The sequence below is a fragment of the Elephas maximus genome, chromosome 5 (assembly GCF_024166365.1).
Source record: "Elephas maximus indicus isolate mEleMax1 chromosome 5, mEleMax1 primary haplotype, whole genome shotgun sequence".
NCBI classification, from domain to species: domain Eukaryota; kingdom Metazoa; phylum Chordata; class Mammalia; order Proboscidea; family Elephantidae; genus Elephas; species Elephas maximus.
In genome coordinates this window covers 98140900-98212988 of record NC_064823.1, presented here as the reverse complement: position 1 = coordinate 98212988, position 72089 = coordinate 98140900, and the positions used below count along the sequence as shown (strand labels likewise).

The window sequence follows — 72089 nt, the reverse complement described above, 5'->3', positions numbered from 1 at the left end:
GTCTTGCTTGGAATGACTATTTTATCTGAGATTCCCGAGGGGCGTGTCGCCTACGTGTGCTGGCTATGTGGAGATTGCCCCTGGGGGTCTGGCCCGCTGAAGCCGTAGTCAGATCCTCCGCTGCGAATCCAAAGCCCAGCATCAAGGTTCCCCTGATGGGATGCTGCACTCCCGGCTCCAAAATCAGTCCCTGCGTCCCGGGGACTTCTCGTCCCACTAGCCGCATGGCCGCGCCGCCCCTGCGGACCTGCTAGGCCCCCTCCCAGGTTAGTTCCGAGGAGGAGGGCTGCACCCCATGCTTGTACCGTGACAGCGCCCAGTCAAATGCCCGGCGCCAAGGTTCCCCGGCTGGGACGCTACACTCCCAGCTCCAAAATCAGTCGCTGCCTCCTGGGGACTTCTCATCCCACCAGCCACTTCGCCGCGCCCCCCTCGCGGACTGGCTGGGCCCCCTCCTGGGGTTAGTTCAGGGAAGTAGGGCTGCGCCCCATACTTGCCCCTTGACAGAGCCCAGTCAAAAGCCCGGAGCCAAGATTCCCCGGCTGGGATGCTGCATTCCTGGCTCCAAAACCAGTCACTGCCTCCTGGGGACTTCTCCCACCAGCGCATCGCCATGCTGCCTGCGCGGACCGGTGGGGCCCCCTCCCGGGTTCAGTTCAGGGGGGTAGGGCTGCGCCCCTTGTTTGCGCCATCACAAGATTTTTGAGTTCAGCTCCCCTGGGCCCAGAAGCCCGGCGCCAAGGTTACCTGACTGGGACTCTGGCTCCAGGCTCCGAAAACAGTCGCTGCTTCCCCGTATTTGTTCGTTTTCCGTCTCTAAATCTGTGTTTGTTGTTCAGGGTTCGTAGATTGTTATGTATGTCATCGATTCACTTGTTTTTCCGAATCTTTGTTGGAAGAGGGATCCGAGGTAGTCTACCTAGTCCTCCATCTTGGCCCCACCTCTCAAGGATTTAATTTTACTTGGATCCACAATTAACAACCATGGAAGCAACAGTCAAGAAATCAAATGACACAGTGCATTGGCCAAATCTGCTGCAAAGAATTCTTTAAAGATTTGAAAAGTAAAGATGTCACCTTGAAGACTAAAGTGTGCCTGACCCAAGCCATTGTGTTTTCAACTGCCTCATATGCATGTGAAAGCTGCACGATTGATTCAGGTACAATTGTTTCGGGAAGACTACATCGTAGACGATGTTTTCTTCCATCACAAAACACGTAATGTCTATTTGTCTCTCTTTATGTGATATTAATAGCCATTGGTAATCACAGCAATATTTATGTCAATATATTTCCAGTTAGTTTCATTATCTGAAATTCTCAAGAAGGCCTCATGGGAACAGTATTTGCTGAGCTCTTAGATGCTCAAAATAGTTTAACTCTGACTTTTATACTTGAAAGACAGTTTAGCTGGAAAAATTCTTGAGTCGAATTTGCTTCTCTTGAGTATATAAAATATGTTACATATGTTGGTCCCCTATCTTTTGGCATAGTTTGTTGCTATTGAAAATCTGATTTCAATTGGATTTTTTTTTCCTCATAAGTGACTTGGTCTTTCTGCCTTCATGTCCAGATAATTTTTTTTTTCCTTTTTCTTCAAAACCCTGTAATGTTATTAAAATACATTGTCACTATTGGCAATTCTAGGTTAAGTTTACTAGTATGCGTGCCTTTTCAATATTTGTTTTATTTTAGGGTACTTTTATTGGATTTTAACTTTTAGCATTTGTTCTGTTTCTTTGCATTAGTCTTTCTGTTCAGGGACTCCCATTAAATGTATAAAAAACCCTTTGCTGTCAATTCAGACTCATAACAACTCTATAGGACTGGGTAGAACTGCCCCATAACGTTTCCAAGGCTATAATCTTTATGGAAGCAGACTGCCACTCATGCAAACTGCTGATCATTCAGTTAACAGTTGAGTGCGTAACCACTATGCCACCACGGCTCCTCATTATGTATTGCCCATATATATACATAAGTTTATTTTTCTTCTGCATTATTTTATTGGTTTTCTTCTTCAGGGCTTCCCTTTAAGGGTATATTAGAACTTATTTTCCCACGTCTTATACATGTCCTTTCCCTCAAAACTTTTTATAGCTTTCTTCATTTTTAAAATATTTCCTTTTTTTTTATTTCCCTTAAGCTCAGTAGCTTCGTAACTCAGTGTTTACAATTATTCTTCATTTCTGAAATTGTTTTTTCTTACCTCTTTATGAACTTTTAAATTTCTGATTTATATGTTCTTTTATAACTTCTATTATTTTATTAACTTGGTTCATTTTTAGATTTAAGGTTATAATTTTTATCTTTTTTGAGCATGTCTGGTCTGCTTTCATAACTGTTGGAAATTTTTTTACCTGTATTTTTTTTGTTACTTATAAAAACATTGTACAAATTTTTAACCAATCTTTTTCCTATTACTTGTGAAATTAGTTTTTATGAACTTCTAGAAAAGAGGGTTGGGTCAGGATATCTTTTCTAGATTCATAATTCTATGGCTCCTTCTTGTTTTTGTGAGATGTTAGAAAATATGGTTTTGTATTTGGTGAAATCTCCTGATCCAGCTCTCTCCTATTTTTATCTGAACCTTCTGTTTTCTTTGCCTGTATTGTCCCTGTCTTACTGAATTTGGATTCTTTTCAGAACAGTCTCTTCTCGTTGTGGGACATTGTCCTAGCTGGAAGTCTTGGCTGGTTAGTTTTGAGTTTTTACAGAAACAGAATACTCCATTCTGTCAGATGTTACTATGGTATCTTGCACTCACCCTGGAATTGAAATGTCCAAAAAAAAATAAATAAAACACTCCAAGTTTCATCTCCTGTCTGCAATTGACCTGCTGTGCTTCCTGTTAAGACTCTGACGGAGTTCTGGAGTTCTCATCCTTCTAGGTCTTTAAGATATCCCTTTACTTCCTTCCTTTCCCTCCTACAGACACTGATACAATGCAAATTTATAGTTATTTTGGCTGTTTGTCTCCATCTGCTTGTATTTTAGAGTTCATATAGACAATTTGTCATCTATTTTTTGTTCCAGTTCCTAGCTTTAGGGTTTTGGTTTTGCTATCTTAGTTTCCGTGCCCCTTTTATGATAGATTTGGGAAGATCCACAATTATTCCACCACCACCCTCTTCTCATAATTTTCTGTAAGAGTGAGTGCGTTGATTCTTAATTTTGACAGATACCAGGAAATTTCTCCCCGTAAAAGTTTCATTCATTTTTCTTTCCCACCTAACATTTATGACTGTTTGTTTCCCTGCATCATGGCTAACAATAGGACTATCATTTGTTTTCATCTTGATGATCTAACAAGTGAACAATTATATGTCTACTTTTTTAAGTTGTGTTTCATGAATGCAAATTAAGAAGAAAAGGTAATTTGACCTTTTTGACAAATATATTTGGTAATCATATATGTTTTCCCACCAATTAATGCTTTATATCCTTAAACTATTCTTCTATCAAGTTGGTGGTCTTATCTGATTGATTTATTATTTTAGCATATTAACAAATTGATTGGTTAAAAAAAAAAATAATGTAGGAAGTCCCTGGGTTACAAATGTGTGACTTACAGACAGCTTGTTTTAAGAATAGATTGCCATAAAACCTATTACATTAAAAATTTGAGATAAATACAATGGTTTTTAATAACGAACGCATGAACTACTTTGTGACACTGATGAAAACATTGCAGTTTGGAAGTGTTTTATAGACATAGAAAGATAAAATATATCCTATATACTAAGACAAACATTTGATGACTGATAAGAAATAAATAAGAACCATATGTACCTGTTCTAAGTTACCTACAAATTCAACTTCAAGACAGACTTAGAAACAGATCTTGTTTGTAACTGGGAACTGCCTGTATAAGAAATTCATAGATACCATAAATATTCCATGTCTTTTGTTTTTTCTAAACATCCTATTATCTAATCATTGTTACCAAATAATCTAAGATTTCCTCAATTATTTGGAATCCCACATTTGTCACTCTTAAGTTACCAGACTGTACTTAGATTGACTAATGGATTTTCTCTTCTGATTCATTGAACTGTCTGCTTATTCTTTTGCTATTAACATATGTTCAAATTTGCTATCATTTCAATATATTTTAATGTCTAAGAACTAGGCCCCTTTCACCATATTTATTCTTAATTTCTTTTTACCCTAATGGGTAAAATTTAGCTGTAATTTCATTTTCTAAGGAAACAGTAGTTTGCCTGAGGTCATGCAGCTAGTGATGTATAGAGTCGACATTTGAAATCAAATCTACCTAGCTCCAAAACTTGCCCTGTATTTACACAGTTCTTCCTTTAAAGAAAAAAAAAATCCATTTTTTTTGCATTCAGTAAGAAAACAACAAATCTGTGGTGCCTACTGTATGCCAGATTCTATACTTGCTTCTGAGGCTACAAAGACAAATTACTTTGATTCTGGACTTGAAACTTTATTGCTTAATATCCTATTTTTATCCTTTTTTATTACCAATATTCCTCCAGAAAATCATATACAAATCTTTGCAAAGCCTTTTAAACCCATAAAAGTAGTCATTCTTAATATCGTAAGTACCGGTTTTGCACAAAGACAGTTTCTAAAATAATTTTTGTTTGGATCCATTTTTACAGGAGAAGGATGCTTAAAAAGGAATAGAAGCAAAGCTTCTATTTACAATGGAGTAAATTCAATCTCTTTAACAAAATAGTTGTATTTGGAGTTTACACAGACAAATCTTAACTTATGTTCCCTAATTCCCTTTCAAAGATTATTAGTTTTAGTAGAAAACATGGCTCAGGTTTCAAGTTTTTGCTCTATGTATTAGTTATCTACTGCTGAATAATAAATTACTTCAAAACTTGGAGGCATAAAACAACATTTATTATCTCAGTTGCAGTAGGTCAGGAATGCAAGTGGGGCCTAACAGAGTGCATTGCTTCGGCCACAATCAAGGTGTCAGCTAGGAATGCTGCTATCCTACAGTTCAACTGGGTAAGGATTCACTTCCAAGCTCAGTCACATGGTTGTTTACTGAATTCAGCTGCTCTCAAGAGCTGTTGGTCTGGGATGTCAATTCTACTGAGGTCCTCAGTTATGTGCTGGCTTTTGTCTGGAGGCTGCTGTCAATTCCTTGCCATGTGGCCTCTCCACAGACCAACTCTCAACATGGCAGTTTGCTTCATTAGAGCAAGCACGTGAAAAGAAAAAATGGCAGTCTCATTGTAAATGAATCTTGGAAATACCATCTCATCACCTTTGCTAAATTTGGTTCATCAGAAGCAGATCACTAGGTTCAGACCACATGCAAAAGGAGGAGATTACACAGGTTTGTGAGTAACAGGAGGAAGGAATCACTGTAAAACACCTTAGAAGTTGGCCTACATCTTTTTAATGATTGTCTCTCTAATGATTCTCTCTCTAATGATTCTGCAACCCTGGCTTATCTGTAAAGTATCAGTTTGGAAAAGAAAAAAAAATTATAAATGATTATCAACAAATTTAAATCTAGTATGCATTGACTAAAATGTTACTAATTTTTTTATTACTGTTACTGATAATTGTTGTTGTTATTTGCCGTTGAGTTGATTCTGACTCATAAATAAAACCAAACCAAACCCGTTGCCATCGAGTCAATTCTGACTCATAGAGACCCTATAGGACGGAATAGAACTGCCCTATAGAGTTTCCAAGGAGCGCCTGGTGGATTCAAACTGCCGATCTTTTGACTAGCGGCTGTAGTTCTTAACCACTATGCCACCAGGGTTTCAGACTGATAAGTAGCTAATATTTATTGACGGCACTGGGTTTGGTTTTTTGGTTTTTTAATGTGTGCTCAATGCTGGGCTATGCTCTGTGAATTTTAACTAATTTAGTATTCATATAAGTTGCTAGCACAACCTTCAGAGTTAATATTATTTTCCCCATATTTGAGAAAGCTGGGGCACGGAGACTCTAAGTGACTTGTGCCAAGTTATACAACTAGTAAAAACCAGCCACCATATCTCCAGCTCTGTGATTGCAACCGCTTCATTATAAACAAAAAAATATTTAAAAAAAAAGTTCCTAAATTTTGGGACCTGTACACTCTCTAACTCATTGCTAGTAACAGATTTTGAGAAGAAAACTATCTTCTAGGTAGGCCTTTGGATGTCTGTTTGAAAAAAAAAAAAGAATGCCACCTGTGATTTAAAGTCCCCATAAAAATCATGCAGTTCGGCTTTGCTGCACAGAAATTTTATAAGCCTGCAGCAGTTATTACTCTGAACTGTGAAAAAGCCTGAACAGACACAAACCATTTGCAGATAATTGTGCTGACATCCCTACTTCATTACTTGTAATAGAATTGAATTTGTGGTGCTCATGCCAGGGTACAGGAGCACTACCTTCAGGAGGAAGACATGTCACATGTCCTTATTCTTAGTGGAATGGAATGCTTTTGGCAGGAGGTCACTTGGGCATGAAGAACACATATTCACTTAACTAAAGGACCTGCCTTAATTAAATAGATTCTAAAAATGGTTTCAGATGATCCTGTACCTCTAACAACAACAAAAAAAATCAGGTGCGGTCGAGTTGATTGTGACTCATGGGGACCCCATGTGTTTCAGAGTAGAAGTCTGCTGTATAGGGTCTTCAAAGCTGTTCCTTTTTGGAACTAGATTTCCAGTCCTTTCTTCCAAGGTGCTTCTAGGTGGGTTTGAACTGCCAATCTTTCAGATAGTAGTTGAGTGTTTAACCATTGCACCACCCAGGGACTCCTACATCTCATCTAGATATAGGTAAAACAGATTAGATGATAGAAAGTAGTCATAAATGGAGCTCTGTGTGCAAATTTGGTATTTATTCCAATATATTTTAAGCATCTACTAGATAATTTTAGGGGCTCTGGTGGTGGAGTGGTTAAGAGAGACAGCTGGTAACCAAAAGGTCAGCAGTTTAAATCTACCATTCACTCTTTGGAAACCCTATGGGACAGTTCTGCTCTGCTCTATAGTGTCGCTGAGTTGAAATCAACTCGATGACAAGGATACACAACAACAAAAACAACAGACAATTTATTCTATTAAGTTCTGAGAAGGAATAAAAGATGAGACACACATATAGATACGTTGTCAAGGATTACTCATGTGTTCAATGAGTAATGAGACTAAGAAAAATTTTAAAACATTTTATGGGAAACACATTTCATGGGAAACTTAACCAAACAGTTAAAAGCAACACTTAGATTCCTCCACCTGCCCTGCTGAGTCCCTCCATACCCCTGAAATCAGCCCATTTTCTTCATCCAGTCCATATTCTGTACTCTGATTCGCCAGTCCCTCAACCAAACTGCTTCTTTAGATGAATACCTAATGAGAATATGCTGTGTATTTTGTTTATACCTGTTATTTCCTCACTTATGCAACTAGTGATTGCACCTGCTCTCCCTTCTAAGTGAGTGTCTCTGATAATGGTTCCCTACTCATTATTGTTTATTTTTAGGCATTTTCCAGTTATAAAACACATCACACTTGCAGAAAGAATCTTTAAATTGAACAGTTTAAAGAATAACTATAAAGAAAGCACATTTGACCAACACACCCAGGTTAAGAATTAGAAAATTGCTAGTAACTCAGAAGCCTACTGTATGTCCCTTTTTTGTGTTTTTTTTTTTTTCAGCTTTAGAGGCAGCCCTAATTTTGACTCTAGCCTTTTTTTTTCTTTTTTAACAGCTTTATCACCTGTGCATGTATCCCTAAAGTGCACAATGTTGTTTTACTTATTTTAAATACTGTTAAATGGAATCATATTTATGCTTTTGTGACTTTTATTTTTTGCTGAATTCTGTTTGTGAAAGCCATTCTTATTTTATGTGAATATTTGTAGTTACTTTTTATTCTTACAGAGCATTCTGTTGTTGATTCCACTTCGGGGCTAGCTTCACAATACATTTCAGTATACGTCTTTTTATGTACATTTGCAAGAATCTCTAAGTTTTCTTAATTTTACTGGATAATGCTAAAATATTTTGAACTTTACTAGATGATGCTAAACTATTTTCAAAAGTGATTGTGAGAGTTTCTATTGCTCCACATTCTCACCAACATTGGTATTTTCATTATATTTAATTATTATGATTATACTTTATAACATTTTAATTATAATTTTGAGAATAATTTACTACTGTCACGAATTGTATGTTATTATTAAGTTAAATATTAATCGTTGCCTTGCTCAATTATTTGTAATCATTTCCAGTTTTTGGTTTTCTATGTAAATGATTGTATTTCCATTTTTATTCCCCCATCTTAACTGCACTTACTAATACAACTGATACAACAATACATAAAAGTAGGGGTAGTGTGCATACTTATCTTAGTCCTGATTATAAAGGCAACTCTTCTAATGTTTCCCTTTTAGGATGATATTTACTTATATACTATCTTAGGCTGGGTTTTGCAGAGAAGCAAAACCAGTAAAGTGTGTAAATATACATAGAGAGAGATTTATATCAAAGGAATGGCTCACATGGTTATAGAGCTAGAAAGTCTCAAGTCCATGGATTAGGATAGAGGCTTCTCCCGATTCATGTAGCCTCAGGGGCTAGCGAACCAAAGATCAGCAGTTTGGACAGCAAGGCTCTTGCTAACAGGGTCTGATTATCCACGAATCCCAAGATTGGCAGGCAAAGCCACAAGGCTTCACCTGATTCATGTAGCTGCAGGGGGTGGCAAATCCAAGATCAGCATGGGTGAGAGCAGGGCTTCATAGGCCGTGAAGATCAGTGAATCCCAAGATCAGCAGATAATCCCAAGAACCAGAGATCAGATGAACAGGAGGCAGCCATAGGATCCAGAGCCAGCAAAAAGCCAGAACATCTGCTTATATTTGGATGCTGGCTATACCCCGAAGGAAACTCCCTTTCAACTGATTGGCTACTCACAGCAGATCTAATCATGGGAGTGATCACATATAAACACTGAGAATCATGGCTCAACCAAGATGACACACAATCTTAACCATTGCAGTCCACCCCTTGTCAACTTGGCACATGTACACATCTCCTTGAACTGTACATAATCATCTTTATTCATATATTTTTTTCAGGTTAAAGAAGTTCTATTCTATTCCTTATTTAATAATATATAAATATCATGGATGAGTATTGAATTTTATGAAATGTTTCATTTCTACCTATGGAGAGAGTCATACAATCTATTTTTCTCTTATATTTTGTTAGTGTCTTGAATTAAATATCTAGATTTGAAAATATTGATCTATTCTCATATAAATGAGGTACCATTTTGATCAAGGAATATTATTTAAAAAATATATTTGGATTTAATTTGCTAATATTTTAAGTTATTGGCTCTTAATATTGCAAATTACATATTTCATCTTAGATACAGCAGTTTGTTTAATATATTGCATCTATATTTGTGAATGAAATGTCTGTAATTTTGCTTTTTTTATAATGCATATATGCATTTATTTATTATTTTTGGTTTTAATATCAGGTATATTCTGGCCTTGGATAAGTAGGATGTGTTTGGAAGATTTCCTCTTTTTCTATTGTCTGTAATATTGGGCATGATGTGTTCTTTAAAAATTTGGTAGAACTTTCCTATCCTCCAGCTTTCATTTTTACTTTTAAAAAATTAGCTACCAACTGTCAGTTCTTTGAAAACAATCTGTCTTTACTTCATCATTTTAATATTTTCTCTTTTCATTTGATGTTACGCAGTCTCAGTTAAATGTTTCTGTATTTTTATTCTACAAGTGATGTTTTGAACTTCTTGAATCTTATGTTTGACATCTTTCATTAGTTATGGAGTATTCTGAGACATCCTCTCTTTACCAATTCATTTCCTTCTCTTTGTATGGGTCACTTATTAGACCTATGTTAGATCTCGTTTAATTTCATCATCTCTTAACTTTTTTATAGTTTTATAGTTTTTGCTCTGTCCTTCACTGTGTATAATTTCTTCTCAGATATCCTCCATTTTACTAACTCTCTCACTCTGTTGTATCTAATCTGATGCTATAACATTTCATTGAGTTTCTTATTTCAATAATATTCTGAAATCCTATAAATTCTATTTGGTTCTTTTTCAAAGATGCTAGATTTTTCACTATAGCTTCCAATTTCCTAAGTAAAAATACAAATATATGTTTTGTTTATTCTGTCAGCATATTAATTTTATTCTGATAATGTGAATATATGATGTCTGATGAATTTATGGTTTATTTCTGCTGTCCACTTTTTCTTTTTTTTTCTGGTTCTTATGCAAAGTATCTTGTTTCATTGACTACTTACTATTATTATTTAATCAGAGCTATTGATTAAAATATATTTGGGGGAATTGTTTGTGGGAATTCTTTGAGTATGTTGATAAAGATTTGTTATTCTCGAGAAGATTTTCATCTGCTTCCTTGAGGTACGTGAAAGCGTTACTAATCTCTGATAATTTTATAGTAAATTTATGATTTAAAGTTTTATAGGTTAATTATACAATGTGAATTTTGGCTACAAATCCTCCTCAGGCCCCCTCATAGTTACCTCCTCTCAAAGTCAATTTTATATTGTAGACTTGCTCCTTTAATTTATTTTTGGTTATTTATTAAAATAATGTTTGTGTTTAGGATGAACAAATATATTTTGAGCTTGTACTGCAGTTGGTTTTTAGCTATTTGATGAATATGAAGTCTGATATTTCCTTCAGATCCTAGTTTCTGTGCTAGCTTGGTAACACCTGTATTATTGAAATGATACGATTGCTACTAATGTGTGGGTTCAGTTATTTAAGATTTAAGGTTAGATGGGTTTATTAGCTATTCAGTTACAGAATTCATCATTGGCTGTTTACAGGAAGCTGATTTGGCTGGAGCCCAAAAACTGGAGATCTTTGAATGGCTTTGCTTATTTGTAAACATTTTGCTTAATCAGGCTAAACCTTTAAGCAGTTAAAAATGAACAGATATTGTGAATAATAATGTAAGCACCAGAGCATTTTAAATACCTTTATCTAAAGGAGAATATCACTTCGGTCCTTTTGTTAACAATCAGCATATGCATTTAATGTAAGATTTTTGATCATTGTAATTTACTACTGAGTTCTCAAAGGAAAAAAAATGCATATGTTAAAAAAAAGATCTGTTTAGCTTATGGAAATGGAAATGTAATATTCACTTTAATATTCTACTTCATAGATTTTTCTAACATTCCACGTCTTTAAGTTTAATGATTTTTGTCTTTGCTTATTCAGAACCAAATTCTGAAGTAACAGACGTACTAAAATAATAGATTTGATGTAAAAATTCATTACAATGACGTGTGTATGTATAATATATATTATTATATACACGCCTGTGCCTGCTTAAAGCAGATTCTTTGCACTTCACATAAATGAGCTCGTGATTATCATTCTCAGTCTCATGTCTTTAGCCGTACAGGTATGAAGTACATTATAGAGTATAAAATTAGCACTCTTTAGGTTGTATGAAATAGAAACCCACTTAGCTTGAGGAAAAAGGTAATTTATTAGGTCAGCAATATTCGTGGCTCTTGGAATAGAATTAGAATGAGGAGACACTCAAGAATCCATTAAGCTGTTCTCTTGGTAACTCTTGTGGCTGTTTCTCTCTGCATGTCTTGCTTTATTTTTTTTCCTTCATTGTGGAACAATTTTTTTCTTTCCCAGCCTCATGGATAGAAAATAAATACCACCTCTTGTTCTGGAATTTATGTAAAGTCCTGAGGTAATTGAGAGATACTAAATTGACTTTCTCTGGGTCTCAGTTCCTAATATTTGAGGAAGAGACCAATTGGTTGAGTTCAGGGCTCACTCCTGGGATGTGACCGATGGTTAGGTGTGAACATGGTGATTGTCATTACACCAGTGTTGATGAAGGGAGAAAGGAATATTCGTAGAAAAGATGCACTGGAGACAATTGAGTAAGTGTCCCTTGTATATGGGCAAAGACTGAATCCTCTAATCCCTTGCCACTCGATGTGTGGTCTGTAGAATAGCAACACAGTATTTCCAGAGATCTTGTTGAAATCTAAAATCTAAGGCTCCCCCTATGCCTTATGAGTCAGGATCTGCATTTAACAAGATCTCAAGTGATTTGCAAGTACATTAAAAATTAAAAATATGGTCTAGTCTGCTAAAAAGTCAGGACCAAGTGCACAGAAAATTGGTTTTATTTCAAAGATACATTCTACTCCTAATAAGACTTAACCCTTTAACAGCTTGAGTTAACCCTTTATGTCCTGTCAGAATCCCCATTAACTCTCTTATAAACTTTAAAAAAAAGAATTACAATATGAGGGGAATCTTAAGAGAGTGAGTGTTTAGATCACTGAAAATTCATTTCCACTACTGGAAAATCAATTTAAGATACAGCTCTTAATAATTTGTGTCAATCGTGTTAATTTTATCTATGAAGGATAACATAACACATCCACTGAAAATGTACTTCTAATATTTCTAAGTTTTACAAGTATGACACATTTCTATTAATTACAAAAAAAGTAGCTGTTTGGATGGTTCAAAAAAAAAAACCACTGCTGTTGACAGTTTAGATGGAAACAAATAATCCAGGTAAGCTTGATGAAGTTGTTTAAGATGATACAGTTTCACAGCTTTCAGATCTCATACCATCTTTAATTCTTATGTTAGCATACCTCATGGAGTAAAACATTTTTAGGTAAGAGTTATGAATGCTTATTACATGCCAGGAACTTTCCTAAATAATTTACATCATTTTCTGATTTTACATCATTTTCTGATTTATATTAGGTCATGTTCAGATTTTGATCTATGAGAAATAAACTTTATTGCCATTAAGTTTCCTCCTTAAATGGTAGCCTGAAAAGAAATGTGTTGCCTGCATTTGCCTATATATCCCTTTGGTGTTTTTCACTTAATTCTTTGTTTAGGTTGACATCGTGTAGTTTTATACCATTGTATATTGCTATGTCAAAAACAGGTAGGTGGAGAGAAAAGTCTACATGGAAGACATAGTTTTGTGATGTTTATATAAGTTTTTGCAGAAGTTCCATAAATAGAACTCTAGCTTCCTGATTTCCTGATTCAATATTATATTTGCCACAGATCATTTATGTAACATTTTAGAAATCAAAATCTTCATGTTGGAAAGTTTTACGGCAATTGTGTGCCTTAATATAACCAGAAAGGCAATCCTTGACCTCATAAAAATAGATTTTTAAAGAATTTTACAAACATCCTTTCATATTTCTGTATGAGGTGGGGTTAGGTGGGATATGATTCTGATTCAATATTTAGTTTCTGATTGTCGCATATATTTCCTAAGATGCAAAATTTGAATAGAATACATCTCACATAAAAAACACATTGAATTCTTTATTTTTGAGTTTTAGCGAGCCATAAAAAATGCTACTCTTCTCAAGTTTGGAAAGAACTGACAGATAAACTTAGAAGGCAAGTGAAGAGTAAAAAACACATTTATTTCTCTCCTGACTAATTGAAAAAGATGAATTTAGATGGAAGACTAAATTGGCTGGGTAATAATCCATTTTTACATTAGACTAACTCATTTCATTAGTGGGAGAACTGAACAATCATGGAGTGAACACACTAGTCTCCTTACCATGCCTCATAAACGAGGCAGAGAACAGACCAGAATATATGCCTCCTGCAGACACAATGCAAGCACAGAAATTGCTGAGTTTTTTCACCCAATAATGTCAGTCAGGAAAATCATTCCTTCACCTATGATTCAGGTTATTTGAGCTTCCTCCTATTTTTTTTTTTTTTTTTTTTTGCCCCCTCAACGTAATGCAATGAGATCCCACGATAACTTTAATAGTACTATGGATTCGAAGGCATCTTAAGGACTGGTACATAATAACATTATAACATTCTGGGTAGTTTTCAGAATCTAAGGATATCTTGTTCACTTGAAATATTTCCAGTATGATTTTATATTTTATCTAAGATTAAGCAGGAATTGCAAAATTCTCAAAAATAAGAATCTAACTCAATTTTGGAAATAGGAATTATTTAAAACATATTAACTTTGAATTTTGAAATTAAAATGCTATTAAACTTCCTTCACATTGGCAATTAAAGGATGTATCTTTTTTTTACTATTAAACTTCTAACTTCATGTATTTTCTTCTGTTCAACTTTCTAATGCTTCAACAGTTCAGTGTGGTAGGAAGCTCATTGAGTGGTATCCAAGGCAAGCTATTAATTATAACGCAATTTTATAGATAAATATCTCAAGTATCAAATTCACAATTTGTTTTCCTTTTCTTCTTCATTAGGTCAACTCAATTTACTTTGATTTCTCCAGCTCTAACCTCAATTACACTCATTACATCATCATAAGAAGCTAATCTCTTCCCATGACATTGTGTATATGGAATGCATAAGAAACCCACAGGAAGAAGATTTATTTGCCAAAGCTCTTGGCTCTAATTATCATGAGAGGACAAAGAAGCTTGAGTTCTGCATCTCATTTCCTCTTTTTGTCCCTATTTTCTCATTTCCAATTTTTTTTTAACTTCTAACCTTCTATAGAAGTTTCTTTTCTTTTCATTTTTATACACAGAAAAAATAAATTATAGCCTCTTATCTTTTAATATTATTGATTCAAAACCACTAGCTAATGTACATAAATCTTGTAATTGGAATTTGCAAGACTTTTTTTTTTTTAATCATTTACGTTTTATCATTTAGTTTAAATGAAATTATCTGAAATAAATTTTGGGACACCACGTTTTCCAATGTAAGTACCCATATAAAAATACACATGTTGGGTATTAGTGACATTCTTAAATATGATTAAACTATTCTCTCTGGACATTTTAACAACATACTTGCTGCGTACACTTTCAACCATCTGTTTTACCTAAAGAGAGTTTAAAGGATGATGTCATCAGAGAACATCATCTGCATTGAAAACACCAAGCTGCATACACAAAAGTGTTATTAGAAACACATGTTGGTTTAAAAATGCCTGCCATTTTGTTCACTGTGAGCCAGATCCTATCAGTGACAAAAATTTACCAAGATTTAGTTGGCACATTTGAATTTATTAAATTACTACTAAAAGGCACATATCTAAAAAGTAGCCTCAAATATCTGTTGCATCAATTATAATACTTTTCTCTTAAGGAGAACGTTCCACTCTAGGAAAGTCTGTGTATTATAGTCGAGAACACAGAGCAAAGATTTAGAGAGTCTATATACCAGCACTTATATTCCCTGATGTTTAAAGAAAGAAAGATCAACATTTAATCTCAGAGCAAAATTATTGACCTATTTCCACAGAGAGTTAACAAAAATTGAAAAATTGTCCAGCTTTAGAGAGGAAATTCAAAGGACATATTATGGGGGGAAGTTTCAAAAAAATAATCAGCATGAAGTATTCTTTTGGGGTTCACCTAGTGTTTCAGTGATTTCACTTTTGAAAGGAAGAGCTATTTACAATGAACTACTCTTATTTATTTATTTTTTTTTACTCTTAAAGTACTGTGAAAATGGTAACAGGTCTTTAATCAAAATAAAACAAGACTAAGGACTTTTTAGGACTTGTGATTGAAATTAGAATACAATTAACTATAGGATATGCATTATATCTATAGAATAAATTTTAAGCTTTACTTTAAAATAATATTTGAGAGGTCTCTCACAACTACTATATAATTTCTTTTAAACATTTTTCCCCAAAAGACAAAAAATTTTAGATTAGCAACATTTAACTTACTTACTTTTAGTAATAGTTTATCCTCAGCATCGAGGGGGGTATTAAATATAAAACAAAAATCAGAATTCTGAAAGCAATGATAAAGGTAGAATGGTTGTTGAGTAGGCAACCAATTGCATTGGCTTCCTAGGGCTTGCTTGAAATCAATTTTGATATAGTAAAATTATTTAATGTATTAATATACTAGGTTTTTTGTTTTTGGGATAATGTTATTTAAATGTATTAATTGCTATATTTCTTGTAAAAGCTAAATGCTTCAGAATTTAAAAAAATAGTGTAATAGGATAAAATAAAAATATACCTTAAGTTCAATGAAAACTGATAAATCAATATTTAAAAATAGGTACGAATCATAAAGGACCTAGTAATAACATGGTCTCCCAAAAGCACATTTATTTGTTTTGTTTGTTTTTTAATGTATCAGATTACATATGTAGAATGATCTTAGACTTATCAAACATCATAAATTTAATGTCCCATTAAAATGTGATTTATTGTATAGTCTGATGAATGTTCATGAAGTTTAAACAATTTCCAAATTGGGATTTTTTGGGGGAAGGTAAAGTGGTATAATGAATTGGGCATGAGATTTGGAGAAAAAATGAGTTTTAATTCTGGCACCTTTACATACTAGTTAGGTGGCTCAGGGTGAGTCACAGAATCTCTTTGTGCCTCAGTTTTCATTTGTAAAATAGATATGTTTTACATTGTTGAGTTGTTGAAAGGAATAGGGTTTTTTTTTTTTTTTTTTTAGTTACCGTGCAGTTGATATGTGCTCGTTCCAGTTATTAGGGCTTTTAACAAATTACCCCAAAACTTAGTGGTATAACATAGTCATGTTCATGGATTCTGTGGGTCAGGAATTCACAGTGGGGGTGGTTTGTATCTGCTCTGCAACGTTTGCAGCCTCAACTGAAGATTTAAAGGTAGAGTGGAATTACCTGAAGAAATCATCAACTCATATGTTTAGAGTTGATGCTAGTTCTGGTGCAGTGAATTGCTTTTATATGGCGTTTCTAGCCACTGTCTTGTAATTCCACAAAAGAATTGGCTGGGACTATGCAAATGAGTGATTTATGGTCTACCAAGAGACCATAAATCAGTTTATGGTCCTGGTAGTAAGGCCATGCCTTGAAATTAACAAAGAGTTTACTTATATAAGGGCCAATCCTGCAGAAGTTCAGGGGGGAAGACACTACCATCAAGAAGAGTCTGGAGTGGAGCACATCCTTTGAACACAGAGTCCCTTTGCTGAGAATCCCCTAGACCCAGAAGAGAGTGCTGTAACATTCAAGACAGCAAAAGCCAGTGAGAAATGGCAGCAAGCTCAGCGGAGGAGAGTGGGAAAGAAACAGTAGCAGAAAAAGCAGCAGTGGGCTTGATAGTCCACAGAAAGAGAGACCTGGGTGCCTCTATGAAGGAGGTTGCTGGTAGAGCAGGGCAACTCTGAGCAGGAGGTTTGTCTGGAACTAAAACTGCTGTAACACTTGCCCATGCAGGGCAGAGGCCTGAATGTACCTTGTTCAGGGGTTACACTCCCCCAACCTTGGGCAGCACAGGCCTGGGTAGCTTTGCAGGAGCTGGCAACAGAGGCTTAGAAGGGTCTAGCAGCAGAGGCATGGGAGATTTTGTGGAGGAGTCTTCCCACTGCAAAGGCAACGCCCAATGTGTCCCGGCAGCATGGCAGAGAAGAACCTTAGTGAGTGTGGTGTTTGCCAGAGGCGTGAACACAGCATCTGACTTAAACCATGATGTGCCTGCTCAGCAACATAAGAATATATTTGGGTAATTTTTGGAAGGGTAAAAGTTTTCCTTTTGAGAATCATTGTTATTACTTACTGTATGCTTCCTAAAAATAATAATAATGGCTTTTACTTTGCCAACACTGTGTCTGTCATGTATCCGACTCAATCACAGGTGAACATAGTACTCATTGAACGGTTGATGCTGGTGGGTGTAAGTATCTCAGTCTAGTGGCTACCTGGAAGTTTGAAGCACAACCTGTCTGCATGTGCAATGTGGATAGACAGACATGTATAGACACAAGTTCATCCCGAGGTCTCATTTCCTCTTCACATAGCAACTGTTGTGTGGATGTTTTGTTCTGTTGTACACAGGCGGGTTGCTATGAGTTGGAACTGACTCAACAGCACCTAACAACAACATAGACAAAAATCTAGTTGCCATGCTGTTGATTCTGGCTCATGTCCACCTTGTATGTTTCAGAGTAGAACTCTACTCCTAGGGTTTTCAAGGCTATGACCTTTGGGAAGCAGATTGCCTGAGCTTTTTCCAAGGTGCCTCTGGGTGGTTTTGAACTGCTAGCCTTTCAGTTACTAGTGTAGCACTTAACCGTTTATGCTACCCAGAGACTTTTCAACATAGAGAAGATATTATTTTTATAACAGAAAAATATTGTAGTTTGGTATTGTGGAAATATCAAGGATTTGGGGGTCAGGGCATTTTTCAAATTATTAACATAACCAAACCATTGCCACTGAGTTGATTACAACTCATAGTGACTCTATCCTGGTTAAATTATTTTGTGTCTATGACAAATTCTTCCTCAATTAAATTAGATGGCTATACCTTTTTTGGAGGGAGGGCTGTAAGAATTATAGGAGTAATATGCAAAAGTACCTGACAGTTACTCAGTGCTTAACAAATTCAATAAATGCATCCTTCCCCCCAAGTTTTGACTCTACAGGCAATGGGCGCTAGAAATGCCTCAGTCAGCGATTAAATTGAAGAATTCCCAACAGACCAAAGCAGCTGTCTATAGAGCAAAGAGAAGGTTTTCTTTTTAGAGCCAAACTTTGAGCAGCATGTTCAGGAAAGGGCAAAACATTTATTTTTATACTTAAAAATTCAGTGCACCAACAAGCTTGAGGAACAAATTGAATCATAGACTCAAATCATTGACTCACAGAATGTTAGAACAGAAAGGTGACTGATAGGACAAACTCCATATTTTATAGATAAGAGAATTAAGGCCTAGAGAGGTTAAATTGCTTGTTCAAGGTTACACTCTATGGACCAAATCTGCAATTGAAATTCATGCCTGCTAAATTATAAGTTCAAATCTCTAATGCTCCACTATGCATATTATAAATTTTCTTATAGCCTTTTTTTTTGGAAGAGAACTATGCATTAATTACAATTGAGTATATTATTGTGTGAATACAGTAATAATTTATTATAATAGTAAACTAACAAAAGTCTTATGATAGTTTCTCAAAATCTTTGATCGAATAGAAGGAGTAATTATTTTCTACTGTGAGAAACTATCAGGAAACTGAGACTTAAAAATAGTTGAAACCATCTCCAAATAATATTGCCCAAAAATGTGTGTATTGGCTTCTGAATTCTTATTACAGTGGCTGATCAAAAGCCCATATGTGGTTGAATCTAACATAGATATATACTAGGCAACGCAGTCAACTGTCCTGCCACAGTTAAGGTCAAGGGATTTGGGATCAGCCTGCCTGGATTGGATCCTGCTCCTTTCAACTTAATTAATTTCCCTTTACCTCCATTCCTTCGTCTGTAAATAGGATAATAATAGCTTCTGCATTGAACGGTTGTCAGGACTAAGCAGTGCATTAGTTTCTAGTTACCACTGTAACAAAGTACCACAAACTAAGTGCCTTAAAACAACATAAATTTATTATAAGTCCTAAATCAGTTTTACAGTGTGAAACTCGAGGAATCAACAGTTCTGTTTCCTTCTGGAGACTTGAAAGGAAAAACCTTTCTCCTTGACTTTTTTTAACTTCTAGTGGCCACCTGTATGCCTTAACTTGTGGCATTTTCACCTCAAACTACATCACTTCAATCTCTGCTTCCACCATCACATTGCCTTTTCCTCTTCTGTAGTCAAATTTCTCTCTGCCTTCCTCTTACGACACTTCTGATCACATATAGGCCCACCAGGATAAACCCAGGATAATCTTCCCATCTCAAGATATTTAACTTGGTCACACATACAAGTCTCTTTTCTTCCCTGTGAGGAAACATCCACATGTTCCAGGAATTGGGATGTGGCCATTTTGGGGAGTCATTCTTCCACCTGCCACAAGAGGGATGATCATATAAAATACTTTACACGTATGCTCGCTCCAAGTAAATGCCCAATAAATGCTTATTTATTATTTATACAGTTACTTTTATTACCAAACACAATTAACGTACAGTTAAATACATATGCATTGCTTTCTTCCCTCAAATCCACACCATTGTCTAATATGTTATTTTTAAAAAATGGGTTAAGAAAGCAAAAACAATAAATATCATTTGTTTCTGAACTTCACCTGTTGGAATCACTGAGATTCCAAGTGTACCCCAGATATCTTTCTTCTCCTCACGTGATCTTAACAGGGTACCTCTGCTTTCTATGGCACTTTTAAATCTTCTTTTTCACCTCCTTCCTGATTTTGTAGCCTTGATCCACAACTACGTCCACTTTGCATGTCCTTATGGCACTGACATTTTGGCACTGCTGGTGATGCATTCTGTTTCTATCCTTTACAAGTGAGTTTGTTCCACTCACTGTGAATCCTCAACCATGTGTGAGATGCCCAGTTCCTTTCTCTCTTAATCACTCTGATGACTTGACCTAGGTTTTGAGCCCTGCCCCTTTTTCCTCCTTCTAGGTTTTTGTTTTTCTCTGTTTATTTTTTTTTCCACAACTCTAATATTTTACACTCCTTTATTAACTGATGTCTTTAGGTCTCTTATGGTCCCTAGGTGGAGCAAATGGTTTGTGCTCACCTACTAACCTGAAGGTTGATGGTTTTAATCCACCCAGCAGCACCATGGAAAAAAGGCTTGGCAATCTGCTTCTGTGAAAATTATAGCCAAGAAAACCCTGCGGAGCAATTCTGCTCTATAACACATGGGGTCTCCATGAGTTAGAATTAACTCAATGGCAACAAATTTGTGTTTTATATAGATTTCTTTCTCACTAAGCGCTTCAGGAGGATTTCTCTTTGGCTTAATTGCAGGACATTAGAATGATATCACACAGTATCACTACCAGCAGCCTCATTTTCAAAAGATATTCAAGACTAAAAACTCCTTTTGCCAAATACAGGGTCCATTTTCTACTGAGCCAGGACAGGAATAATAATGAAACATCAGCTCTGTGTTGATGAACTTGACAGTCAAGTCTTCGCCAAGGAATTTACAATTAAGTATGGGAAATAAAACAAAACCAAGCAGGTCATTATAATCCAAAGTGATATGTTAAAGAACACAAGTGGTTCAGGGTGCTTAGGAGCACACGGGGGAGACAACTAACTTGGATTTGGAGCAGCAGAGGAGGTTTCATGGAGAAATGACCTGGAGAATGAGACTTCAAGGATCAGCTCTTCTTAGACTTAATAGAGTGTAAGAGAGTTTAGGACTGTGGGCGGCAGAGAGAATACAATTTTCAAAATGGAGAAGAGAAGCCTGAAACAATGCCTGGAAACAAAAGAAAGTGTGGCATGTATAAAGTTGCTAATTAATTTCAGACTGACTGAAGCACTGAGTATGGCAGAATGGGGAGAGAGAAGCCTGGAGAAGTTAGGCAGGCACTGAGGACTTGAGAGTCATTTTTAGAAGTTTGGATTTTATATAAGAGCAAGAGGAGCCCCTGGAGTACCATGGCAAGATTGATGTTTAGAAAGAACATTCTTTCACTCATTGCCAAGGACAAAGGGAAAGTGACAAGACCGGAGAAGAATTGAGCAAGGAAGTGGGAGAGCCTAATGCAGTAATACAGTTGAGACAAGGTGGAGGCTTTGTCCTAAAAATGGCAATCCGAATAGATTTTAAGAACTATTTGATAGGTTAAATCCCACAGCATTTGATACTTGTTTGAATGTAGCCATTGGGCTGGAATGAGAGAAAGAGGGGCATTCCTGTGCCTCCTACATATAGATTCTGGTTAGTTTTTGAGTTTAACTGTTGGAATTTAGGGTCCTTTTACAATTTTTCTAATAGATCCTTTATTCTTTTGTTAAAAGAACTGACATGTTGGAGTTCACAGTGTACTCACACAGATTTGGCTCTTCTATCAAGCCCCTGTTGCATGCATATTTTTATTATAGCCATTGTTATTATTTAATTACTGTATTGGGTTTATTTCTCCAATCCTACCACAAAATAAGATGTTATTAATACTAAGAGTTCCACACACACATACACACAAAGATAGGGAACAGGGTTACAAACTAGTCCAGAATATCTTGTTATTTAGGACACTAAAGCATTTTGGTGAAGCCCCTGGGGAATCTTTCAGCTGAGAGTCCCTTGACACTTTCCTTCTGCTACTTACGAGGTGTTAGAGGCAATGGTCTTGTCAGAGACAATGAAGAAAAATTTTCCTACACAGCTTCTCTTCTTCAGCTGTTTTCAGGGTTATTTCCTGGTGTGACTTCAGATTGTTACAAGGTGCTGAATTGTGAGTAAATCTAAACAAGAAAAAGACAAGAGTGAAAGCTTTCAGAACTGGAAGGTGAGAGAAAATCTTTATCCAATGGATTATTTCTTCTCCCTCTGAGCAATGACCTTAGACTGTCAAATCATATTAAACATGACCATAGCACACACTACACGGTCATTAGGAATTCTTCTCCTGTTATTAAGGGAATTGGTGTAAGGTCTGTGAATGCAAAGCTCTATAGATGACCCATCTTTGCAAACAATGTGGGAGAAGCACATTCTTGGGTTTCTAGAGTGTAACAGAATTCTTTAATTTTTTATTAAAGAATATGAACAGTTGACACAGTTGTCTGCGTTTTCAAACAGAGAAAACAGGGAGATCAGACTTCAGAATGATAGGAAGTACTTGTTTAGCATGTCGATGTGTTTTTCTCCATATTTTATACTGAGAAATGTGAACAGGTTTAAAATTACTGTTCAATAATAACACCCAAATAAAAGAAAATAAGAAAAGAATAATAATAATAAACTGGTGAATAAATTTTTGATTACAGTATAACACAAAACCATATAATCTTAATTTTTAAGAACAAATCCACGGAAGAAACCCTAATGCTTTAACAGAAAAATGGGCAATGTTTGGATATAGAAATAGAAATGTATATTTGTTGGAGCCCTGGTAGCGTAGTGGTTAAGACCAATGGCTGCTGACCACAAGGTCAGCAGTTTGAATCTACCAGCCACTCCTTGGAAACCACATGGGACAGCTCTACCTTGTCCTATAGGGTCACTATGAGTTGGAATCAACTCGACAGCAACGGGTTTGGTTTTTGGCATATGTATGTTGTGATGAACACTTGCTTTTTGTTTTTATTTCTCAGCAGTTATTTCCCCCTCTTCTGACAGTAGGCCCTGAAATTCATTTGGAGACTCTACTCCACACTCTAGTGGTAGAACATGTAATCTAGACTCAAGCCAATGAGTTTCAGAAGCGGGCATGTGTCCTAAAATGGTTGGTTCGGATCTACGGATTTTTGTTAGAGATTCTGTAAAGAGGCTTTCCCTTTCTCACTGAACTTCAGCCTGAGAATATGTGAGGCTGGATCTACTGCAGTCGTTTAATCACTATGTGTAGCCTGAGAATAAAGCCTACATGTAGAAGAAAGGAGAGCCAGCAGACAAATGAAAAGCGTCTAGGAGCTAATAACACTGTTCGAGCCTTGAATCTAGCTGTACCTAGAAAGTGATTACTGCCTTTCTGGAGAACAATATGTTAAGGAAAATATTATTTCCTGTGACCCAGAATATATAAATTAATACACAAAAATACTAATATACTGATATTACTTATTATACTTGGGTGAAAAGATCACTGGCAAATTTAATTTTCTTCTTTATGTTCCCTAAATTGTTCCAAAATGGTAAGTATTACTTTTGTTTTTTAAGTTCTATCTTCCTGTATTACTTCTATAAATCAGAAAAATATACTTTATTATTTATATTAAATTATATTATATAATTTGCTAATTAATTGTATTCACTCAGTTGTATAGATAGTATGATCTAACTTATGTGAATTCAATTAGACTTTAAAAACTTTAATTCTCACAGATTTAATAAGATGCTACTTGAAGCTAGCCAAACTGCAAAGTTTGAAGGTACAATCCTCCAGACTGTAAAGAGGCCCAAGACTTCTCCACCAACTGCAAGTTTAGAGCTTTCCAAAACCTTACTCGGTTTTGATAATTCTCTAGAAGCACTCATAAAACTCACTAAAAGCTATTATACTAATTTCTACAGTTTATTACAAGGAAGAATACGGATCAAAAACCAGTTCAAGGAAGAGATATATAGGGCAGAATCTGGGGGACGGGGGGGTCCAAACATAAAGGTTTCTTTGCCTCAGCATGTTTATCCTTTCAGATCGTTATGTGACCATACACAGAGTATTGCCAAGCAATATTCATTTGAGGTTCAGTGTCCAGAGTTTTATTAGAACATCATTAAATAAGCGTGTTGATTTATTGTCCACATGGTTAAATTAAACTCAGTCACCAGCTCTATTGACAACATGTGACCCAGATCCACCATCCTAAATCTCATGACTGGTCTTTTTGGTGTGTCCAGCCCACGCCCTATGACTATCAGGGGAGGCTGGTCCCACCTTAACCAAGACACTTTTATCATGTATGACATAGATTCCCTCACAAAAGCCAAAGGCAAAGGCCAAAACTCTCTTTGGGCAAGGCCAAATTCTTTACTACGTAGGTGCTATATGGAGCCCTGGTGGCACAGTGTTTAAGAGCTCAGGCTCCTAACCAAAAGGTCAGCAGTTCGAATCCACCAGCTGCCCCTTGGAAATCCCATGGGGCAGTTCTAACCTGTCCTATAGGGTCACTATGAGTCAGGATCAACCTGATAGCAATGGGTTTTGAGTTAGCTATGATTTGGAATGAACTTAATGGAAATATTTTTTGCTGTATATATATATATGTATGTGTAGACACACACATGTGTATATATATATATATATATATATGCACACACATATATATGTAGGTTTTTAAAAAGGTTCAACTTTTCTTATGCAGGTTTTTAAAAAGGTTTAACTTAGTAAAGTACAATCAAGGAACAACTTTATTCTTTGCCTTTTGCTGTCTTCTGATAACAGGCTTCCTTTCTCCACCTGAGGACAATATCTTTGGTGGATTCTTTAGCTTTTACAGTCATGTTAAGCTATAAATATTAGAGCTCAACCCAGTCTAACTCACAACATTGATCTTAAATAAATGTTAAAATTACTACTCTATTTCTCCTCACAAAAACCTGTGGCCTGGAACCTGTCTGGGGCAGAGGGCCTGTCTTTTCTTTCTTTCACTCTCAACCTCCTTCCAGTCCTTCTGATACTTCCAAGGCAAGATGTGGGTGTGACGAAGCAAATCTTTTATTTGATGGAGAGTTCTGTACTCTGGCTAACAATATGCTCTACTATGCCAGGCATCTGTAGGTTTTCCAGGGCCCATTGTTTTTTCAGAAACCCCTTTACAAAACTTCTACACAAGAGATAATACATTTTGGTTAGCCTATTTCCACTCTGTTCTTCGTTCTGTCTACCAGTGGTACTCATGTTGGCAGGTTCCACAGCTCCAGGTTATCTTTTTCTACACACAGTGGCATTCTTATGGCCAGGGGGAACTAATGCCTCTCAGGGGAGGCTGTCTGCTTCCCATGCTGCCCTCTGCTTTCACTTTGTTCTTAGAAGTCACCAAGTCATCATAATTTTCTAGAAGTGTCTACCAGTCTTTCTGTTCACATATATCCCCATAGCCTTGGTACTCATGCCAGTGTATCCTAAGATCTCCCTTATACTCTACATCATTAATAGTCTTGCAGCTCGGCAAGCTTCACATACCATTAATAAGAAAGATACCAGTTTTCCTTCTTATAAACGACCCATATCTTTATGAATGATTTTCTTGTGCACCTCTTTTCATTTGATGATGGTGGGTGTGATGTTTAATATTATGTGTCAATTTGGCTAGAAGATGGTTCCTATTGGTGTGGCCAAATCTAGTCTAGTTGCTGTTCCATAATATAATCTAAAGTAATGTAATCAATCAATTGGTTGAAAACAGAGAATTCTTAGGGTGTATTCTGCCTCCAGACTGTACATAGATATATTGGCAGAACTCCCTTTCTTCACTCTGTACTCTTTTCATCACCTAATCTACAGATATTGGGATATAAGCCTGCAGGAGTCTTCAGCTTGCTGCCTGATCTATGGATTTTGGACTTACCAGCTTCCACAATTGCCTGAACCAATCCCTTGGAGTAAATCTTTCTCTTTCTCTCTCTCTCTCTATATGTATATATATCACTGGTTTTGTTTCACTAGAGAATCCTGACTGAGGCAGTGGGGCAGTAGAGAAGCTAACTATCCTCTCCCCATTAGGAAAGAATTGGAGAAGCCACAGCATTCTGCACTCTTACGTATTCTCGTTGAGTATTTTCCTTAATGTATCTACAAGTTGTTTCTAACAGGTAAGAAGTGGGTAATGGTAATTGTTGTTGAAGGACCATTTTAATCACATCTTTGTAAGCCCTGTGGAAATGTGCTTGTAGATCTCTTTGAATGTGGGAGTAATATATCACCTACTGTCTACAGCTTTGGGGATTTAGCCAAATTTTTCAAGGTGATAGGAAATATTTCATTCAATATGCTGTAATATACAGCATATATTATTATGCTCATTTGCTGCACAGAAAAACTAAGGTATATTCAACTAAGATAGATTTAAGGAGAACTATTATTTCTGATTGATAGATTTTATCCTAATCCAACATTTCCCAATTCTGGTTTTGAGAAGTGCTTCCCCAAAGAAGGCTCCTCGGAATCCAAGCTTATTAAAGATTCTAAGAAATCACAACAATGCTGTGTACCAAACACCCAAAACTCAATGGATTAAAACAATATTCTTTTATTTTCATGATCTATGTGTAAGCTGAGGCTTGGTTAATTTAGACTGGACTTGACCAGATGATTCTATGCAGGCCACGGTAACTGGAGCTCTGCTTCTAAGTTAAAGACTAAAGATAGGGTGGGTGGCTCTGCTTCATTATCCATCATTCTCCTTGAGTCAGCAAGTTAGCCAGAGTTGTTCTTTTTTTCTCATAGCTCTGGCAGAGGCACAAGATAATAAGCAGGAAGATGTGTGGTCCTCTAAGGTCCAGGCTTGGAATTGGCACATCATAACTTCTGCCCATCTGCTCTTGGTCAAAGAAATTCATTTGACTGAGTCCAAAGTCAAGGAGTGGGGAAGAATGCCCGTGATGAGGCCAAGTCAAGGTGCAGGGAGGGGAGACAAATCAAGGCAATACTTCAAGTTAATACAGCATTGTTTAGCAGAGCTTTTGCAAATTTTTTTTTTTTTTTTTAAACCATAGAGCTCATTTGTTTTCCTGTAATACCTAAGAAAATCCTGGACACTTTGGGAAATTTTATTGCTGACCATTGTCAAGAAATGAATAAGAAACTGCTTAGTGGTCAGAGATAAGTTCTAAAAGTTTGTTTCAACAACTGGCATCCTTACCTCAACCAAGTTATGATAAAGTCATAGAACAGGCTTAGAGTGAGAATATCTGCCAGTGCCACTTTTTAGATGAACCAAGACACTCTTCAAAACATTAACTTCTTTGTATGTAAATATAAGGTAAGGAAATTAATTCCATTTTATTGAAAATTGGTGAAGAATAAGAGATAATATGTACAATTAGATAATTCTCAGTCATCTCTATTGTCTTCTTTATTACTAGCATCATCTTTGTATTAAATTGCACAACTGCAATGCCTTTCTTTAATCTATTCACATCACTTTCATTTTTAGAAAGACAGTAGTTGTGAACCTTTTATGCTCAATAACCTGCGTCACTTAACTTATTTTTATTTTTTTGATCACCCCTTACTTTAACCCTGTTGCAATCACCTCAAACTTGGACAGCTTCAACAGCTCCTAACAAGTCTCTTCATATCCCCTGTTACCTTACTACCCAGCAACCCATTCTCCACAATGTACTAAAGTGATACTTTCAAAATAGAAATTTATTCATTTTCACATGCATGTATACACACACACACACACACATACACACATACTCATTAAATCCCACTCATTGTTCTTAGAAAGACCAAAATGCTTAACATGTATATAAGACACAAAACATCCCTTCCTACAATCTCTGTTCAAAACCACCTTGATCTTTTATTTCCTTAAAACTGCCATACCTACTCCTGTCTGCCTTTTCAGAGTCTGTTCTCTTTACAAGGAATGTTAGCCAGTTCTTTCCCCCTCACCACCCCCGCCTTCACCAATTAAATCTTTCTTTCAAGTCTCAGTCAATCAGTCTCTTCTTTGGCCAGGCCTTCCCTTGACATCCTGCTTTGGGCAGTTCCCCCATTATAAGTTTTCATACTCACAGTACATCTTTCTGATACATTACTTATTATAGTAGAAACTTAGTATTTCTCAGATTGATCCTTTGATTAGTGTCTCTCTTACTAACTGGGCTTTAGGCTCCAAGAGACATGCTATATTTAGCTACTGTGATGTCACAGTTGTTGACAGGTACTGTTGAGTTGATTTTGGCTCAGAGTGACCCCATGTGACAGAGCTGCACCATAGGGTTTTCTTGGCTCTAATCTTTATGCAAGCAGATTGCCAGGTTTTTCTCCCATAGAGTAACTAGGTGGGTTAGAACCACCAACCTTTTGGTTAGCAGTTTTTGGAAAAGGTTCAACTTAGTCAAGTGTAATCAAGGAACAACTTTATTCTTTACCTTTTGCATTCTTCTGATAGAGTCTTTCCTTTCCCCACCTGAGGGCAATATTTTTAGCATACTTTATAGCTTTTACCATCATTGTCAGCTATAAATATTACAGAGCCCAGTCCAGTCTAACTCACAACATTGATCTTAAATAAATGTTAAAACTACTCCTCTGTTTCTCCTCACACAAACCTGTGACCTGGAAACTTCCTGGGGCTGAGGGCTAAAAAAAAAAAAAAAAAAACTAGCACCTTACAAATTTCTTCTTGTGTATTCAAGAAATGTATTTACCATATGATTATAATTACTTGACTATAGTGTTAGATAAAAATACAGTATCTGGAATTTATTAGGGTAGTACAAGAAATAAAAAGAAAATATATAAATCTTCATTTCTTGTTATAGAATAAGTCCAACTTTTTTTCTTAGAGTCTGATTTTTTTTCCTTATTTAAGTGACTTTTCTCTTAAATTATGCCTCTTGGTAAGGATGGTCTACTTTTGTCTATGAACTTCCTTTCTCCCTTCTTTCACATTATCTCTATTCTTTCATTTTCAAAAGATCCCTTTTAATATAGAACCCTAAACCAACCTGATTCCAAACCCAGAAAATCTGAATTTTGGTAAATCCCCTAGGGCTTTTTCACTGAGCTAAAGGAAACACTAATTTACATGAATGGGCGAAGGCTTTACCATCTCAAATTCCTGTTATAATTAGTTTCAGAAGAACAGATCCATGTTATGTCTATTTCTATTCCTTTCCTCATCTGTGACAGAGGAATAAGTCATTAGAATTTTAATGTTCGCATTAAATGCCAGCAGTGGTCTGTTGTTATGCTTTAACTGTTTAAATATTCTGAATTCTGACTGGCTAATCCTTTCTACCTTTTATTTTAATAGAACAGGAATGGGCTGCTAATCAAACAAGAGAGGATGGAAAAGGTCAAATGAGTGCAAAATCATCTGTCTATCATTAAATGCTGACAGAATTAGGAGGCTTGCTTTTGTGACTAAAATTGAAATTGGAACACAGAATGTCACCACAAGAATCCTCTAGATTGACATTGAATAGGAGTGGTGAAGAATTCACTATTTCTAAACAATTTTTTTTTGCATTTGAGAATTTTAAAAGTACGTGTTCTCTAGCCACAGGAGAAGGTTCTAATAATAATAGATACCAAACCAAACCAAACCCAATGCCGTCATTCAAATAATAATGTGGTGGAAGGAAGAGGTGGTTATAAATTTATTTGAATGAAAATATTTTGATTATCTATTTAAAAAGAAGCCAAATCCCATTTTTAAAACAATATGGATTTCAGTAATAGTGTTTTCTTTCAATTTCATTTTGTTAGCATTTTTTAAATTCTAAAATAGTTATTTTGAGCGTTTAAGTTATAAGTTGGCAATTTTAGAAATGACTTTGTGTTTTACTTATTTCATTTTAACCATAATAAGAAACTCTTTTCTCTTTTTCAGACAGGCTGCCAAATAATATTACTTTAAATTTCCAAATAATCGTATGTTTAAGTAGAACTTCAGATATGTCACTGTAGTACTAGTGCAAGTGCCAGTTGCCTTCGACCAGACTCTGACTCATGGCAATCCCATGTGTGTCAGAGTAGGACTGTGCTCCATAAAGTTTTCAATGGCTGATTTTTTGGAAGTAGATCAGTAGGCCTTTCTTCTGAGGTGCCTCTGGATGGACTCAAATCTCTAACCTTTCCGGTAGCAACCTAGCGTTTGCGCCACCCAGGGACTCCATATCATTCTACAAGGCGCCATTTACTTTGCTATGAGTTAGCTCAAATTTACTTTTAATTTCTTTCTCACTTTCACATATTCTCTCTTTCTTTCTTTTTTCAGGACTTTAGGCCTATGGCATCAGTCCAGGGCTGAAAGCTGTATACCAATGAGCACCTTGGTTTTTTAAAAATATTCCTTGGCTTATTTGTAGATAATTCAGAATGATTGCTCTTCCTTTCGCCATTTTCTGCAGGTTTTCTTTGCCTGCTGCACACTTTTCAGAAGCTTCATTGTAGAACAAAGGAGAGGAGAAGAAACTGCAAGAATGAGGTTCAATCTAATGATGAAATGAAGTTTGTGGGTATTATCTGTATGGTTCAGTCTCCTCTGTCCCCTTTATCTTCCAAAGTGTGGATCTTTGGCCATTAAATTTACTTATTTCTTTACCAGGTTTTGAAGCCTCCACAAAGTCATCTGAAAGGTCCTTTGTTTTACACGGGTAACAACCTTAAAGTGCTTGACCATTTATCATACGTTAGATTCTCTGGCTGAGCAGTTGCATTTTTAGCTAGCAGGCTCAGAGAAAAGTTGTTGGGATCATTGGTGTTATAGACATACAGTCTGTAACAGCAATAGAAATCTTAGAAGTTCAGAAGCAACTGTGGCCAGAGGTACAAAATGAATTATTGTTACTCTCATCAGAAAAGTAATGAGCTAAATTGGCTGATCCAGAAGAAAATCAGAACATCATGCTTAAGGATATAATTTTATATCTTACAGAAGTTGAAAGGTAGACAACAAAATGTTATGTGCAAGGTAATAGAAAATAGAGAAGGTCCAGGAAATAGAAGTCCTATTAAAGCCTGTGATTTATAGGTCTGCCAGAGGGGACTACGAGTCCTGATTTCAGTGAAATTATTTGAAAAATCTATTCCAGAGATGTGCATTGCAGAGGGCAAGGGAAGAGTGGAATAAAATTGATAGAATCCTTCACCTTCACATGCTTAACACATGACTTGAAGGCTCAGTAAAAGTGCATTTGGCAATGCTTTAAGTCCATGATATATAAAGAGGCTGTGTCATTGCCATGAATCCCCATTAAACCTGATCAAAATTCAAAGTTAGATTAAGCAAGTTCAGTTTGTTCAATTTTTATACAAATTGACTGTAACACTCATTTTGTCATTGGAGGGGGAGGATAAACAAATATGGAGAATGCTCAGAACCTATGATTTAATGCTTATAAACCCAATTTTTTTTTCTCGTTATGACCAGTCTAATATTTAACTAGAAGATGAAAGGTTCAAATAAAGAAAAGTCTTTTGTATGTGTGAATTACAAAAAAATAAAAAGATAAACACAATCAGAAGTGGACAATGTATGTAATGTGATCATAGAATGTTTGTGGCTGAACTGTGGCAAACTTCACAAGAGCTCCGATAATTGCAAATACTTAATCTGATATGTTATATCAGCCTTGTTTTGTCAGATGCACGCATAACGGCATTATTACACAAGGCTTCCCAAGGTTGGGGGGCAAGGTCTAAGGTCATCTTTCTCAGCTGTAGCTCTTTAATAATATTAATTTCATCAGCTCTCTAAGACTGTTGAAAGAATAAGTCATCACAAAAATATAAGATTTCAATCATCTTTGAACTTTTAAAGGACTCAGCTGGAGCCCTTGTGGAGCAGTGGTTAAGAGCTCAGCTGCTAACCAAATGGCTGGCAGTTTGAACCCACTAGCCACTCCTTGGAAACCCTATGGGGTGGTTCTACTCTGTCCTGTAGGGTCAATATGAATTTTTTTAGTGATAGCTGAAGAAACAAACTGTCAAAAAAAATTAAGCTCCTGTTATATTTCTATGCTCCAGACACTGATCTGTGTGTGTAGGTGGGCTATAAACAAACTACAAGACCCAGTAAAGACTCTTAAGCAACACACCACCAAGCTTGAAGAGAAAATCTGAAGGCTCAAAAAGGAACAATTCAATATCGTGACATCTAGTCTAACAGAACCTAGAATATATCCGACCATCATTAAGTGTTGAATAGAATTCATTCATTTATCCTTTCTTTCATTCATTCGTTGGAGGGGTGGAGACAGCCACTGGAGTGGGAACATTAGTTTATGCCTCCTTTCTTCAACCTTGACACTGCTGCAGTATCTTAAATATTGGAACATGGCAAGTGAGAATGAGAAGGGGGAAGGAGAATGATTGCATAGAAGTAGGCAAGTATGACCTTTTGATAATTTCTCCTCAACATAAATGAATTTGGACATATTGTAGAATTATGAAGTATACCATGAACCCAAAAAAAGCAGGAAAGATTGAATAGCAAGAAAATTGTGGTGAGAACACAGGATAAATTAAAGCAACTTGGCTAATCAAGTGGCAAATCCATGTACTAGTTGGTCACATCAGTTCAGATGATTGCCTTTTTCCCTTGTATTTGTTCGTGTAAATTAAAGGGAAATCAAAAAGCACTCATCTCTATTTAGTCTAGGAGAAGCTCGTTAACAGTACTTCCACACACCTTTGTGCCAAAGAAGCAGATTCACCATAAAATGAATGAAACTTAAATATCAGGGCCTCTCCTTGGATCCACAATCAACACACATGGAAGCAGCAGTCAAGATATCAAACAACGTATTTCATTGGGCAAATCTGCAGCAAAAGGCTGCTTTGAAGTGTTAAAAAGCAAAGATGCCACTTTGCAAACTAAAGTGCACCTGACCAATGTCATGGTATTTTCCATCACCTCATATGCATGTGAAAGCTGGACAATGAATAAGGAAGGCTGAAGAAGAATTGATGCCTTTGAATTACGGTGTTGGAGAAGAATATTAAATATACAATGGACTGCCAGAAGAATGAACAAATCTGCCTAGAAAGAAGTACAGCCAAAGTGCTCCATGGAAGAGTGGATGGAGAGGCATAGTCTCATGTACTTTGGATATGTTATCAGGAGGGACCAGTCCCAGGAGAAGGACATCATAGTTAGTAAAGTAGAGGGTCAGCAAAAAAGAGGACTACGCAAAAGCATTTAACTGTGTGGATCATAACAAATTATGTGTAATATTTCAAAGAATGAAAATTACAAAACAATTCTGCTCACGAGGAAGCTGTACCTAGACTAATAGGCAGTTATTTGAACAGAACAAGAGAATACTGCATGGTTTGGGATCAGGAAGGGTGTGCATCAGGGTAGTATTCTTTCACCATACTTATTCAGTCTATATGCTGAGCAAATAATCTGAAAAGCTGGACTATATGAAGAAGAACAAAGATTTAAGATCAGATGAACCCTCATTAACAACAGGTGATATGCAGATAACACACCTTGCTTGCTGAAAGTGAAGAGGACTTGAAGCACTTACTGATGAAGATCAAAGACCACAGCTTTCTGTATGGATTATACCCTATTATAAAGAAAACAAAAATCCTCCCAACTGCACAAAGAAGCAACATCATGATAAATGGAGAAAATATTGACGTTGTCAAGGATTTCATTTTACTTGAATCCACAATCGATGCCCATGGAAGCAGCAGTCAAGAAATCAAATGACCTACTGCACTGGGCAAATCTACTGCAAAAGACCTCTTTAAAGTGTTAAAAAACAGAGATGTCACCTTGAGGATTAATGTGCGCTTGACCCACTCTGTGTATTTTCAATTGCCTCGTGTGCATGCAAAAGTTGAACAGTGAATAAGTGAGACAGAAGCAGAATTAATGCCTTTGAATTACGGTGTTGGGAAAGAATATTGAATACACCATGGACCGCCAGAAGAAGGAAAAAAGCTGCCTTGGAAGAAAAACAGCCAGAATGATCTTTAGAAGTGAGGATGGCAAGACATCACCTCACAAACTTTGGACATGTTATCTATCAGGAGGGATGTGTCCTTGGAGAATGACGGGACATCATTCTTAGTAGAGATTTCAATGAAAAAGAGGAAAATCCTCAATGAGATGTATTGATACAGTGGCTACAACAATGGACTCAAACATATCAATGATTGTGTGGATGGTGCAAGACCAGGCAGCATTTCGTTGTGTTGTACCTAAGGTCACTATGAGTCTGAACTGACTCAGCAGCACCTAACAACAACACATTGAGTACATCTAGGTGTGAACTTACATGTTTTGTGTACACCAATATATAAGGCTGTGTTGTTGTATTAATTGGTGTGTCTTGTCTTGAAGAAATCTGGCAGTTGCTATAAAAAGTCTCATAAAACTACCACTGATGTTACAAACTACTTGAGAGAAATGTGCTGTAACAAAACTTCTACATATGTGCATCTTGTTTTTGTTGTTAAGTGCCACGGGGTAGGTCCCTACTCACAGCGACCCTATGTACATCAGAGTGAAACACTGCCCGGTCCTGCACCATCCTCACAATCGTTGTTATGCTTGAGCCCTTTGTTGCAGCCACTGTGTCAATCCATCTCATTGATGGTCTTCCTCTTTTTCTCTGACCCTCTACTTTACCAAGCATGATGTCCTTTTCTAGGGAATGATTCCTCTTGATAATGTGTCCAAAGGACATGAGACATAGTCTCGCCATCCTCCCTTCTAAGGAGCATTTTGGTCGTGGTTCTTCCAAGACAGATTTGTTGGTTCTTCTGTCAGTCCACAGTATATTCAATATTCTTTGCCAATGCCATAATTCATTTGTATCTTAAGTGCATATATTTAATGTATGAATTGATTATATAATTATGTAAGTAAATATAGCAGAAAAGTAAAATTTTTAATTTATTTCATTTGTATGCTTTAACTTTATTATATTTGTATATTTCTGAGAATATACAGGAAGGGTGTCCAAATATGTCAGGCAGTTATTTAATACGAATAGTTTTTTTTCCCTCACTTTTGTATTGTTTATGCTACCATCAGGTTTTTTTCAATATGTATTTTTGTTAATTTATTTTTTCTTAAATAAAGTCCCCCAAATTATGTGAATTTCAGGCTTCATATAACTATTATTCACCCCTGATAAATATTCAGCAATAATAATTTAAAAATTCATTTGGTCAAAAGACCATGAACTCCTATTTACTTAAGCACAAGTTGCTTATAATTTATTTTTGACATAGTAGTCTATCAATGATAATAATGAGCCTGTAATATGAAATGGTTCACAAATGAGACCCCTGAGGTAACAGGGAAGTGAGTTGGTAGAGTCATTAGATAGATAGGAAAAGAAATATGTTAAATGACAGTGTCATGAATACATATAAAACTTGCAATGCATTGTATGAAAAACCTTAGTATGGGGAAAGGCCATTGATGTCTATGAAGATCTCATTATCTGAACTATTTTACAGATCATCTTATTTGAAATAATTGATTTTCATATTTTTTTCTTTATAAGGGTTCATCAGTACTCAAAGGTCAGTGCCTTTGAAATATCTCAAAAGATTTGTTATTGGAAACTCTTCCATGCTCTAAATGGTTTTCCAATAGAATATTTCAGAAATGAGAGATACTGGAAGAATTGATCAATAATCATTTTTTCCTGTATAGAGTGTTGTAGCTATGTGCACGTTTTAATATATTAGATTCTAGAATGAGACTAATATAATGCATGAGGTACCTATCTCAATCATTTGCATTTCCAAATACTGTAGTTCGTGATTTTTGTGATGTTTGAAACAGTGAATCTACGTCTATCGGTAGAGGGTTCACTCTGATAGTTGTTGTATTCTTCAAATTTCATTTCTTTAATGAAGACTTGGTAACTGACCTTCTCTAACCCTCTCTCCTCTGAAGTCTTCCATTACTTATTGCTTTACAAATTCTCTTCATAAATAATTCCACTTTGCTATTTAAATTCTTCATCTTTTTCAAGTCTTACTTTCCCTGTTATTTTTTGATCTCCATCAAGGCAGGTTGCATGTCTTTTGACCTTTGGCACTTATCACAGTAATACACAAACAATTGAGATTTAATGTAATTGAGTTTAATTTGATGTAGATTCCAATGGATTTCTTACAATTAGACTCGTAACATTTTTATCCATTTAAAAATATCTGGATATATCAATTTCAGCCCTTTTCACTTATCCAGGTAATAAGATAAGACTTATGTTATATTTTGCAATCTTGAGTTACATTTCAATATCCTCTTTATCTTATCCTGGAGCCCTCACAATATAGTAGTTAAGAGCTCATCTGCTAGCCAAAAGCTTGGCAGTTCAAACCCACCAGCTGCTCCTTGGAAACCCTATGGGGCAGCTCTACTTTGTCCGATAGGTTGTGTATGAGTTGGAATTGACTCAACAGCAAAGGATTTGATTTTAATGCATTTTCATCTAATCAGTTGCCTTTTTATGTTCTAAAAATTCTGGCCATGAATTATAACATAAAATTGCCGGGGCTTATATTTACTGCAATTTCTTATTCCATAAAGACACCAAATATTTATATATTCATGAAAAAGACATCAATAGTTACAGGTGAAAGGACATATTGGTAAATATGCCATTCACAAAAGCTGATAAATTATTAGGCCAGATTTCAGTTAGAAGACACACTACTTTGTCACAAGTACAAATTTGATCTTTATCAATTGATACTATATGTGATAGCATAAATGGAGAAAAAGATTGAAATTGTCAAGGAATTCATTTTACTTGGATCAACAATCAGCACCTATGGAAGCAACAATCAAGAAATCAAAAGACACATTGCATTGGAAAAATCAGCTGCAAAGGATCTCTTAAAGTGTTGAAAAGCAAAGATATCACCTCGAGGACTAAGGCGCGCCTGACCCAAGCCATGGTATTTTCAATTGCAGCATATGCATCTGAAAGCTGGACAGTAAATAAGGAGGACCGAAGAAGATTAATGCCTTTGAATTGTGGTATTGGTGAAGAATACCAAATATACCATGGACTGCCAAAAGAACGAACAAATCTGTCTTAGAAGTACAACCGGAATGCTCCTTAGAAGTAAGGACAGAGAGACTGCGTCTTACGTACTTTTGACGTGTTGTCAGGAGGGATCAATCCCTGGAGAAGGACATCATGCTTGGTAAAGTACAGGGTCAGCAGAAAAAGGAAGACCTTCAATGAGACAAATTGACACAGTGGCTGCAACAATGGGCTCAAGCATAATGATTGTGAGCATGGCGCAGGACTGGGCCGTGTTTCGTTCTGTGGTACATAGGGCTGCCATGAGTCAAAACCAACTTGACGGCACCTAACAATGACAACACGTGAGTACTATATTGGATCTGGAAAATGCTAGTAAATATTAACATATTAGACCTGTATTTCACTTTGCAGTTTCAAAGCGCTTCATTCATTTCCACCTCATTCTATCTTTTTGTCCCTGTCTCCCTTTCTGAAAACGACTTTATGACGCAGCTGGGAAGATATTATTATTCCCATGGTAAAGATAGGAAATTGAGTTTCAGAGGAATTATGTCTTTTTTTTCATGGTCATATAGCTAATAATTGTTAACAATTGATAGTGTTAAGATTAGGAGGCTAGGTTTTTAACTACTAAGGGGCAAGATAGCGTGGTAGAAATAGTGTTGTAAGTCTTGGTTTAAGTCTCTTTTCTTCCACTTCTTAACCGTATGGCCTTGGACAAGTGTCTCAGGCATAATAACATCAGCTTCCCTAACTTGCTACAGGGATAGTGAGATCTTCTGAGTAAATTATAGACCCTTCGCTTGTAAACATTATTTCCCTACTCTTTTTCTGAGCCTATTCTTTAACAGTGATGCAGTCTGTGCCTTCAAGTATCACCCAACGTAATGAGAGGGAAATATGCCCCTTTGAAAAAAATGTAGCTGTTAACAACAGTAGTAAAACATAAGATGAAGAAGCAAAATATCAAAAATCCATAAGGCTGTAGAAGTCTTAATAAGATAAAATATTTGATTATTTCTAGGTCACAGTATCTATTAAAATATTTCCTGCAATGCTTTGGATGTGCACCTAAACATTTTAAAAGGTCTGTCAGGTTTTTTTCTGTATCAAAGGACACAATGGGATCAAGGCAAAAACATCAAAGAGGATTAAGAAAAATGACTTAGGAAATGTAAATATTAGAAAATATTTAATAACTTTCACCAAAATACGTGACTTGGTGTTAAAATGATATTTTAAGAAGACCCTCCCCTTGTTTCTTTTATTTGAGTCAGAGGGCTAAATGTGTTTCAACAATTAGAAAATGCATCCCGGTTAAATTCTGTATCCCAAGTAAGTTTGTCACGATAGAGTGGAGAAAGTGAGTGCATCAACACTGCAACCTGCTTCCTCTGCGTGTGTGTGTGTGTGTGTGTTTATTTAAGTCAAGGGATTAACATTACCCCAATCCCAATCACATCTGCCAACTTTTTTACCAGTTGTGATTGAGTCGATTCCAACTCATGGTGACCCCATGTGTGTCTGAGTAGAACTGTGCTTCGTAAGGTTTTCATTGGCTGATTTTTAGAAGTAGATTTCCAGGCTTTTCTTCAGAGGTGCCTCTGGGGGGACTCAAACCTTCGATCTTCCCATTAGCAGCCAAGTGCTTTAGCCATTTGCACCATCCACAGACTCCGTGAAATCTATGCATGGCTAAGTGTGTGTGTGTGTGTGTTTTCTTCCACTCTCTATTTACCGGTATCTTAGATTTTTTTTTTAGTTTAGCTCTTTAAGGGTGAGAGACTGAAGACACTAATGCTTCATGCTTTTAGCCAAACCGTATGTAAAAATAGAACTCTGATCCACAATATCCAGCAAACAGTTTAAGAAACCAAACTACAGTCTGTAGCAATTGGTACAAAACAGCCAGAACTTGATCAGCAATTGACAGCTTCGCTAATTTTTGCTCCCTTTTCCAAATTAGGACCCCTGGAAAGAGCCAAATCTGCAACTCCAGCCATCACATAAATTAGCCTATTTCCAGAGTCCCCATGCCAACAGCCTCCAATCAGGACATCCTGAAGCTTCCCCATTTTTCCATTTTAAAGCTTTCCCATGCCTCTGCCAAGTGAGTGATGGTGACTGACTTCCTTACTGTAGCAAACTCTGAGTAAATACCCTTTACCTGTTCTCATTTAGTTGGTTTTCACCTTTATAATTTGATTTTTCCTTTTTTATTCCTTCCCCCTCAACACTGACTTTTTTTTTCCTTCTCTCTTTCTCTTTTTTTGCTTCTAGGGACATCATATCTCAGTTTTCTTCTGTGCCTCTCAGGCTTCTGTTCTTTTTCTTATTAAGGTTTCCTCTCTGCGAGTAAGTCCTTTTTGAAAAATGTTCTCTCTTTAGCATTTATCTTCATTTTCTCTGAAGTAAACCTTGAGAAAAACCACTGATAATTTCTAGTTAGGAGGGTTGTGAGTACTGGGACTCTGACACGTCCATTCGCAATTTGTGTACTCTCTTAAAAAAAAAATGTATATATATAATTGTTTAAGGCATATACAACCTGTTTGTTGAGTTGTCTAAACTCAATTGGCTAAAAAACATTTACACAGTTTTTCTCCAACCCCTAACATCAGTTATGCTGTGACAAATCTCCTTATCTGGTCTCCACACATGAGATTCCCTATTCCCAGCCACATTTTCATTTATGAAAACTTCAGTTAGAAAGCTGCACCTCAAACTTCTTTTAAGCCTCATCTCCTTCCCTATACTCAGAGCAAAATAGATTTGTGGCTCTAGGGACCTGAGGGAGCTTTGGGGGTGCAGTCGGGCTCTTAGATACACCCTCTACCACCCTTTTCCAGGTCTAAGCTTTCACTGTCAGGAGTTGGGGATAAGGCTTAGGGAACAAAGCCAGTCGTATTATTTAAGTGGAAGGTATTGAATTCCCTCTTTATTGGCTGTAGAGCTTCTCAGATTATCACAAGTGCTTCTTAATGCTTCAGTGTGGCAGACATATGAATGTTTGGTCTGTGGGGTTGCACGTGCGCGTTTTAAGAGAATTCCTAGGGAGTCTCCCTACTGCACAGTTCCCTGATCTGGGAAGTCTGCCTCAACCTCAGTTTGTTCCCTCTGTTCTTACACTCTGTCACAGGCAGTCAATCCAAAAGCTCCTGCTGGCTTCCGCTTGCCTTGAGGTCAGTCCTTACACATGGTCTAGTGAAAAGATGGCTCAGGTCTTCTGTAGTATCCCCCTGACCTCTGGAAAACCCAGACATTCTTGACATTTCGAATATAGAATACAGGTTGCTCTATTCCTCTCACACACCTCTTTCCAATTTTGTTTTCTTGCCCTGGGTGATCTACTGCCTAACAGACAACTAACCAGGGGAATAGTATGCCAGACTCTCTGTTCTGCAAGCAATTTCTAAAAGTATCACATGATTTCAGATTTTTTTTGAGGAGAAGCATGTCCTTCCCTATGGGAAGAGGTCTTAACAATTTTTCTCCAAGAGCATACAGTTTCTACAAGACCAACAACTTGATTTCCTTCTCTATCTTACTCCACATAGACTTAGAAAAAGCCTCTTTTTTCAGATTGGGAAAAAAAAGTGGAGGAGTAGCTGGTAGTGGAGTTAATGCTGGTTCTCCAACCCTATAAAAATCTCAGGAGTGGGGTTGGGGAGGGCAGTGTTTGCCCTCAACTGTCGATCACCTCTTTTTAACATATTGGGTAGTTAGTGCTGATTTTTATTCAGCTTGAGCCCTAGTAACTGATTCTTGGACATCGGAAGATATTTCGCTTAACTGTCAATTACACATGATTAACATAATATCCCTTCATTAGTTATTCTTGAGTTTGTGGGTTTGGAACACTAGAATAAAAAAGCAATTAGCAAGATTTGATTTCACTATTTGATGTCTTACGTAATTCCTTGCCTCACTTTCTTGTAAAGTGAGAGAACTGGACTAAAGTCAGAAATTGCTTACTCACACAATTCTGAAGGCTGTCAGGGCAAGTACATGCAGAAAGTGATCATTGTGAATGAGGACTGTGACCAACTTGAGAGTGTCAATACCTGCCTGATGTATCGACATAGTTGGTCAAACCAATCTTAGCATGCATTCTTGAAACCAGTTACTAACCTCTGCTAAAAAAAAAAAAAAAAAAATGGCTTTTAATGTCTATTCCATGTTTAATTTTCTATGAATCTGTTATCTATGGGCATTGGGATAATACATGAAAGCAGTTTTTCATTGCCTTATGATTGGAACGAGGTGTTACTAGCATTTAGTGAGTAGGGACCAGAAATGTTGTACGTGTAATTGTCCTTTGTCCCATATGATTTTCAAATGATGCACAGGTTTTTATGCAGGTATAAAAATCTGTTCACATTTATTTGAACATAGACTCAATTCTGCATATATGTGTGTAAACATAAAATATAAAATTCTGTGCGTGTGTTTATGTATAGATACAGACACAAAATAATTTTTGCATAACTTTGTAGAGAGAATTTTTTTCCAGAAATACAACTACCGTGTATGTTGTTGTTGCTGTTAGGTGCCATCCAGTTGATTCTGACTCATAGTGACTATATATACAACAGAAGGAAACATGGCCCAGTCCTCTGCCAACCCCATAATTGTTGCTATGTTTGAGCCTATTGTAGCATCCACTGTGTCATTCCACCTCGTTAAGGGTCTTCCTCTTTTTCACTGACCCTCTACCTTGCTATGGGTCAGAATTGACTCGATGGCACTGGGTTCTACTTTACCAATCATGATGTCCTTCTCTAGGGACTGGTCCCTCCTGATAATACGTCCGAAGTATGTGAGACGAAGTCTTGCCATCCTTGCTTTTAACGAGGATTCTGGCTGCAATTCTTCTAAGACTAATTTGTTCCTTCTTTTGGCATTCCATGATGTATTCAATATTCTTCACTAACACCATACTTCAAATTGCTGTGTATACTAAGGCGTTATTTCACTTTATTTTGTTTAGAAATTTGCACAGTGTTATGGAGCATGAGTTCCCACTTTCAGAAAATCATTTCAAGAGCAGCAGATTGCTCATAGTGTTTGAGGCCTCGATGTTTCACACCTTTCAGTGAGTATACATATAAAGGCCAGTATTTGACTGTCGTTGAATCTTCTGGGTGGCTGTGCCTAAGATAATACAGACTGGTTTCAGATTTTTTTCCTAATAAAGTTTCTTTCTTATTATTTTTATTTTATATTGCAGATAGGGCACTACACTGATTTTTTAAAAAAATTATGTAGGTAACTGTTAGTATCTATCATCTTCATTTCAGAGTGGTGACGCATATAATACAAAATATTAAGTAAATACAGGAAAAGTTGGTTTTGATAGGTTTGAGAAGCATTGATCTATGCCCACTACCAGAGATCTACAAAATCCTAAAGGTCATTGTTACAGATTAAATTGTGTCCCCCAAAAAGTTATGTTGAAGTCCTAACTCTTGTACTTGTAAAAATTACCCTGTTTGGAAATAAGGGTTTTCCTTTTATGTTAGTGAGGCCATACTGGAGTAGGGTGCGTTCTAAACTTATGCCTTTCTGAGTGGTGTCTTATAAAAAGAAAAATAAACACAGAGAGATGCATACACACACAGATGGGAGTCACCACAAGGAGACCATCTACAAGCCAAGGAATGAGAAGGAATGCCTGGGGCTATGATCTGATAAGCAAGGTCCTTCCCTAGAGCTGATACTCTGATTTGGACTTCCAACCTCCAACACTGTGATATGATAAATTATTTTTCTTTAAAGCTACCAACTTATGATATTTGTGTTACAGCAGCACTAGTTAACTGAGACAGTCATCAAAATTCCAGATACATGTATAGATATTACCTGTCCCCTGGTGTATATATCTCCTGTGCCCTTTAACATTTTATTGTCTATAGGCTGTAATTGGAAACCCTGGTGGCATAGTGGCTAAGTGTTACGGTAGCTATCCAAGAGGTCGGCAGTTTGAATCCACCAGATAGTCCCTGGAAACTCTATGGGGCAGTTCTAGTCTGTCCTATAGGGTCACTATGAGTCGGAATTGACTCAATGGCAGTTGGTTAGGTTTTGGTGTTGGTATCGGCTGTACTATTCATTTTTGAATTACTGGGGGTCTGAAGTAATCTTGTCTTACTTGTAGCATGGCAAAACTTCAACCTGGGACCAACTGCAAAGAATCTATTCAATTAGATTGTTTCATGAATAGGTACAGTTTTCAATTCTAGATTTAATGTGAGAAAAGTACAGTTTCTTAAATACTGTCTATGGTGAGTTTAAATATATGAAAACTTTTTTTTTTTTTTTACCATGGTTAAAACATTTATGAGACTGACAGGATTTTAAGATACAAGCTAATAAAGTGGATAAACTCAATTTTAAATGGCAAAGCTTTTTCGACATTATAAAGAGAATGTATCATTTAATTTTCAAATGTTATATCTTTCTAATTAAATTTCTAATTAGTGAGTACATGCTGAAAAAGATGAAAATATTAATGAGCTATTCATAGATGTTTCATAGAATGAGGTCAAATTTTATCACACATATGTGCGTGTGTATATATATATATATATACATATCTAGTTTGTGCACATATTATAGAGAAAAATCTCATGTGAGATAATTAAGCATTACTTGTCACAGGATTTTCCCAAAGAGGTTACAGGTGGAACACAGTTGCAGGAAGTCAGTCAATTACTTAATCTTTCCCCTTTCAGTTATTTACTCCCTTTTGTCTATAGATGGATCCTCCTATTTGCTCATTTCTTTCTCTTTAATTACAACTTAAAAATAAAAAGACCTTGAGGCAGCCATCTCTACTGAAATGTCTGTACTCACGCTGCAACCATGTGAAGAGCGTCTGATAACAGTCAAGGGACCATGCAGATATTGTGAGGGACAGAAAGTGTAAGGCAAAATTTATGCCTGCCCCTTCCCCCTTTATACTGCAGTTATAGAAACAGTTCATTTACATTTTCTTTTAAGAAATTTACATATCTCTCATTTAGTTATGTTTATTGAGTTGGACTGCAAATCAAAGTAATTTTTAGCATAGGCATTTTTGTATCTTCCTTCTCTCTTTTGGTATTTTCCTTATTTCTATATAATTATTCTTTCCTTTGTAAAGTTTTGCATATCACTGATCTAGTGTCTAAATTTTGAGATTGAAATAAAACCCAAATTGATATTCTGTATATAACAGGAGTGTAATCCAGAAGAGATACCTTTATATTGTTCATAAACTTTTCTATTTTGGACCGTAATTATTAAGGGGCTCACTAACAGAAGTTTGTTTTTTCAGAGGAAGTAACCACAATAGTATATAATATATGATTTTCTCTTAGATATAGAAAGTTGACTTGAAGGAACCTGTAACTACCATGTCCCTGAAGGGTGCTTGAACTGGAGTTCATGCCTTCAGGGTATCTGTGAAGTCCTGAACTTATAATCAATATTTTATGCATTTGCATGTATGTGTACGTGTGTGTGATTTTTTTCTGGGGAAATGGCCCATTTGATGTTACCAGATCCTAAGAGAGGTCCATGACCCTAAACTTCTTAAGATGCCCTGAAATCTCAACTTTTTGTCTCCAGACAATTCTACAGGATAATATTTAATTTCCCCTCTTTAAATATTTCACTGAATAAATGAATTACCCTGCTTTTGTTGATGGAGGCAATACACTACTTTGGTCATTAAAATCCACTGTTGGCTTTGGTATTGGCTTTGGTATTGGCTTTGACAGTCTCTGCTCAAATAAAGACTAGTTTCACTTCATTTCTAAGCCACTCATTTCCATCTAAGTGACGTTCCTGAAAGTTGTACATTTCAGTTGTGCATTTTAATGATTTAATGTCATAAGCTTAATAAGCTTATCTCTAGTCAAAGATAACATGGTACTTTCATAACTCTAAGGTTTGTTATAGAATGAGATCCTTTGTCCTTCCTTTTCAGCCTAGACTCCATTATGATATCAGGTACCAAAGTGAATGTGAGACAAACCTGCTGCATATGGAGATTTTAAAAGAAACTGGTCCAGAACCTACTGTTTTATTCTCGAACTCCCTCAGCACTTAGAGAATATGTAAGAGGAATAATCTCAAGAAAGGATTTTGTAAGAAGATTTTATAAAAGGGATTAGTAAGGATATTTCTTTGGAGAGGATTTTTGCCCCACTGACTCTTATTTGAGAAAGAGGTATTAGGAAGGGGATTACTTTCCAATCTCAAGCTTGAGGGGGGTAGGCTTCTAGGCTCTCAGTTGAAGGACTTTGAAACAGTCAAGAAACTTCTAGGATGGTGCCTGACCACTACAAAGCAAAATAAAGCAGACTGTGGTCTGAGATTCGGGTGGTCTGAGGTTATGGGAGAGCTCCTCTTGAATATGGGTACTGCTTATGTTATTGAGAGTTTTCATCAAGGGTTAGTACTCATCAGTCCATACTGCTGTGTTCCCCAATTTCCCACTGGAGATGAGAAAAAAATGACTTTTAGAGATAGATTGTCTGGAAGTCACAATGTAAAATTGCCTTCTAAACTAACTCGGGTAAATCACATTTAATATCAGATTTTAGTGACTTTCTCATGGCTGTTTATCAGCTCTCTCAAATCCCAAATGACTGTTTAATTAATTGATCCTCCTTCAGGGGCTCGTTTTCTGTCAGCTCCGTTTCATTAGTGTAGTTTTACCTCCATATGGCAGAAAGCCTGTCTGAGGATCTGTTATTATTAAATGTAGCCTGGCATCGCTTGAGTATGTTACCTTGAAGCTGGTGACGTCACCCAGGTACTTGGGCTACAAGGAACTTCTACAATTTCACTTATTTCATTTTAATGGGTCCCTTGGCTTTGAGGCTATAAACTAAATACCATTGCAGTCTCCTCCAGCAATCTCAAACTTAATTATTCCACTCCAGGAAGCTGTCTGATGGCCCTGCAGATAACATGCTTTTGCACTGAAAGGCAATCCCTTATTGTGTGACACAATTACCTTTGTTTCATGTTCTTTTTTATTTATTTACAAACAGCATGGAAAAGCAATTCTAAGCACAACTTAATAGGTGATTACCACAAATTTGATTTCCAGATTTAGATTGGATGTTTGTTAGGGTTTTTTCTTTTTATCCTTTCCTTTATAATCATGATGACTTCTTAAATACTGTTTCAAGTACTGGGCATTGTGGGTAATGTGGTGTAAATTGCCAGGCTAGCTGACTCAAATCTTTTCCCTTACCAAGTTTTGATATTATTTATTAAGTTTCCTAGCTTCGATGACACCTTTTATATGCCCATCTCAACCAATATCTTTTTTGCTGCTTTGAGCAAATTTAGTTTTCTAAACTAAATTTTTTTAAACTAAATTTCTATGTGGTTTTGCAGAAAGCAGAAAAGAGAGACAGCGACACATTGCAAGAAAAGGAGGTACAGAGATCAGAGATTTGCAAATGTTGCATTTTCAACACTTAGTTATCTATGAAACTGAAATTGGTCAGTAACGTATTTGACGAGAGATCAAAAATTTCCTTTTGTAATCTCAAAATATTTTCACTAATTTGAATAATAACAGAAATATATTCGCTTCTATGAGTAGCCAAAAAGAAGGTAGAATGGAGAACTAGAAACTGTAATATTATGCAAAAGAAGTATTAAGGCTCTATATTCATCACTCTGGTCCATGGGGACTGATAGAAATCTTCATCCTTTCTTCTTGTATTTTTCAAGACAAAGGGATAGCCAAGGCATATGCCATGTTTTCTATTAATAACATTTTTAAAAACTTGCTGGTTTCTTAGACTTTGAAAAAATGGTAGGTGAGAGAGACAAAAGTAAGAAGGACTGGCATTAGTATACTTTCTGTGTGCAGGTAGTTTTAATTTTGTTCTTTTCAGCCTAATGCTTTCATCTGTGCAAGAAATTCAATGAGTGAGAATTAATACACCCAAGCCAATAGGTGAAGCAATAAAATATAACTGAAGAGAAGGGGCCTCCATCGTGCACAAGCTTTACAGGCACTTAATTCCCTGTGTGGATGGGATGTTTACTTATCAGAACCAGAGCTTCACACAAAATGAGAATTAGATTTTCTTCATTTTGAGCTTGCAATCCAACTTCATTTAACAACTGTGGAATTGAGAAAGAAAAACAGACGCGGGGACAGACAATATTCGAAAAAAAAATGCCAGAATGAAGCTGAATTCTGTTTGTTTATTTTGGGTTTAGGAGATTCTGGAGGAAAAGAGATTGAATTTACACACACAGAAACCACAAACACTTTTTTCTAAAACTCATTTTAGTTTATCTTCCCTGAACAAACTGAACAATATTTAGTGAAGCTCTGTTTTAGTCCCAGGGACCACTTTTAAATTACAGGATGGTCAGGGGACGACCGGTGAGCACACAGGAGTTTGACTAGTCACTGCAGACAGAGCAGGCAGGGGCAGGCTTCACATAATTTTACTTTTGTCTCAAAATGAAAAATTCTCCATAAAACAAGTTACTGTATTTTGTAGGCACACTGACAAACATATTGGTTTACAGAAATATTATTTGATTAGTCTTAGAGACAAACAAGAATAAAGACCACATAAAGAAATGACATTTTAAATATTCTTCCTGAGATCTAATATTGCAGATTTTGTGATTAGAGACTAATATGCCAACGTATGAAACCTATATATTATTACCACACAATGGAAGCATATTGTTTCCTACTCAAAGGTAGCTAGCAGGTAAAAATAAGACAATAGCTTCAAAGAACTTTGAAAATATGTAGTAAGAAAGTTATATAAACCTGTAGCATTAATTTTAATTTTGATACATAATAAATTTCATTCTTCCACTAGCCATTCAAAGACAGTATTTTTTGAATTCAACAAAGAATGCTAATTTAACCAACAAATAACAATTAATGTACTGTTGTTGTTGTTAGGTGCTGTTGAGTTGGTTCCGACTCGTACCGACCCTATGTACCATAAAACAAAACACTGCTCAGTCCTGTGCCATGCTCACAATCATTGTTATGCTTGAGCCTATTGTTGCGGCCACTGTGTCAGTCTATTTCCTTCAGGGTCTTCCTCTTCTCCACTGACCCTGTACTTTACCAACCCTGATGTCCTTCTCCAGGGACTCATCCCTCCTGAGAATATGCCCAAAGTATATAAGACCCAGTTTTGCTGTCCTTGCTCCTAAGGAGCATTCTGGTTGTACTTCTTCCAAGACAGACTTGTTCATTCTTTTGGCAGTCCATGGTATATTCAATATTCTTTGCTTACACAACAATTCAAGGGCATCAATTCTTCTTTGGTCTCCCTTCTTCACTGTCCAGGCTTCATATGCATGTGATGCAACCAAAAATGCCATGGCTTGGGCCAGGCGCACCTTAGTCTTCAAAGTGACATCTTTGCTTCTCATCACTTTAAAGAGGTCCTTTGTAGCAGATTTGCCAGATGCAATGCATCTTTTGATTTCTTGACTGCTGCTGCCATGGGTGTTGATTGTGGATCCAAGTAAAACGAAATCCTAGACAACTTCATTATTTACTCCATTTATCATAATGTGACTTATTGGTCCAGTTGTGAGGATTTCTGTTTTCTTTACGTTGAGGTATAATCCATATGGAAGACTGTAGTCTTTGATCTTCATTAGTAAGTGCTGCAAGTCCTCTTCACTTTCAGCAAGCAAGGTTGTGTCATCTGCATAACGCAGGCTGTTAATGAGTCTTCCTCCAATCCTGATGCCCCATTCTTCTTTATATAGCTCAGCTTCTTGGATTATTTGCTCAGCATACAGATTGAATACCAAAAACCCAAACTCACTGCTGTCAAGTCAATTCCAACTTATAGTGACCCTATAGAACAGGGTGGAACTACCCCATAGAATTTCCAAGAAGCACCTGGCGGATTTGAACCGCCAAACTTTTGATTAGCAGCTGTAGCTCTTAACCGCTATGCCACCAGGGTTTCCACAGATTGAATAGGTATGGTGAAAAGATACAACTCTGACACAGTCCTTTCCTGACTTTAAACCACTTAGTATCCCCTGGTTCTGTCCAAAAGACTGCCTCTTAATCTATGAACAGGTTCCACATGAGCACAATTAAGTGTTCTGGAATTCTCATTCTTCCCAATGTTATCCATAGTTTGTCATGATCCACACAGTCGAATGCCTTTGCACAGTCAATAAAATACGGGTAAGCATCCTTCTGGTGTTCTCTGCTTTTAGCTAGGATCCATCTGACATCAGCAATGATATCCCTGGTTCCACGTCCACTTCTGAATCCAGCCTGAATTTCTGGCAGTTCCCCGTTGATACACTGCTGCAGCCACTTTTGAATGATCTTCAGCAAAATTTTGCTTGTGTGTGATAGTAATGATATTGTTTGATAATTTCCACATTTGGTTTGATCACCTTTCTTGGGAACAGGCATAAATATGAATCTCTTCCAATTGGTTGGCCAGGTACCTGTCTTCCAAATTTCTTGGCACAGACAAGTGAGCACACCAGCATTTCATCTGTTTTTTGAAACGTTTCAATTGATAGTCCATCAGTTCCTGGAGCCTTTTTTTTTTTTTTTTGCTAATGCCTTCAGTGCAGCTTGGACTTCTTCCTTCAGTACCGTCAGTTCCTGATCATATGCTACCTCTTGAAATGGTTGAACGTCAACAAATTCTTTTTGGTATGATGACTCTGTGTATTCCTTCCATGTTCTTTTGATGCTTCCTGTGTAGTTTAGTATTTTCCCCATAGAATCCTTCACTATTGCAACCAGAGGCTTGAATTTTTTTTTTTCAGTTCTTTCAGCTTAAAAAATGCAGCATGCATTCTTCCTTTTGATTTTCTATCTCCAGGTTTTTGCACATCATTTGATACTCTGTCTTCTAGAGACACCCTTTGAAATCTTCTGTTCAGTTCTTTTACTTCACCATTTCTTCCTTTTGCATTAGCTGCTTGACTTTCCAGAGAAAATTTCAGCATCTCCTCTGACATCCATCTGGGTCTTTTCTTTTTTTTCAATGACCTCTTGCTTTCTTCATGCATAATGTCCTTGATGTTATTCCACAACTCATCTGGTCTTCAGTCATTAGTGTTCAATGCTTCAAATCTCTATTCTTGAGATGGTCTCTAAATCCAGATGGGATATACTCAAGGTCGTATTTTGGCTCTTGTGGACTTGCTCTGATTTTCTTCAGTTTCAACTTGAACTTGCATATGAGCAATTGATGGTCTGTTCAACAGTCGGCCCCTGGCCTTGCTCTGACTGATGATATTGAGCTTTCCCATCACCTCTTTCCACAAATATAGTTGATTTGGTTTCTGTGTATTCCATCTGGTGAGGTCCATGTGTACAGTCACCATTTATGTTGGTTAAAAAAGTTGTTTGCAATGAAGAAGTCGCTGGTCTTGCAAAATTTTATAGTTTGATTTCTGGCATAGTTTCTATCACCAAGGTCATGTTTTCCAACTACCTTCTTATTTGTTTCCAACTTTTGGATTCCAATCACCAGTAATTATCAAAGTATCCTGATTGCATGTTTGATCAATTACAGATGCAGAAGCTGTTAAAAATCTTCAGTGTCTTCACAGCAACATGCAAGCTCCCACAGTGAGACAAACTGAGAGACAGGTGGGGGAAATTAATGTACTAAGTACTAATATTTAGTGCTATGTGATTTGGTTTGTTTTATCCTGTGTCCATTAAATGGAAGACTTTCAGGCAGAGTAAATACAGGTTTTGTGGGGTCTCACTCTTACACAGTTTTGGGAGCCCTTTTTAAGAGATGAAGTAATGAAGTACAAAATTTGAAACACAGCTCCTAGGGCCTTGGTAAGGGTGGGGACTACTGATGGCCCTGAAGTTTAAGCATAATCAGCTTCATAGTTTATCTTACCCTGCTCTCATGTAATTTCATGGAAAGCATAATCCTTTCATCTTTTGAATTGAAAACAAATGACTTCAACCTTAAAAAAAACAAAGAAAAAAGAATGCACTATTTTTTCATTTCAATACAATGCTGAACAAGAGTATCTTCAACTCTCCAGCATAAATCAGTGATAAATATGCCGTACCTCCTTAGTCATGTTGTTATAATGGCATAATGTTTGGACAACAATTGATCTGAATGACAGATAATAGAAGATAAATTCAGCACTACCAAAAAATGTCTTAAGGAACTTATGGCCCCATAAGGGGAAATATTATGAGACAGTATAGAACCAAGGCCCATAAAACTGGGTATGAACCGCAAGGACTCAAAGCAAAGATTCTGGTTAGGGAAACTGAGGCACATGACAACTTTCCATTTTCTAAATTAGGATACAAGACTAGGTTTTGGTAATGTTACTCATAAAACACATTTATTGACACCTACCTATTTGTTGTTGTTAGATGTTCTCAAGTCAGTTCCCACTCATAGCAACCCTATGTAAAACAGAATGGAACACCACCCGTCAGGTTATCAGGGAGGTGTTTTGTTTTGTTGAATTGACACAATGGCTGCAACAATGGGCTAAAATATAGAAAAGATTGTTAGGATGGTGCAGGAATAGGCAATGTTTTGTTCTGTTGTACGCAGAATCACTATGAGTCGGAACGAGCTTGATAGCACCTAACAACACTTCAGCAACATTCAGGTACTTCCATTGTCATTTAATCCAATCTATCAAATTTCAGTTTTTCAGATGCTAGGGCTCAGTTAGCTCTGGGATGGTGCACCTGGGGCAAAAAGTTTACTATGCATGGTAGAGCTAGTGTTTTCATGTTTAAACATGAGAAGGACTCAACAAGTTTAAAATCTTAAGTCCTTACTATGTCTAATTACCTGACCTCCTTGGTATTTTTCTGACCACATGCTCTATTCTCTCATTTGCTCACTTGGGGCCACAAAGGCTGACCAACTTACAGTTTCTTGAACACACGAAATATGCTTTTCCCTTTGTGCAACACTGACCACTTGAAATTCTTTCTCCCTCTTACCCTGCCTTATTTTCTTCATACAATTTATCATCACTTAACATATTACATATTTATTTTTTATTTTTTTAGTTGTCCATCCTTTCTCACTGTAATGAAAGCTCTAGGAGAATACAAACTTTGCTTTTCTTCATGCTCTTTAGTCAACCTAAATCAGAGGTTGGTATAGTACACTATTGTTGTTAACTGCTCTTGAATTGGCCCATGACCTATGGTAGCCACATTCACAAGGGAATGAAATGCTAGCCAGTCCTGCATTGTATTCCATTGCATTTTCATTGGCCTTTCTTCCTAGTCCATGTTAGTCTGGAAGCTCTGCTGAAATATGTTCAGCATCATAGCAACATATAAGCCTCCACCGATAGAGAGGTGGTATCTGTACAAAGGTGCATTGTCTGGGAATTGAACCTAGGCCTCCCGTATGAAAGGCAAGAATTCTGCCACTGAAGCATTACTACCCCTGGCATAGTATAGGTACTCAATATTATTTAGTGAACAAATGAATAACATCAGTCCACTGAGAGGATTTGACTCACCCCATAGCTAGTACATGACTACTACCTGTAGGGGAGAAGAGTTACTCATGGCTCTTTACCAGGGCATCAACTTTCCTTAAATATCAGGAATAATTTCCTCAGTTCCTGTTCACCTCAGTACTACCAGAAGCTAAAGTTCTACAGATAATCAGTCATCACCTTGACTCTCATCCACTTCTCTGCACTCTCATTAACCTGGCCCAGTTCCTTTCTCATCAAATCCCTGCTTTACCAAGCCCTTCCTCTGGGATTTAATCTATCATCAACAAACAACCCTGTACCCTCAACCTCTTCTCTTAACCTGCCCTTCACACTCTTATCCTAACAAAAATTGGCTGTCTCTCATTGGCAAGACTTTTCTATAGCCTTCCAGAGGGAAATTTTTTTTTCCATATCCATATAGACCACAGTATCTGAAGTAGGAAGAGATATTCTCCTTGATCGCTACTTTATTTTTTCAAAAATATTTTTCCTCCCTACACATACACAGTCTCTAGCCTCTTTAAGGTCATCATGAGGCATTGTAGCTGTAACCTCTGTTCACTCCACTTATCATGGATCAGTTTAGCATCTCACTCAATCTCATATTTCCTACCCCCTTTCCTATCCCTTTTTAAATTGCTTAAATTTCATCACTTTAAAATTTCCACCGCACTTTCCCAGTATGTTTTTTATTCCTCACTCAACAAGATAGTTATTTGATGCAATCTTCTCTCTTTTCAAATTTGCTACACCAACTCTTCCTTCCTACCGTACTCCTCAGGCAAAGACTTTGCTTCATAACTTTTTTGTGTGTGTGTGAATGGTTCCTTATTTAGTCTTTTTTTTTTTTTTAACAGTTGAAACTCTGGGAATTCAAAATTAACATCCTTGCCCTGAGCTTTTTATACACACCAGAAAAAGTTTCAACCTTGTGTTCTACATTGTTTTGCTGTGCTTTGTCCAAACGAACTTTTATAAGCCAGCTGCCATCCAGTTTTACACGGATTCTCTTGCCCACTATATCGCTTATATCACTTGAGAAGACTAAGTCTTCAAGGATTGTATCATGCGTGGCTGTCAAAGTGTAGCTTCTGGGATGCTTCTGCTTATTTTTTGTATGACTTTTTCGAGTTTGTTTAGGCAGAATTCTCCTCTGAGCAATAAAGACAATGTGCTTTCCACTGAAATTTTTCTCCAGTTTACATATTAGCCTGACTTGAATTTTCTGGAAAGACTTCAGTTGAGGAACGGGAACAAAGATTATAATAGCTTTCTGACCACCACCAACTTTAATTTCCTTGGCTATGTTTATATTCAGCTCCCTCAACTGAGCCTTTAGATCTGAGTTCATCTCCAGTTCAAGTAATGCTTGAGAAATGCCAGACTTGAATTCATCCGGCTCTTCACCACTGGGCTTCACAATCTTTGTGCTTGAACTGAACATGGCCTTTTCCTTGCTTAGGGCTGGCATGGGAAGGGTTGCTTCATAAATTTTGAAAAAATAAAAACAATCAGATAGGAACTCCATCATCTTCTGGCCATCAAAATTTCTAATCTTCTTTCATTTGTTTCCATACTTCCTATTCTTATCAAAGTCAGCTCTCTCTCTTTGTGCCTGGAATCATAACCCTTCACCTCTCATGGTCTTGGCTTCTGTAATCATCCCTTCCAGCTCCTGCATTATCAATCCTCCCTCTCTACTCAATCACTCCATAAGCACATGATATACTCAGTTAACTTTTATTTTGAAATCTCCCAATAAAACTTTAACATTTTAATCAGTTCCCCATTCTCATCGTCTAGCCATCACCCTATTCTCTAATTTATCAACAACAAAACATGTTGACATAACTGACTATTGTCTCTTTTTTCCAATCTTTAACTTATATTCACACCTTAACACTCCAGGTGAGCTGCTTCTTTGAAATTGCTCTTACCAATGTCACCAAAGACTCCCAACTGCATAATTTCCTCCTGGATGCAGGACCTGCCACACTTCTAAGCTTTACATCTGCATTAAAGTTTGGAAGAAAGAATGTGTCTGTTCTCTTTATCAGGAAACCAACAGCTTCTCAGAAAGCCCCCAGCAGCCTTCTATTTTTCTTTGACCAGAATTATGGCATTTGGCTCTCCCTGGCTTTAAGGGAATCAGGGAAAGTAAGTGTTTAGCTTTTCCAGTCTTTATTTGGGAGACAGCAGTGGAAATGAGAGTAGGGATTATTGACTAGATTAGCCATCAAGAATATCTGCAACAGTTTTTCTCCATTAACATTACAACCAGTCCAGTAAATGCCACCATCATCTCATTCTAGCCAGCAGTTAGTCTCCATTCTTGACCCACTGCAGTTTATTTTTCAGGAAACCAAAGTCGACTTTGTAAAACATGTATCTGATTTGTCATTCTTGTACTAAACCCACCCACTAACTCCTATCACATTTAGAATAAAACCTATATTTTTTATTCTGGGTTACAAAGCCCTGTTTATTCTCTGACTTCATTTCTTATTGCTCCCTACCTTGCTCACTCTGCTTCACTGCTCTACTCTTCTATCTGTTTCTAGAATAAACCAAGGTGATTCTAATCTTGTTCCTCTGCCCAGAACGCTTTTCCCTCTGATCTTCTCTTGTTTGTATCCTTTTGTCATTTAGATGGTAGATTAAATGTGTCCTCCTCAGAAAGGCCTTCCCTGAACCTCAATATTAAGTAACCGTCTTTTCACAATTACATCACTCTCTTTTAGTCCTTTCCATAGCATTTATCTCTGACAGTTTTTAAATTTATTTATTTATTGTTTTTCTATTAAATATTCCCACCTGTTAAAAAACATACACCATAAGAACAAGAATCTGGACTCTCCTTACAATGCTGTATCCTCAAATCTTAGAACAGTTCCCCCAAATAGTAGGCGTTCAATACACATCTGTTAAATGAATAATGAATTTGCCAATGTGTTAAAAGATTAAACATCTCTGTATTAGCCTCTAAGAACATGAACTAAGTATTAATATGTATTTCTATTTTCCAGATAAGAAAACTGAAGCATTAGTAGAGACATTTAAAATTACACTGTATGGTTCTCCAAGATTTACAATTAGACCTTCTAGACTCCAACCCTTGTTCTCTTTTCCTGTTGAATTGCCTTGATGCCTATGTGAAAAGCAATGGGTTCAGTCCCATGTTTGGGTCTATTTCTGGACTCTATTCTGTCCGATTCATATTTTTTCTATCTTTATGCCAACATCATATTGTTTGATTATGGTTGCTTTTTTGTAAGTTTTGAAATCAGGTAGTGTAAATCCTCCAACTTGGTTCTTTTTCAAGATTGTTTTAATTATCTGGATTCTTTGCTTTTACATGTAAATTATGGCTTACAAATTTCTAAAACAACAACAAAAAAGTCTATTCTCTTTCTATGTTTTATGCTGCCATTCAATATAATTCACATATTCATTACAGACACGGGAAAGTGAGTAGCTTAGAGAGGAGAAAATAGATTCCATTCTACGGTGGTACTTTAGTAACTCACTTATCTACAGCTGGTCTGAAAAGCAACTCATAATGTCTTAAGAAACTAGAAGTGATAAAAAGCAGTAATGAAGTTGCCTTAGTCGTCTAGTGCTGCTATAACAAAAATACCACAAGTGGATGGCTTTAACAAAGGGAAGTTTATTCTCTCACAGTTGAGTAGGGTACAAGTCCAAATGCAGGGTGTCTGCTCCAGGGGAAGGCTTTCTCTCCCTGTTGGCTCTGGAGAAAGGTTCTTGAAATCAGTCTTCCCTTGGTCTGGGAGCATCTCACAGCAGGAACCTCAGCTCCAAAGGAAGTGCTCTGCTCCCTGAGCTGCTTTCTTGGTGATATGAAGTCACCAACTCTCTCCTTGCTTCCCTTTCCTTAGAGATAAAAGATGATGCAGGCCACAGCCCAGAGAAACTCTCTTTACATTTTATCAGCGATATGACCTGGTAAGGGTGTTATAATTGCAACCTAATGCTTTTAACATAAAACTACAATCACAAAATGGAGGACCACCACAGAATACTGGGAATCATGGCCTAATCAAGTTGATGCACACATTTTTGGGGGGACATAAATCAATCCATGACAGCAGTCATATCCCCAAATTTTCAACTTCTAATTTATAAGAGTAAAGAAGTTGTTTAATGGGAGTATTTTGGGAGTCCAAAAAAGAAGCATGGAGCTATGGAAAAAATTTCTTATTACAAATATTACATAGATAATGAGGTTGTAAATGTGTAAAAACAGCTTGAGGGCAGTGTCTGACCTCTTACTCCACAAAGGAAAAGGAGAATTAAGATCAACACCCCAAGGCTGATTCCCATAAGGCAGAGGTCAGACCTGCCTCCTCTCTCCACCATCTCTACTAAACCTGACACCAACCATCCCTCCCACAGCACTCTCTGCTGGGTTTGGTAATTCATTGCAATGGCCACACAGAACTCACAGACCATATTCACAATTATGGCATTTATTAGGGAAGTTACAGCTACAACTCAGGCTCAAGAACTCTCAGGATACAATTCTTCCATCAGGATAGCCTCCCCCTGACCCTCAGCCTCTGCCCAAAAGCACACAACTTTCTCTCTCCATGGACCAGGAAGCCCATCACACTATTTCCAGCTGCTGCATCTCTCCTGCTGGATCTCTCTTGCTGGGCTCTCCTTCCTTGGGGGCAGTGAGCTCCTCTCCTTGCTCTGGAATTGGCTCTCTTTTAAGGCAAGACTGACCAACCCCCTTGGTAGGCCACAATTACCCTATCATATAATCACCTGGGTGGGAGTTACAAGACCATGGCTATGAAGGCCACACACAAAAGTAATTAATCCACCACAAAATGGAAATAATGAGGCTAGGGATATCTCTACAACAGTAGGGGTATCTCTACAACAGACCATGGCAGAGTTTATGAAGCCATAGCAATATTGGAAATTGCCAATAAAAATAAAAAGAAGTTGATCCTCCTTCAAGTGTAAAAAATAACAAGCAATCCCAGGATAGAGGTAAACTGCAGCTGAAAGTCATTGAGATGAAATAAAAAAAATATATAAATTTGTGCTGTCTTATTTTAATTTATAAATCTTCCATAAAAAATTATGTAGACATAAGTTATTGATGGTATATCAATACTTACACAATTATGTTTCTTTTAGAAATTGCTATTTTTGTAGAAAAAGAATATCTTCTATTGTTGTGAAAAGAGTTATTACTCCCATCAACCTAATGTCAATTTGTTATTGTAAGCTATGAAGAAGAAACTGATACTGTCTTAGTGTATTTGAGATTCAGTTTTATTTCAGGGATCACAACTGCTCAATGGAACAAAAAGTGATATAGTTGTAACATCTCTAAATTAACATCGCATCTCTCTTAGTCATCTAGTGCTGCCATAACAGAAATATCACAAGTGGATGGCTTTAACAAAGAGAAATTTATTTACTCACTGTCTAGTAGGTTACAAGTCCAAATTCAGGGCATCAGCTCCAGGGGAAAGCTTTCCCTCTCTGTTAGCCTTCTCATCAATGTTCCCCCAGATGAAGAGCTTCTTTACACAGGGACCCCGAGTCTAAAGGATGTGCTCTTCTCCTGGTGCTCCTTTCTTGGTAGTAGGAGGTCCCCAACTCTGTGCTTGCTTCCCTTTCCTTTTATCTTATGAGATATAAAAGGTGGTGCAGGCCACGCCCCAGGGAAACTCCCTTTATCTTGGATCAGGGAGGTGACTTGAGTGAGGGTGGTGTTACAATCCCACCCTAATCCTCTCAACATGAAATTACAATCACAAAATGGAGGACAGCCACACAATACTGGGAATCATTGCCTATCCAAATTGATACATACATTTTGGGGGGACATAATTCAATCCATGACAATATCAAAGAATTTCATTGAATGCATTATTTACTGCTATTCATCATATACTCTGCCAAAAAATTGGCCACATTAGAGAATAATCAAGGACTTGAGTGAAGTGGTAGTTAGCATAGGAATGTGGCTAAAGTAGCAGGTGATATAGTATAGTGAATATATGCAGCATTATTGATCTATCTTCCTTGTAAAATTACTTATAATTTTGAGATATTTGAAAAAATTAGAGAAATAAACCCCAACATCCCATTATAAAAACCTGAGTGTTAAAATTTGAACATATTTCAGAAAAAGGTTTCTGAAACATCTCAATGGATGTGGCAATTTTCTGGAGAGTTTAGATGATAGCATGCAGAGTATGGCCTTGACCCTGAGCTTTTCCATCTTCTACAGTGTGCATGAAGAACAGCCATACCAATTCCATTGGTCATTGTGTTATGGTTGATATATTTCCTTTTTAAATTTAACAGAATTTATTTAAATAGTTAACATGTTTACATATTTCTCTGATGGCCTGATGTGCTTGCTTGATTTACAAATACCCAGGGATTTGTATATTAGAAGCTGCCAGGACAGACAGCGCCTATGAGGCTCCTTTTGGTCTGGTTCTGCTGTGCTTCTCAGGTGGGACTGGTGACTGCTCCTTCTGGAATTTGACAGCTGTATGTTCACTATGTGAAAGTGTTTCTTATGCTTTCAGGGATGGGCTTAATCTGAGAGTAACAAAAGCCTTATTTTTTTCCCCCTGAGGCATTCAACACTTCAACATGTGGGGACAGGAACTGTTTTTTTTTTTTTTTAAGAAGTGAGAGAAATTGCAAGTATATCTAAACAATTTTTGGGGTAATACAATCTGCGAAAACAGTTTTATTATTCAACACTTCTGAAATGTGAAAATGAAATAAACAAAACCAAACCAAAAGCACCATGGGACTGAATTGTCTGTAAAATAGATGGGAGAATTAACTGGAAGCCTGCATATTTTTTTGGTGTTGTTTCAGGTATTAACAGGCAGCAAATAGGGAAGAGAGTGTAAGAAAAGGACTTTATGCCTTTATGTCACACACACACACAAAAACCTACAAATAATGTGAGTACACAATATTTAGAATTTATCAAAGTTTTTGAAGATCGATGGGGAAAAAAAGCCATTGGACAGATATTTGGCTTCATTTACTTTTTTCTTGCTTCATAACTTAAAACAAAATAATCTGTATTGAGACACATTGTCGTTGTACAACAGAACAAAGCACTGCTCACACCTGCACCATCTTCACAGTTGCTGCAATACTTAAGCCCATTGTTGCAGCCACTGTGTCAATCCATCTCTTTGAGGGTCTTCCTCTCCCTCGCTGACCCTCTGCTTCACCAATAATGATATCCTTCTCCAGGGACTGATCCCTCCTGATAACAAGTTCAAAGTACGTGAGATGTAGACTCAGCATCTTGCTTCTAAGAATTATTGAGGCGTAATTCACGTACAATATTAAGTGGACACTATGATGACTTATTTTGCAATTTCCCCCTGGTCTCATTCCCTGGTAACCATCAATGTTCTTCTTGCTTTTTTTTTGGATAGATTTACCTATTCCAGATATTTCGTTTAACTGGGATTGTACAATATTTATCCTTTTATATCTAGTTTACTTAACTTAGCATAGTGTTTCCAAGGTTCATCAATGCTATGGCATGTTTCGGAAATTTATTTCTCTTTTCGTCTGAATATAATTCCATTGTGTTGAATAATATTCCATTGTATGGAACATTATGCAGAATATACTACATATTGTTAATCTAGTCTCATGCTGATGGATTGCGGGTTGTTCCCACATTTTGGCTATTGTGAATAATGCTGCAACAAACATCAGTGTACACGTGTTTGTTTGAGCAGCTGCTTTTGATTCTTTTGAATATATACCAAGGAGTAGGATTGCTGAGTCATGTGATGAGATGAACTGACACAGTGGCTGCAACAATGGGCTCAAACATTGTGAGGATGGTACGGGACTGGGCAGTGTTTCATTCTGTTGTACTTGGGGTTTCTATGAGTCAGCACTGACTCGACTGAACCTAACAACAACAAACAATATTTCTGTGTTTTTTGAAGAACTGCCAAAATATTTTCCACAGTGGCTGCACAATTTTACATTCCCATCAGTAATGTACACATGTTCTGGTCACATGTTCGGATTTCTCCACATCCTCATCAATACTTGTTTTCTGTGTGTGTGTGTGTGTGTGTGTATGTTTTAATCATAACCATCCTAGTGGGTGTGAAGTGGTATTTAATTGTGGTTTTGATCTGCATTTCCCTGACAACTAATGGTATTGAATATCTTTTCACTTGTTTCTTGGCCATTTGTATATTTCCTTTGGAGAAATGTCTTTTGTTCATATTTTAAATTGGGTTGTAAGTCTTTTTGTTGTTGACTTTTAAGAATTATTTTTAAATTCTGGATATTAAACCCTTGATAATATATGCCTCCCAAATATTTTTCTCTTCACTTTCTTGATAATGTCCCTTGATGCACAAAAGTTTTTAATTTCCATAAAGACCAGTTTATTTTTTCTCATGTTGCTCATGCTTTTGGTGTCATAGCTAAAAATCCATTGCCTAAAACAAGGTCTTGAATCTTTTCCTTTATGTTTTCTTCCAGGGATTTTATTGTTTTATCACTCATATTTAGGGCATTTTTAGTTAGTTTTTGTATTGGTGTGAGCTATGGGTCTAGCTTCATTCATATCCATGTGGAAATCCAATTGTTCGAGCACCTTTTGTTGAAGAGACTATTCTTTTTCCATTGAATAGATTTGGTACTATTATAAAAAATCAATTGGCCATAGACATATGGATTTCTTTCAGGGTTCTCAATTCTTTTCCTTTGGTTTATTGATCTATCAGTAGACCAGTAACACACTGCTTTTATTACTGTAGCTTTGAAGCATGTTTTTAAATCAGGAAGCGTGAATACTGCTAATTTTTTTCAAGATTGTTTTGGGGATCCTTGCAATTCCATATGAATTTAAGGATTACCTTTTTCAATTCATGTGTAAAAGGCTGTTAGAATTTTAATAAGAATTGTGTTGTATCTGTAGATGACTTTGGGTATAATTGACATTTTTTTTTTTTTACAGAGGCAAAGAATGGCTTTTGCTCATTATAGACAAAGGTGGAGATTGTTTTAGTGTTTAGTGAAAACATTTATTATTTGTAAAACTGAGTTACTGAAGAACTGTATGGGCGTCCCACTATCGATACTCAACACCTTTTTTTTTTATAATTTTTATTGTGCTTTAAGTGGAAGTTTACAAATCAAGTCAGTCTCTCACAAAAAAAACCATATACACCTTGCTACACACTCCCAATTACTCTCCCTCTAATGAGACAGCCCGCTCTCTTCCTCCACTCTCTCTTTTTGTGTCTATTTCGCCAAAAAATATGGAATGTTTCACAAATTTGCCTGTCCTCCTTGCACAGGGGCCATGCTAATCTCTGTTTCATTCCAATTTTAGTACATATGCTGCCGAAACGAGCACATAATTGACATCTTAACAATATTATATCTACCAATCCATGAACATGGAATTTTTTTTTTTCCGTTTGTTTAGATCTCCTTTGCTTTTTCAGCAGTGTTTATCATTTTCAGTACAGATGTTGTTTACCTCCTTGGTTAAATTTATTCTGCATCTGCTCCCAGCTCTATTTTCTCGGTTATATGAGGTCCCCAACTCCCTGCTTACTTCCCTTTCCGTTTATTTCTTGTAAGGCAAGAGGTGATACAGGCCACATGCCAGTGAAATTCCATTTCACCTTGGATCAGGGATGTGACCGGAGTAAGGGTGCTACATCCCACCCTAATCCTCTTTAACATAATCTAATCTTGCCTCATTAACCACAGGCAGAGATTAGGATTTAAGACCCAGAGGAAAATTATATCAATCACAAAATGGAAGACAACCACACAATACTGAAAATCATTGCCTAACCAAGCTGATACATATTTTTTGGGGGGACAAAATTCAATTCATGACATTATCTCAACCTCTTTCCTTTTTATAGGTGTGTTAAGATTTTCTTTTGCCCCCATGTGTCAGTCAGTTTGTCATGCTGTGGGGGCTTGTGTGTTGCTGTGATGCTGGAAGCTATCCTACTGGTATTCAGATACCAGCAGAGTCACCCTCATGGTGGAAAAGACCAAAATGAATGTCAGAAGAGACTCTGAAACTTTCTTTTGAATGTTGAGCAGTGAAAGCAAAACAAGAAATGATGAAGTAAAAGAATTGAACAGTAGATTTCAAAGGGTGGCTCAAAAAGACAAAGTAAAGTGTTATAATGACATGTGTAAAGAGCTGGAGATAGAAAATCTTTTGATTGAGAAAACCAAAAGGGAAGAACATGCTGGACATTTCTCAAGCTGAAAGAACTGGGGGAAAAATTTAAGCCTTGAGTTGCAATAGTGAAGGATTCTATGAGGAAAATATTAAAGGATGCAGGAAGGATCAAAAGAAGATGGAAGGAACACCCAGAGTCATTATACCAAAAAAAGTTGGTTGACATTCAACCATTTCAGGATGTATCATATGATCAGGACCTGATGATTCTGAAGGAAGAAGTCCAAGCTGCACTGAAGGCATTGGCAAAAACAAGGCTCTGGGAATTGACGGAGTATCAATTGAGATGTTTCAACAAACCAATGCAGCGCTGGAAGTGCTCACTTGTCTATGCCAAAAAATTTGGAAGACAGCTTCCTGGCCAACTGACTGGAAGAGATTCATGTTTATGCCTATTTCCAAAAATGGTGATCCAACCAAATGTGGAAACTATCAAACAATATCATTAATATCACACACAAGCAAAATTTTGCTGAAGATCATTCAAAAACGGCTGCAGCAGTATGTCGACAGGGAAGGCCAGAAATTCAGGCTGCATTCAGAAGAGGACATGGAACCAGGGATATCATTGCTGATGTCAGATGGATCCTGGCTGAAAGCAGAGAATATCAGAAAGACATTTACCTGTGTTTTATTAACTATGCTAAGGTATTCGACTGTGTGAATCATAACAAATTATGGATAACATTGCAGAGAATGGGAATCCCGGAATACTTGATTGTGCTCATGAAGAATCTGTACACGGATCAAGCTGCAGTTGTTCAAACAGAACAAGTGGATACTGCATGGTTTAAAGTTTGGAAAGGTGTGCGTCAGGGTTGTACCCTTTCACCATACCTATTCAATCTGTATGCTGAACAAATAATCTGAGAAGCTGGACTATATGAAGAAGAATGGGGCATCAGGATTGGAGCGAGACTCATTAACAACCTGCTTTATGCAGATGATACGACCTTGCTTGTGAAAGTGAAGAGGACTTGAAGCACTTACTGATGAAGATGAAAGACCACAGTCTTCAATATGGATTACACCTCTGTTTAATGTATCTCACAGTTCTTTTATGCTCTGTTCATTTTTCTTTAATATTTTTTCTTTTTTTCTTCAGAGTGAATTATTTTAATTTTTTCTCTTCTTAACCAGGTCAAATCTACTGTTAAACTCCTCTAATGAAATTGTAATTTCAGTCATTGTACTTCTAAGCTCCAGAATTTGTGTTTGTTTTCTTTTTTAATTTCTCTTTGTAAATATTCTCATTTTGTTCATACATCATTTTGTTTAATTCCTTTAGTTACTTGTCCATATTTTTCTTTAGTTCCTAGAGCATATTTAAAGAATAGTTCTAAAGCTGCAATAGGCCCAATATCTGGTGTTCCTCAAGGAGAGTTTCTGTTTGCTTATTTTGTTGCTTTGAATGGGCCACCCTTCCCTGTTTCTCTGTATGTTTGTACTTCTTAAATTATTATTAAAAACAGGATATTTGAATACTGTAATATAGTAGTTCTAGGACTTAGGCTGTCCCTCTTTCTCAGGGTTTGCAAGTTGGGTTTTTTTTTTTTTAATTTACCTTCTTTTTCCTTTCCTCTCTCTCTCTTTTTTTTTTTTTTTTTTACTTTTGAAGGCCATGGTAGTCTGTTATCTTATATACTTTCTAAAACTATTTCTGCAGAAAGAAACTGGGAAAACAAAAACAAAACAATCAAAACACCTCTTGCAGCCTTTGTAGACTGGCTCTATGCTGGAGTAATTCTTGAGCCTAGAGATCCACCTAAGGAGAAAGTTTAGAATTACTTCAGGTTTTTCTGGTCAAGTGTATTATTGCTCTGGGCATGCATGTGGCGCTTCAAATTAAATATACTTTAAATGCCCAAATTTCTGACGGAAATTCTCTCCCTAAGGCTTTTACCCAGTGTCTCTAACAGCTCCTTTGCCTGAGGTTGCCATGGGTTTCTTTGTTTACTTTAAGGTGCCCAGGCTATGCCTGCTACTCTTTAGCTCCAGCTACAGAAGAAACAGAGATAAGCACTTTGCTTTTGCCCTTTGAGTAGTCACTTAACTGATTTGGGTAGGCAAACACCTTACCATGTTAATAAAGTGCCATCTACTAACTCCACAACCAGAGCCCAGGGTCTAAACTCCCAAGCAGGAAACATGGCTGCTGCTTCTAGCTAGCTGCACAATGGGGGCAGGGTGGTACTCAAGTCAGCTTAAAGAACAAAAATAAAAAGTCTGAAAATCTTCCGACTGTTTTCAAAGTCTTGGCCCCACTCTCGTGACCTCCTGGCTACTCACCAGCATTCCCAGGAGCACTGCTGCTGCTTCTACCTTTTTTTTAACTTTCTCTGTGAGAGAAAGGGAGTGTGGAGCTTCTTACTCTCTCATCATGATTCATTAACTTTGAATTCCTAGTTGGATATAAAGTATTTTTACAAGTTTTCATGGAGTTGATTTTATGATTACAAACTTTCTGCAAGCAAGAGAAGATGTCAAACCCTGAAGTTTAGAAAGATTGTAGAAAAGTAAAAATTCTTAAACGTTCTAAGAAAGTGCAAATTGAGATCAATTTATTGGTCAAATAATCTTAACTCCAGATCCAAATTTTAGGCACTTATAGGTTTTTAACATTTATTTCAATAGTTTTTTCACTACAAATTAATATTTTAAAGTATCTCGAACACCTTTTATAAATTTTGGTTCTCCCAAATATAATAAATATTTATTTCACATATATTTTTCATTTTCAAAACAATCCCAAATTCACAGATTTTCATTATAATTTTACAGTTTTTGATACAACATTTAGCATATGATATTTCTAACAGTTTGAATTCTGAGTTGCAAGCCACAAAAAAAAAAAAAAAAAAGATCTGGCTAACTTATTGGAATATATTGGAAATGTGTCAGGTCATCATTCAAAGGGCTTGGTAGGAAGGCTGGAGAACCAGGCTCAGATAATGAAAATGAAACAAGATAGAATCAGCTACAAGATTCCCATGTCTGGTCATATTTTGAGGTCTGGTGAGGATTTGATGACTGAACATTGCTTCTGCTGGAAGCTGCCACTGGAGATAAATTAAAAGCCATGGCTTTTTCGTCACATCCAGGCTCAAAATTCTAGGTAGCAACATTCAATTGACAGAACCTAGGTCAGATGCCTGTACCTTTACTGTCAGAGATACAGAGAGACGGTATCCGGTCCCCTTTAGATTGTAAGCATGCCTCCTCTCAGACTGATGCAGTAGGAGATTTTCTTCCAACCAGATAAGAAGAGGCTATGAGGCTGTGGACAGTGGGAAATCAAGGAAAAACAGATGTCCTCTAAACTTGGCATTTCTTTAAACACACACACATGCACACACATATATTTAGAATTAACAAACATGACTGTGATTTTTATAAAACTCTAAAGCATACATAAGTACATAAAAACTGGGATCATAGTAATATAAATTAGTGATCAACATACACGAAGTTCTGTATTGGCAATGACACCATTCAACATTTAAAGCTCTTTGTGTTTTTCTATTGTTAAGTAAGAGTGAAAATGTAGGATATTGTATTTTTGTCTTCTAGTTGGTATCCGGAAATCCTGGTGGTATAGTGGTTAAGAGCTATGGCTGCTAACCAAAAGGTCAGCAGTTCAAGTCCACCAGGTGCTCCTTGGCAACCCTATGGGACAGTTCTACTCTGTCCCGTAGGGTCATTATGAGTCAGAGTCAACTCGATGGCAACGAGTTTGAGAGTTTGAGTTGGAACCCACTCGATGGCAACTGCTACCACCAAAACAACAGCTGGACTGTACAAGTTAATTGCCGACACTTTAAAAAAATCTTTTTGCATCTGTGACTTTGCTTATCCTTTCTGGGTTTTAGTTGTGCTTGGAATTACCAAAATCTTTGAGTCAGTACTCAAGTACTTATTGCAAAAATCTAATGCCTGTCTTGCATAACGCATTCAGGTTTAAAATACATTTACAGTTGATTATCTAACTAATTACTTTTCATTTTTATTCAAGGATATTTCAGACTGAAATAATTTTTTTCTTCATTTACACATCTGATGAACTGGATAAACCTTGCCAGTCAGGTGACTGTCCAGGATATTAGGCAAATTAAAGATACTAAAACACAAATGGATCTAACTCTGCCAACATTTCCACCTGTGTTTTTTTTTTTTTTTTTCAATCTGGATACTATTAGAAAATTGCTATGGCTTAGTGTCCTCAGTACTTTAGTTTTCAGACTTTTTCAGCCCTTTCTTGGCTCACTGAATTTTGACATTTGGTTTCTGTCAATACAGATAATAATATGAAATGTATCTTATGAGGAAATGAGGAGGAAGAACTATCAGATCTAAAGACCATGTTCCAGATGGAAAGCCTTTCCAACCCTACAGTTGTATGATGGCATTGATGATACCTCTGGCAAAGGTGAATCGAAACACTTGCTATAGGACTGGTTTGAGGCAAAGGCTTGGATAGAGGATATTGTAGGCTTTCATATCAAAATAAGCTTGATTAAGGGAGATAGAATAAAAAACCAAAATAGGCAGGTACCTCAGTTCTAGATCCTGAATTGATCCAGTTGAAATGTATCAGAAGGTAGGGTTCAACATCTAAGAAATTAGATAGCAATGCAGTTTGTGTGGTCTATTCTCCACTTCATGGTGCCTGTGGACCTGACTCAACGGCACATAATAACAACAGTGAAGAGTGGGTAGGCTCAGGTCTGGCGATATCGCTTTAAGCAAGAAGGAGGTCAGACTTTCAGAATAAGGTCAGACATGTTAAAATAATCTCTTGGAAATAATGGTTCTACAATAAAATTAGGGACAGCGTATAGATATCTGACAGAAAGTGAATTCAGTTCTTGGAAAATAATTGAGAAAAATGGGAGAGACTCTAAGACCTAATATTTCATGTATTCATTTACGTGAAGTAAAAACAATTTCTCATGTCTAAAATTAAAGAAAAAAACATAGTTCATTGACTATAACATGTATGTTCTCACATTTTTCACATTTCTGAAAATTCGAGGCATCTACAATAAATGGCTTCCTACAATTAAAATTGGCAACAATTAATTTTTTCTTTATGAGACAAAGTTTGATGCATCTGACAATTGAAGGTCACAGATTTTATTATATATAGCAGTATGTAGTAACTTTAAAAAATAATATACATAAGCAAAAATATGTTCAATAAACTCAAAAATATATATTTTAGAATAATTTTAATATACCATTTTCTGCTTTAAACTTAGATAATGGTCTTTATCACCTCCTATTCACTTTGTTAAGAAATCCTGGTGGTACAGTGGTTAAAGTACTCAGACGCTAACCAGAAGTTTGGCAGTTGGAACCCACCAGCCTCTCTGAGGGAGAAAGATGTGGCAGTCTGCTTCCATAAAGCTTTACAGCTTTGGAAACCCTGTGGGACAGTTCTACTCTGTCCTATAGTGTCGCTATGAGTCAGAATCTACCCAAGGGCAGTGGGTGGTATGTGGTGGGTGATTCCCTTTGTTGGTGAAGGAGAGATTCCCTACCCTAAATAGTATAAGATGGTTGAATATATGACACCAAAACCAAACCCGTTGCTGTTGAGTCGATTCCTACTCATAGGGATCCTATAGGACAGAGTAGAACTGCCCCATAGAGTTTCCAAGGAACACCTGGTGGATGCCAATTGCCAACCTTTCAGTTAGCAGCCGTAGCTCTTAACCACTATGACACCAGACACTAGACAGATGAAATCAGGGGAAAGGTTACTAATCAAATATATTCATAGCCCCAGAGGAGGACATGGCAGGCCATGCAGGTCCACACATGGGTTGCATTCAAGAATGGAGTGAACAAGCATGTGCTGTGGGAGGTGGGCTTGTAGTGACAAGAGGGAGTGGCCATTGATTCCCACAGTAAAACGCAATGGGCTCCTTTAAATAATTTTGTGGGATGACAGGCAGGTGAAAGCCATTAGATTTAGAACTGGATGGAGTAGATATGGTCCGGCTGACAGGAGATCTAGCTGGATGGGCTGAATTTCCCATTGGGCAAGAGGCATATCTGGTGAGAGAAACTCATGGCTAGACTTTTGGGTCCTATAGGGCTCAAAGTTGTCAAGACAGCACATGAAATTTTAGGCCTTGTAATACAAAATCAATGGACTTCCTTCAGATTACTGGTGAACTTCCTAATATTTTGTATACAATTCTTTTTGTGTATATATATATGTATATTTTTCTGTATAAAGGGTTTGTAGTTTTTCAATTAATTAGGAGTTAAATACTCATAGATAAATAATTTTTAATATTCTAAATTTTGATGATGTAGATGATCAATAAAGGTTTCTAAATTAGTAAATAAAATTTTATATACATAGCATCGTTTTTTTCTTTTTTGAATCATTGTCATCCTAATTTCCCACAGTTTAAGAGACATGAGTCCACCTAGATTTATAGTTGTTATATTGTTAGGTGGAGCCCTGGTGGCAAAGCAGTTAAGAGCTCTGCTGTGAACCAAAAGGTCAAGAGTTTGAATCCACCAGCTGCTCCTTGGGAACCCTATGGGGCAGTTCTACTCTATCTTATAGGTCTCTCTGAGTCAGAATCAACTCAAAGGACAGCAGGTTGTTAGGTATCGCTGAGTTGATTTTGACTAAAAGTGACGTCATATGATAGAGTAGAACTACCCCATAGGGTTTTCTAGGCTGTAAACAAAAAAAAACAAAAAAAAAATTTTTTTTTTTTAATCTTTAAGGAAGCAGATCTCCATGTTTTTCTCCCGTGGAGCTGCTGGGTGGGTTTGAACTGCCAATCTTTTCGTTAGCAGCCTAACACTTAACAGTATTTCCACCAGTGCTGCTTAGATTTATAGTAGAGTCTTTTATTTATTTTCAGGGAGAAGTAGAAAGAAACCTCTACAATCTGAGTTCTTAAATAAGTCACACTTCTACATTTCGGGGTCTAGAAAATGATCACTTTCATATTAACATTAAAAAATCAATTAAGTATAAATCAAAAGTTGTAATTTTAGAATAATTTATTCTAATTTATAAATGCCAGAGAATAACAGAAAGATGTTTACCTGTATTTTATTGACTATGCAAAGGCCTTTGACTGTGTAGATCATAACAAATTGTAGATAACATTAAGAAGAATGGGAACTCTAGAACACTTAATGGTGCTCATGTGGAACCTGTACATAGAGCAAGAGGCAGTCTTTTGAACAGAACAAGGGGATACTGTGTGGTTTAAAGTCAATAAAGGTGTATGTCAGGGTAGTGTCCTTTCACCATATTTATTCAATCTGTATGCTGAGCAAATAATCCAAGAAGCTGGTCTATGTGAAGAAAAAAATGGCATCAGAATTGAAGGAAGACTCATTAACAATCTGCGATATGCTGATGACCCAACCTTCCTTGCTGAAGGTGAAGAGGACTTGAAGCACTTACTGATGAAGATCAAAGACTACAGCCTTCACTATGGATTACACTTCAACAGAAAGAAAACAAAAACCCCCACAACTGGACCAATAAGCAACAGCATGATAAATAGAAAAAATTTTAAAGTTGTCAAGGGTTTTCATTTTACTTGGATCTACAGTCAATGCCCATGGAAGCAACAGTCAAGATATCAAAAGACATATTGCATTGGGCAAATCTGCTGCAAAAGACCTTTTTAAAGTGTTAAAAAGCAAAGATGTCACTTTGAGGACTAAGGTCCCCCAACCCAAGCCATGGTATTTTCAGTTGCCTCATGTGCATGTGAAAGCTGGACAATGAATAAGGAAGACTGAAAAAGAATTGATGCCTTTGAATTATGGTGTTGGTGAAAAATATTGAATATACAATGGAATGCCAGAAGAATGAACAAATCTGTTTTGGAAGAAGTACAACCAGAATGCTCCTTAGAAGTAAGCATGGTGAGACTGCATCTTACATACTTTGGACATATTCTCAGGAGGGATCAGGCCCTGGAGAAGGACATCATGCTTGGCAGAGTACAGGGTCAGCGGAAAAGAGGAAGACCCTCAGCGAGGTGGATTGACACAGTAACCACAACAGTGGGCTCAAGCATAAAAACAATTGTGAGGATGGTGCAGCACCCGACAGTGTTTTGTTCTCTTGTTCATAGGGTCTCTATGAGTCAGAACTGACTCAACATAACCTAACAACAACAACAATCCTAGCGAGTGCTCCTCTGCACACCCGTAGAGTGTGGCATCTCAGGAAGGTCCAGCAATGGGAGAAGCGGTAAACCTGCTGCAGTTCTGCAGTTCCATGGCGTAGAAGCTTGAGTTGTTTTTATTGGGATATTAATAAAGGGTATAGGTTAGGGTAGCTATGAGTCGGAACTGACTCAATGGCACCTAACAACAATAACAACAATAAAGGGTAACTCTGAAAGGCTGGATGACTTGGGGGCAGTCTGGTTCCTTGGGAAATATGCAACAGAGACAGTGAAATTTCCCAACCATCTCACTTAACACAATTATCCTCTATTAACAATTTGTTGTAGAGAATATACTTTTTTCTTCAAGGTCTTATTAAAATTTTTTTTACTTTTGAAGGAAGTAAAATATTTGTTCAATAATCATTTTTATTTTCCTGAATTGATCAACTTGGGAAAAAAAATACCTCAGTTTCCATTGCTGTGAAGGAAAAAGGCAATACTGAGAATTGGGAGACAGGAGATCCAGGCTTCTGCAATTAACCTGTTGTGTTAGCCTATGTAAATTACATCTCCAGATTCAGTTTTATTATATCTTAAATGAGTATATTTAAGTAGATAATTCCAAAAGTGCTTTCCAAGTCTAACATTATATACCTTAAGTGTTCAATAGCAACTTGGTTCATTGAATTATAACAAAAATGCTTTCCTCATCCCAAGTAATTATTTTTCTCTTTTTTAAATTTCCTGTTTGGGGAGTGATTATTCAATAGCCCATACTCAACTTCCTTGAGTTTTCAACATAAAAGTTGCAAGTCTAAACATTTCAGAGTAACCTAGAGAATTCTTACAGACTTTTGTTTATGCAGAATAGTTCTATTCAATCATGTTTATTTGCAAACCTCTTCGCTCTTAATTAAGGAGCCCTGGTTACACACTGGTTAAGGGCTCAGCTGCTAACCCAAAGGTCAGTGATTCAAACCCACCAGTTGCTTTATGGGAGAAAGATGTGGCAGTCTGCTTCTGTAAAGTTTACTGCCTTG

At 36.8% G+C, this 72089-nt stretch overlaps 1 non-coding gene and 1 pseudogene across 1 annotated transcript; both read right to left on the bottom strand.

Annotated features, from left to right (window-relative positions):
- Window positions 1-30718: 30718 nt before the first annotated feature.
- On the bottom strand, window positions 30719-54055 carry LOC126076740 (40S ribosomal protein S7-like; annotated as a pseudogene).
- Window positions 54056-61925: 7870 nt separating this feature from the next.
- Window positions 61926-62029, bottom strand: LOC126077616 (U6 spliceosomal RNA). The gene has a single exon (XR_007517791.1). It is a non-coding gene; the product is annotated as a U6 spliceosomal RNA (small nuclear RNA).
- Between the last annotated feature and the right edge of the window lie 10060 nt (window positions 62030-72089).